The sequence below is a fragment of the Cervus elaphus genome, chromosome 5, assembly GCF_910594005.1.
Source record: "Cervus elaphus chromosome 5, mCerEla1.1, whole genome shotgun sequence".
Taxonomy (NCBI): Eukaryota; Metazoa; Chordata; class Mammalia; order Artiodactyla; family Cervidae; genus Cervus; species Cervus elaphus.
The window spans coordinates 80,524,602-80,596,690 of NC_057819.1; the positions used below are offsets into that span (position 1 = coordinate 80,524,602).

The 72,089-nt window shown below is 40.2% G+C and overlaps 1 protein-coding gene across 2 annotated transcripts; it reads left to right on the forward strand.

Moving 5' to 3' along the window:
- The first annotated feature begins 2,568 nt into the window (after window positions 1–2,568).
- On the forward strand, window positions 2,569–30,961 carry DGKE (diacylglycerol kinase epsilon). Of its 2 annotated transcripts, XM_043902731.1 has the most exons (12): window positions 2,572–2,847; window positions 3,220–3,696; window positions 11,314–11,473; window positions 13,056–13,175; window positions 15,300–15,443; window positions 15,682–15,839; window positions 16,214–16,265; window positions 19,967–20,080; window positions 21,109–21,180; window positions 24,805–24,932; window positions 25,217–25,328; window positions 25,705–30,961. In XM_043902731.1, the coding sequence occupies exons 2-12, from the start codon at window positions 3,242–3,244 to the stop codon at window positions 25,882–25,884; spliced, it is 1,695 nt and encodes a 564-aa protein (XP_043758666.1). In that variant the 5' UTR covers window positions 2,572–2,847; window positions 3,220–3,241; the 3' UTR covers window positions 25,885–30,961. The 2 variants fall into 2 exon arrangements, with proteins under 2 accessions (XP_043758667.1, XP_043758666.1); XM_043902732.1 differs by lacking the exon at window positions 25,217–25,328 and having other exon boundaries at window positions 2,569–2,847; window positions 25,705–25,839.
- The last annotated feature ends 41,128 nt before the right edge of the window (window positions 30,962–72,089 follow it).

Genomic DNA, 72,089 nt, shown 5'->3' on the forward strand with positions numbered 1-72,089 from the left:
ATCTTCTCAGGGTGGAAACTGAGCCCAGATTCTGTCCCGGCCCCTGCTCAGTATATCTTGTCATCCTGGGAGCCCTCATGTATTACTGGCCTCGCTGCTACTTCCTGACAGCGCCAGGCTTGGGCTTGTTTTTCTAAACAAAAGTATATTGCGTAGAGACACCTTCAGCAAGGGTAAAACTATAAAGAAAAGCAAGGAATGGAGAACACAAAAAATGGGATGACAGTTTCCTGATGGGGGAGGAGGCATAGCCATCAGGTGGGCACAGGAAAGGCTCTTAATGTTCAATACAGTAACCTACATGGTGGGTATACATGTGCTTATTATTTTTTTGACTGTGCATATGTTTTATAAAAATCTTTTGTATGTGTGTTATATACATTTCACAATTTAAACTGAACAAAAGTTTAAATAAATAAATAAAAGAATTATCTGGGGAGCTTGTTAAGAAGGTAGACTCCTAACTTCAGTACAATTCTGATCCAGGGATCTGATGAAGACCTGGGAACCCACATTTTTAGATGATGACAATGGAGGTGGTCAAAGGTCACACCTTGGGTTTCCCTCGTGGTCCACTGGTTAATAATTCACCGCGCAATCCAAGGGACACCAATTCGTTCTTTGATCCAGGAAGATCCCGCATGCCACAGGGCAACCGAGTCCGTGTGCCACGAGCACTGAAGCCCGCGTGCCCCAGAGCTTGTGCTCCACAACGAGAAGCCACTGAGCCACCAGGGAAGCCCCTTTGATCATATAGATTGAAGCTAACTTCAATACCAGACCACCTGACCTGCCTCTTGAGAAACCTGTATGCAGGTCAGGAAGCAACAGTTAGAACTGGACCTGGAACAACAGACTGGTTCCAAATAGGAAAAGGAATACATCAAGGCTGTATATTGTCACCCTGCTTATTTAACTTATATGCAGAGTACATCATGAGAAAGGCTGGGCTGGATGAAGCACAAGCTGGAATCAAGATTGCCAGGAGAAATATCAATAACCTCAGATATGCAGATGACACCTCCCTTACGGCAGAAAGTGAAGACGAACTGAAGAGCCTCTTGATGAAAGTGAAAGAGGAGAGTGAAAAAGTTGGCTTAAAACTCAACATTCAGAAAACTAAGATCATGGCATCTGGTCCCATCACTTCATGGCAAGTAGATGGGGAAACAGTGGAAACAGTGGCTGACTTTATTTTGGGGGGCTCCAAAATCACTGCAGATGGTGACTGCAGCCATGAAATTAAGACACTTACTCCTTGGAAGGAAAGTTAGAACCAACCTAGATAGCATATTAAAAAGCAGAGACATTACTTTGCCAACAAAGGTCCATCTAATCAAGGCTATGGTTTTTCCATTGGTCATGTATGCATGTGAGAGTTGGACTATAAAGAAAGCTGAGCACTGAAGAATTGATGCTTTTGAACTGTGGTTTTGGAGAAGACTCTTGAGAGTCCCTTGGACTGCAAGGAGATCCAACCAGTCCATCCTAAAGGAGATCAGTCCTGGGTGTTCATTAGAAGGACTGATGCTGAAGCTGAAACTCCAAAACTTTGGCCACCTGATGCGAAGAGCTGACTCATTGGAAAAGACCCTGATGCTGGGAAAGACTGAAGGCAGGAGGAGAAGGGGATGACAGAGGATGAGATGGTTGGATGGCATCACCAACTCAATGGACATGAGTTTGAGCAAGCTCCGGAAGTTGGTGATGGACAGGGAGGCCTGGCTTGCTGCAGTTCATGGGGTCGCAAAGAGTTGGACAGGACTAAGTGACTGAACTGAACTGAATTTCAACGACGAAGTTAAGGTGATCTCAGTCCCAACACTGAGTTTATGACATCAAACATATTTCTCAACCTCTCTGTACCTTGGCCTTCCTCATCTGTAAAATGAGCATGGTAAGTTTAGCATGGCCCCTGCTAAGTGCAAAGATGGAAGCTACGGTGCTGTAAGTCATTAAACAAGGCTACCAAATTCTCCTTGTTAGGCAGGCTTCAACAGTCCCAGCACTCCAAGAGAGCTGGAGCTCCTCGCACAGTGCTTGGCACAGAGTGAGCCCGCAGCCAGTGTGTGTCTAATAAGTAACTAGTAAGAGCGCAGGCAACAGCTGTCAATTTTTGACTTGGATTGTCCCCTTCGATCAGTACATAACACACTCAAAACTGTCACTTTTCTCCCTTTCCGTGTTCAGAACTGTGCCAGGTTCCAGCTTCTTCTGATAGTGAGGAGGGGTGAGGCTACAGGTCATAGAAAAACGTATACTGTGTAAACAAAACATTCATGCCAGCACTCTCTGTGATCACAGGCTCAAAGACCTCGAAGGCCCCCTCTACTGTTCCTCCGCCCACTGTCCTCCCTAAGCCCCGCCCACAGACCCGCCCTCGATCTAGCCCCGCCCTTCCCGCCAGGCCCCTCCCTGTCCGTGAGGCCCCGCCCCTTCAGGCCCCGCGGCCTCGCCTCACACCTCCTCGCAGGCCGGGCGCTCCCGCCGAGGCCCCGCCCCCGATCTAACCCCTCCCCTTGTCGAGGCACCGCCCCGTCAGGCCCCGCGGCCTTGCGGTCGCACCTCACACCTCCCCTCAGCCCCGGCGCTCCAGCCGAGGCCCGCCCCCGATCTAGCCCCGCCCCGTCAGGCACCGCCCCGTCAGGCCCCGCGGCTTCGCGGGCGCACCTCACACCTCCTTGTAGCCCAGGGGCTCCGGCTGAGGCCCCGCCCCACAACCCGCGGCCGCGGCGGCGCCGGCCTCTCCCGCGGAGTCCGCACGTCCGGCGGGCCTCGCGGCTACGCGAGGGCGACAGCAAGGCCCGAGGCCTGGGCCCCGGAGCCGAACCCCCAGCCCCACACGAGGTAGGCCGGGCGCGCGGGCGGGGAGGGGACCCTAGTCGCTGAGGCCGCGCGGTGGGCGGGCTCGTGGGGCCCTGAGCGCGTGAGGCGGGCCTGGGTTAACGGCTGCGGGCGCGGCCGGGGCGCCGCGCCGCCTTCGTGGGGAGCGGCCTCCACAGTGGGTCGCTCCCCTCCCCGCGGCCTGGCGAGGACTGGGCGGGGGAGGGGAGCGTGACGGCCCCGGGCGCCGCCCCCTCGGCGAGGCGGGTCGGCGACCCTGAGGCTCCGGGGTCCGGCCGTGGGCAAGGCGGGGCGAGCGGGGCCACTTGGACAGACAGGGAGGGGGGCGGCAGGGGGACAGCGAGCCCGTGGGGGACCCGCCCGCATCTCTCCCAGTCAGACGCCGTCCTTGGAGGAGATGGAAGGCCAGGAGCGGCCGGCGCCCCCCGCCAGCCCGTTTGCGGACGGGCACCTGGTCCTGTGGACTCTGTGCTCGGTGCTGCTGCCCGTGCTCATCACCTTGTGGTGCAGCGTCCAGCGGTCGCGCCGGCAGCTGCACCGCAGGGACATCTTCCGCAAGAGCAAGCACGGCTGGCGCGACACGGACCTGTTCAGCCAGCCCACCTACTGCTGTGTGTGCGCGCAGCACATCCTGCAGGGCGCCTTCTGCGACTGCTGTGGGCTGCGCGTGGACGAGGGCTGCCTCAAGAAGGCCGACAAGCGCTTCCCCTGCAAGGAGATCATGCTCAAGAGTGACAGCAAGGCCTTGGACGCCATGCCCCACCACTGGATCCGGGGAAACGTCCCCCTGTGCAGTTACTGTGTAGTTTGCAAGCAACAGTGCGGCAACCAGCCCAAGCTCTGCGATTACAGGTACGGCTTCAGTGGGTCCTGATTGCTCCACAGTGCTTGGAGGGAGTCAAGCTTTTCAAAGAGTGGGTGTGAGCAGCCTGCTTTGATCGCCACAAAAGACCTCACCTGCCCACTTAGAGGAAACAAGTTAATATATAGCCCTGGAATGGTAGAACGAGGCAGCTTTGCAGTAGTTATTTGTCGAGTGCTTCTGGCCCACACTCCTTAGCCAACCTACCCTTGTTGGCTAATAAACCTTGGCTCTTAACTTTCATCCAGAGGTGTCTAAGTGCTGCAGACTTTATGGCCAATGTATGTTATATTTTAACTTTTGTTAATTATTGATTAGCTCCATTTTGCATAAAGAAAAACGAAGTATGGACCAGTTAATTTTTCCCTAAAATTGCAAAACTGATTGATCCTGGGTTTTGTATTATGAATGTACAATGAAAACAGGTGTCATTCCAGGGCAGCACGTTAGGTATCTTTTTAGTATAGGTTTGGTGCTATAGTGCACATTCCAAAAGAACACTTAAAGGAATACTCCTTTTGCCAGATGGTCTTTCAGGACCTTTGGCATCTTAGCCAAGCGACTTTGATTAAGCCAAGAATATTTTAATAGCTTTTAAATACACATTTGTGTACTTAAATATTGTCTGAAAATAGGTGAAGGTGTTCTTTGCTCGTGTTAGACATTGGTAATAAAAGGGGATGCTTCTGTGCAGATTCATTTTACATTTGAGAGAATTTGATGGAGAATTTTACTCAGTGGTAAAATAGAATTGGCCTCCGGAATTTCTAACCCCTAGTACAGTCTTGTCTCTGCCTTAAGTCTGGACATCTTCATTGTGTTGTATTTTGTTTCTGACAGGTTGAAAAGCCCCTAACCATGTTTAAGAACAGAAATAGAAAACTGGCATAAGATAGCAGGTTACTTTTTTGTTTGTATTTTGTTTTTAAAAGTCCTTTTTTAAAATTAACATGAGCACTGTTATATCAACAATTATTTTTAAATCTTATTTTAAAACATATACAAATCAGATTAAGACTTTAAAAAGATACTTTCAACAACTACAGTTTTATAACCATTTTTACTTGGTATCTTTCAAATTTAGGTGTCCTTTTGGCTTCAGTGAGAGCTCAGTTACCGGTATCTTTTAAAAAATTTTTCATAATTATCTTCTTAGTTAAACTTTAGTCTTAGAGAATTGGGATTGGTTTAAAAGAAGACATGAATTAAGTATTGTTCTATTTCCTTCCCTTCTTTTTGTCTGTGCAGAATTAGATTAAAATGACGTCTGTAAATATCTTAACTGCATTTCAGTTACTCCTTAACAAATAATCACACAAATAATCTGATTCTCCAATTAAGTGATCTTTCTAGAAAGACATATCTGATGGGGTCTCTGCTCTGTTTAAAACCCTTCCATAACCCCCATCAGTGATGGTCTTTCAGTGTAAACTCCAGGTGCTTAACATGGTATATATAAGGTCCTTGTGCTCTCTGGACCGTGCCTGCCCTTTTAGTCTTACCTCCCACTGTCTGCATTAAGCTTTGTGCACCAGCAGCATCAGGCTGGTTGTGGTTTCCTTTAAATGTCAACTTTTCACATTACCCTTATTTTCCTCACGGCTGAAGTATCCTCCTCCTGGCTAGCTTCTTGGCATCCTTAATGACTATCTTGTGCCCTTTTCTCCAGGAATCCTTCCCTAATCCACTCATCCCTGGCCCTAATTTTTCCTTTTTGATGATGACATAATATCCTGTCTATCAGTGGTTCTCAAAGTAAGGTCCCCAGACTAGCAGCATCAGTATCACTCAGAAACTTGTTAGAAATGCAAATTCTAACACAGATTTAGATTAGCACACAGAATAAAAACCAGATATTTGCATCTAACACAAAATGAAATAAAAATATTTGCATTATCTGAGACATACTTAGACCAAAAAATTATTTGTTGTTTATCTACAATCCAGATTTAACTGAGCATCTTCTATTTTTCCTGGCAATGTTAGCCTCACCCCAGACCCACTGAATCAGAAACTTGGGCTGGGAACCAATAATCTTCGCTTTAACAGGCCCTGCAGGTGATTCTAAAGTTTAAGAATTACTGCTATATTTATGTACTTCTTAAACACAAGCCTCTGTCCTTAAAGATCTCCTTTTCCTCCTTAGCTTGCTCTCCGGGTTACTGAGCAGTCTCTTCCTAGCATGCTAGAACCCTTAACCCGTGGTAAAAATGGTTTCTGTACAATTTAGGAAATGTTTATTATTCCCAGAAGAAAAGAGCAGTGACCTGAAGTATTAATAGTATGTGTTCTACAATGCTCTGATTTATTTTAGCTGATCATTTTATGTAGGATTACCGTCTGCTGTGACCTTCTGCAGGAATGAGATATTTCAGATAAAGAAACGAAATATTTATAACCTTTAAACACAGACCAGACTGTCCTCCTTTGGATTTTATCCAGCCCTGGGGAGGGCTCCCTCTGTGTCTGCCTCACATTCTTAGGAAGTCCAAGATTTCAAGTAAACCATGAAGACTACTCAGCTAGATAGAATTTCAAAGGGCCATGTGATAACTGATTTTAAAGCCTGCAACCCAGTTAAACACTACAGAATAAGTGACAAAGGACTTTGAATTTAGTCCCATTGTCATTATTTATTATTATATTGTCATTATTTATAATTTTCACATATTAATCATCTATTTTGTGCCAGGCACTGTGTTGGATCCTATTTTCCCTGTAGCCTTCTTTCTTTTTTGTGTTTTCCTGCTTCCATCCCACCCATGGCAGAGTGTGTTGCACCTAGTATCCTCATCTCTCACCCCACGCTGCTTTTCTTCCTTCTAATCTCTTGTCTGACTAACATAGGAAGTTGGGTTCTCTTTTTTAAGTATTCATTACATTATTGAATAAAACTGTGTTCTGTCTCTTATTAAGAAAACTTTTTGGTTTATATTATATTTTTATTTATAAAACACTTTTATTTATATCCTTTTCTTCACAACACCCCACCCCACATACATACCCACAGTGATTAATAATACAGAACTTCTGACTCTTAGAAGGCAGTGTTGGCAACTTTAGGCTTTGATCTTAACTTTTTGATTTTATGTTCTATTGGTATGTGTTTATTCATTTCATTAATTATGTGAAACAAAGATACCAAGTTATCTTCTGGAGCAGAGGTGGGCAGACTTTTTCTATAAAGAGCCAAAGCTAAGTATTTCAGGCTTTGCAGAGCGTTTGGTCTGTCATAATTAATTCACTGTACCATCCATCATAGTACAAAATGAATGAGTACATAAATGAATGAGGATCTATATTCCAATAAAACATATTCCCCAAATTAGGAGGCAGATATGTTTGTAGTTTGAACCCCATTCTAACATGAATTTCTTAGGTGACCATCTCAGTTTCACATATAATTCTGTTGCCTCTTCCAGCATACTAAGAGAGCTGGTACCTTTTGGTAAAGTTACTAACAGGCAACTTTAGAGAAAATAATAAGCAGTGTTGCCAGCAAGTGTTTTTTTTTTTCCCTCGTGAACTTTTTTTTAAAATAAAGCAGTCATATTTCTGCACAAAAATGGCTCATAGGGTAGTGTTCTATGTGTTCATAAGAATAAGTTACATGATTATATTTACTTGTCAGAACTCAGAAACTGTATGTATTTGTAGATTTCATCAGCTTGCTGAGGTATTTAGGAGATATTCTAATGTCTGCAATTTACTTTTGTGCACCAAAAAAAAAAAAAAAAAAGCCTTCCCAGGTAGCTCAGATGGTAAAGAATCCACCTGCAGTGCAGGAGACCCTGGGTTTGATCCCTGGGTTAGAAAGATCCCCTAGAGAAGGGACTGGCAACCCACTCCAGTATTCTTGCCTGGAGAATCCCATGGGCAGAGGAGCCTGACGGGCTACAGTACATGGGTTCGCAAAGTGTCAGGCATGACTGAGTGACTAAGCACGCATGAAATGGATAGACAGAAATGAAGCAAAGTAATTACAGTAAGTTACTAATGCTGGAATATGGGTGGTAGGCTTACCTGTGTTGCTGTTAAAAAAAAATTTCTAATGCAAAACACTGGAAAAAGCAAGGAGACTACCCTTGTATTTTGGGAAATACTTGCTGAAGTATTGAAAGGTGAAATTTCATAATGTCCACAATTTTCTTTCCATGAGTTTATTTTGAAAGAAAGAAAATATGGGAGAAAAATGTTAATTAAGAATCAGAGCTAAGGGTTGGTTTGAAGGTATTCATTTTGCTATTCTTTTGCCTTCTGTGTAAGAGTTTAAGTTTTTTCAAAATAGAGATTTGGGGAAAGAATGAAGATCATAAACAATCACTCAAAAACATGACTACTAAAACTAAAATATCAAAATATTGCTATTAATGTCTTATTTTCCTATCAGATTTGAAATCTAGATAAAGTAAAACACCAGGCACAAAATATATAAAGAGAACAGGTCTCGATTTTGATTATGGTATTTCTCAGGAAAAATAGAGTGCTGCCGAAGGAGTGAGTATGTTGGCTTTACTTATACAGAGCAAAGGCTGATAATAGCCATCATCTTGGTTAAAACAGTCTTTTCTGAAATTTATGAGAATTTAGTGAATGATAAAGGTGTCACAAAATCAGTAGGATAGGAAAGATAACTTTATCAGTCGTGCTTGGACAAGTGCTCTTTTAGGGGAAAAAAGTTAATTCTTCATATCACACTCTGTACTAAAATAAACCCCAAACGGATTGAAGCAGGAATTGTTAGTTCACAGATAAGGTTCCAGGAAGCCTAACACTTTCATGAGATTCTCAGTAGAATCTGTAGCCCCAGAAGGTTAAGAAGCACTGGATTAAAGCTGAATTGTGAGGGGGAATATAGCTATAGGCGAATATTTATCTAATTTGGAAAGGTAAAGGTCTTCAAAACTTGAAAGCATTTAAATAAACCACCATGGGAATATAGATCTGTCTAGCAAAAAATAAACTTAAGTACATTAAATAGTAAATTTAAGAGAAAACTGAAATATTTGCAGGAACTATGACAGAAAAGAAGTTGATATCCTACATAACTAACAGTGTGTGCAGTTATTAAAACCTAGTAAAAGATAGGCTATGAATCAGTTCACAAAAGAAGGCAGAAAAGTATTCAGCTTCACTAGTGATCAAAGATCTCCAAATTGAAACAAGAAAGTACTTTTCCACTCATCAAATTATCAAGGAAAAGTGTTGAGCAAGTATTAAATATGATGGACACCTTTGTTTGCTGGTATCAAGCATTCTGGGCAAACATCTCAAGAAACTTAGGAAAACGCATGCCCTTTGATTCAGTAATTTGACTTCTAAAGATTCCAGGGAAATAACCTCATTTATGTTTAAGGTTGTGCATCATGTTGTTTATACTTAGAAAAACTATCTAAATTTTTTAGAGGGGGGAGGATTAAGTGAATTATGTTATGTCCATGTGATGTGATACATCTTTACAAGCCATGTTTTTAAAAAAAAAAAAAAAACTTAATGGCCTGAGACAGAATTCATGATACAATTTCTGAGGAAAAGTACCTCCAGACATATATACATTGTTACCCCTAACATGAAAAATAAATATATGAGGACTATAAAACTGAGATTAAATATATCAAAAAGTTAAGAGTAACTATCTCTAGATGACTTTTATGTCCTTCTATATTTTCTAAATTCTCAAGCATAACAGGCTTCCTTGGTGGCTCAGACAGGAAAGAATCTGCCTGCAATGCAGGAGACCTGGGTTTAATTGCTGGGTTGGGAAGATCTAGATTCTAGAATACACACTTGCATGCAGTGCCTCCCATACCAGAAAATTTTATTCTCTCTTCAAAATTGAGAAGTCTTCTTAAAATCAAAACTCCTCCACTGATATGGTGAATTATTCCTTAATTTGGTTTGTGCTTTGTTGCAGATACTAGTTTAATTTGGGCTTCCAGTGGCTAGCGGTATAGAATCCACCTGCAATGCAGGAGACGTGGGTTCAATCCCTGGGTCAGGAAGATCCCCTGGAGAAGGGAATGGCTACCAACTAGAGTATTCTTACCTGGAGAATTCCATGGCCAGAGGAATCTGGCAGGCTACAGACCATGGGGTTGCAAAGTGTCAGACATGACTGAGCGACTAACACTATCACTTTTAAGCCAATATCACCTAAAATACACTTTTAAAAATTTATTCAAGTAGTTTATGAATATATACTGATGTTTAGAAACTCAAACAATACAAAAGAACGTAGAGTAAAAAGTGAGTGTTCTTCTCCTTCCTCAGTCCCACTTTTCTTGCCAGAGGAAACCGTGAAATAATTCAGTGGGGTTTCCTTTCAGATTATTTTCAATAACAATACACTAGTTTAAAGTGTATCGTAGAGCCATAGGTGGAGGTAACATACTTTGGCTACATAAGCAATCAATTGTAATTTCTCAAGCTTAGGTTGAAAGCAAGTGTTAACAAAGTCTATGATGCAAGTTATTTTACATTTTCCCTTTAACAGATCATGTAGATAATTATAATTTCAGCAGTAATTAGGATTCTTGAATTAATAGCAGTAATTACTTGACAAAACTGAACATCCAACCGGAAAAAAACAACCTTAAAATAGAACTCCAAGAGAGTTGACCTTGGGGTGGAAGAGTTTGTATCCTCTTCTTTTTTTATTTATTTAGTTATAGCCATTGTCTTCTGTTGGCCTGCTCTTGTCTGTACAGTCAGATCTGCCTTATCCGTGAGTGGATTAAATACTTAGCAGATTAATAATAGAAACCTAAAACCTTTGCCAGCACTATTCTCGTTTAGACAAATTTGAACATAAATGTCTCTGCCTGTAATTTAGATGTAAACGTATAGATTAGTTTCATATTAACTACCAATAAGAAATGGACTGTTTTGCTATCTTTGCCTAAGTGTTCACAGATGGTTATAAATCAGGAGGTTTTCGGCCTGGACCTTGAGAAACCCTTCAAGTACTAGGACCAGTGGGGTGTTTAAGCTGCAGGCCTTTAGGCCTAATTACCCTGTTCCAGCCAAAGCCCAAATACATGGTACATAGAACCATTATTCCAGACCAGCTTTGCTTATGTGAATTACATCTACTGATACTTACCACATTATAAATTAAAACTGAGAAACGGTTAAAATATTCACTTTAAAAATAATACTGCTAACAAAATATTTTGTGAAAATAGAGAAAAGTGGCATCGTTTTATATTTTTGGTACATTTCTTTGGTGTAGAAGTCAGCTAGAGGCTTGTATCTCTTTCTACATTCAGCTTGGCACATATCACAAAGCTTCCAGAAAATTCTACTGGATGCTTTTGATAGATATGAAGGTGAAATAACATCTTAAATTACTATTAAAATGGTTTCAACCTCAGAGCCCCTGAAATGATCTTCCCCAGACCACGCTTTAAGAACTACTGTTAAACAAGTTTATTCAAAGATTATTGCTCTATTTTCACTGTGTAGAAAGCCATTATAAATTTTTATTTGCCAAATTTTTTCATTAGTGATAAGATTACAATTTGTTTTTTTGACAAAAATGATTGGTTTGCAGATTAGTATGATTATAGTTTCCAGTTAATTATTATCTGTTTTTTTCCTTCCCTCAGGTGCGTTTGGTGTCAGAAAACAGTACATGATGAGTGTATGAAAAATAGCTTAAGGAATGAAAAGTGTGATTTTGGAGAATTCAAAAACCTCATCATTCCACCAAGTTATTTAACCTCCATTAATCATATGCGTAAAGACAAAAAAACAGATTATGAAATGGTAATCAGAGTTTATTTTTCTTTACATAATTGATTTCCACAAAGTTATTTAAGTCAGTGTAAAACACTGAGAACTGTGTGTGTGCGAAGAATCATTATGGTAAGCCATAATACCCTACCCATTTCCTAAAGATGTGCCATGAACTTTGGCACTTGAGTTCTTTCAGGTCTAAAGAGAAATTGGGATTTGTTATATTTTGGGCTTCCCTCATAGCTCAGTTGGTAAAGAATCTGCCTATAGTGCAGGAGACCCGAGTTCGATTCCCAGGTCGGGAAGATCCCCTGGAGAAGGAAATGGCAACCCATTTCCATGGAGAATCCCGTGGATAGAGGAGCCTGGCTGGCTACAGTCCATGGGGTTGCAAGAGTTGGACATAACTTAGCGACTAAACCACCACCCCATATTGTGAAAGTGAAAGTGTTAGTCGCTCAGTGGTGTCCAGCTCTTTGTGACCCCAGGGACTATAGCCCTCCAGGCTCCTCTGTCAGTGGGATTTTCCAGGGAGGAATACTGGAATAGGTAGCTATAAGTCCCAGGAATCTGTATTTGTTTTAAGTTTTCAGATGACTGATGAACAGCCAGGTTTGGGACTCATGATTATTGTCAGTAAAAAGAAAATAGATTTTCCTCACACGTTGTTCTGAAGAATGTTTTCCTTTGGAACCCCATATAGGGTGCCTGGAGATAAGAATTTACGTTGCACATTAGATCCTCCCACAAATAATAGTGAACATTCCCACCAGGGAAATCCAAAATAGACATTTTAAAATTTAAAAACATTATGTTTAATGTTATTGTGATACTTCTTTTAAAAAATGCACAACCCCTTATGTATCTGAATTCAGTCTGACATCATAGGAGATTGAGGATCGCTAAGTAAAACCAGGGAACATCTTCATTAATGTTTATACCCACAAGGAGAAGGGGAGAGGAAAGAAGTGGTTAGATTAGAGAAACATGAATTTAATTTGATTTAGGGCTTTGTACAAATCTGGATTCTTGAATATATTTCTGAATACACCATTCAAAAAAATTAAGAAGCTTGAAAATTAGAGTACATCCAGAAAAACACAGTCAGGGTTAAAAGAGCAGAGAAGATCAATGTCCCTTCTATGAAGGGCTGAAATGTGTTGCCTGGGAGTCACGACTAATAAATGATATAATGCTTCAGGTGATTGAACACAACAGTTATATGGAAGAACAAATGAGATTATTCCTTACTTCAGGAATCAAAAGTAGAAAGTTACTGACAGACAGATTTTTAACTCAATTTAAGTCAAAACTTTCTAGTTATTTGATTTAGCAGTGGAATTCCTTGTTAAGTGAGTTCCTTCTTACATGAGTAGCCAAGTGTATACTGGATAACTTATCTAGAATAATGTAGAAGAGATTTAAATTAATATATTAAGCAGAAATTAAATTAGTTCATCTCTTTCCATTCTTAGAATTCTTTGAATTTTATATTGTACTGATTAGGATAGTTGATTTTTCTCTCAGCAGATTTACAGCACTGTTGTTAATAAGAAATGAAAAACTGTCTTTGAGATATTAAGGTCTTTGTAACTCACATTAATTTTTTTAGCTAGCCTCTAAACTTGGAAAACAATGGACTCCATTAATAATTCTGGCCAACTCTCGTAGTGGAACTAACATGGGAGAAGGATTGCTGGGAGAATTCAGGATCCTCCTAAATCCCGTCCAGGTAACCAAAGAGGAGACCTTTCTTTCTGTAGTAATCTTTTCATTTTTAGTTTTACATTTTCCCTAAATTGTAATGGTTGTTAATGCTTTAAGCCAGTAATCACCTGGTTATAGGGAAGAATAATAATTATGAAAATAGCATCGAGCCATCCGAATTTGTGGATAAAGAGGGATTCTCATGGTGGGGATGTAAATGGTGCAGTAACTTTAGCAAATACTTGGACAATTTCTTAAAAATTCAAACTTAAATTTCCCATACTACACAGCACTTCTAGGAATCTACCCAACAGAAACGAAAACATATATCCCACAAATACGTTTATGCAGATGTTCATAGCAGCATTTTTCATGATAGCCCCAAAGTGAAAATACACTATTGCCCATTAGTCAGTGGCTGGATGAAACAAAATGTGACATACCCATATAAATGGAATATTCAGTGATAAAAAGGAATGCCAGTACACACATACTACAAATTAAATGAACCTCAAAAACAGGCTGAGTGAAAGAAGCACAATGCAGGGGATCAATATTGTATGATTCCTTTTATACGATGTGTTCAGAAAGGGTAAATCTATAGAACCAGAGAGTAAATCAGTGATTGCCTAAGACTAGGGCTGGAAATTAGGAGTGACTACACATGGACATTGGGAAATCTTATTGGAGCAGCAAAAATGTTCTAAATTGAATAATGCACAGCTCACTAAGCTTCCTAAAAGTCAGTTAATTGTTCACTTTAAATCAGTGAATTTCATTATATGTAAGTTATACCTCAATTTTAAAAGTAAGACTAAAAGGTTCACGCCATTGAGACTGAGATGACATGCTAGCAACTTCTACTTTGAAAAACTAAACAACCCATTGTGCAGCAATCATTCTTTCTAATTTGTAATTTTCCCTTTCAACATTATACAACTTAAGAAAATATAAAAATAATTTTTAAAGGAAAAGAGAAAGGGAAGTTCCCTGGGAGTTCAGTGGTTAGGACTTGGCACTTTCACTGCCATGGCCTGGGGCTCAATCCCTGACTGGGGACCTAAGATCACACAAGCCTTGCAGCAAGGCCAAAATAAATAAAATTTAAAAATAAAAAGAGAAAATCACCTGAGTACCTCTACACAAATACACAAAGTTGTTTTCATTTGTCTGTGTTCTTTTCATGAATTGTGCATACATTTATATGTTGGCATTTCTTTAAAAGTAATCTAAGTTTGCATTTACCTAAAAGTATATTCTCCCATGTTGCAACCTAGTCCTCATAATTATATATGTGATGACTAAGAAATCATCAAGTGGATGTATCCATTATTTATACAGTCTCCTGCTGATGGAAGTCGAGTTTGTCTCTACGGTTGTATGATTATAAATAATGCTACACTGAATATCTTTATACACAAGGTTTTTCATCTTTTGAAATATTTTCCTAGATCATTTATAGAATTATAGGTATCATGGATCCTTTCAGCTTTATGTCATTTTACTCATATTGCAAAATTGTTTTTCAGAAATGTGTACTAATTGCACTAGTAATGGATTTTTTAAATCTTATATAGAATAGGAAGCACTAGTTAAAGTGAACTTAGCACAGCCTGGTTTTACGTGAACATAAAGGTGGCAGTATTGTATAATGGATAGAATATAGGATTCGATTTCTATGTAAGCACTTAATTATCAGAGGAAGCATGGGCAAGTTATTTAACCTTCCTGTGTCTCCATTTCCAGTAGAATGCTGTTTACTCGTGTTTTCAGGGGCAACATTAGGACTTCCCTTGTAGCTCAGCTGGTAAAGAATCCGCCTGCCATATGGGAGACCTGGGTTCGATCCTTGGGTTGGGGAGATCCCCTGGAGAAGGGAAAGGCTACCCACTCCAGTATTCTGGCCTGGAGAATTCCATAGACTGTATAGTCCATGGGATGGCAAAGAGTCGGACACGACTGAGCAACTTTCACTCACTTCACTCAGGATGAGCCACAGTGACTATAGTCTGGTATACTGCCCAGCATAAAGATAAATGCCATCATTGTTACTTGAGCACATCTAGGTCCTCATCTAGAGGGACATTATCCTCACAGGTGGGTGACAGTGTTGGGTAAAATAATTTTTTCCTTTTCTTTCACGTTACAGGTTTTTGATGTTACTAAAACTCCCCCCATCAAAGCCCTACAACTTTGTACTCTTCTTCCCTATGACTCAGCTCGAGTTCTTGTCTGTGGAGGGGATGGGACTGTTGGCTGGGTCCTGGATGCCCTTGACGAAATGAAGATTAAGGTATCCATCCTTAAGACCTCCTTGCCTCTCACAGAAACACTTCCAAGAAAGTTACACAGTATTTGTGGTTATATTTTTTATTATACAGGTGAATATTAGAAGACCTTGCCAGCTTTGAATATTGTAATTGAGCAGTTATTATTTGTATCTTTATTGCTTTGGCTTTAAATTTTACCAAATATTATTATCCTCCAAATAGTCTGAAGAGAAAAATCTAAAATAATCTTCTGTATTGTAGGGACAAGAGAAATACATTCCACAAGTTGCAGTCTTGCCTCTGGGAACAGGCAATGATCTATCCAATACCTTGGGGTGGGGTACAGGTTATGCGGGAGAAATCCCAGTTGCACAAGTCTTAAGAAACGTGATGGAAGCAGATGGAATTAAACTAGATAGGTAAGTTATACTTACCCTTAAAAGTGATTTCTTGAGCTTTGGGAATATTACTTGAATTATAAATGAAGACTTGTGTAGTTATAAAGTTAAATGTAGTTTAAATGTAAGAGACTATGTCAGTTGTACTTATGTATAGACACTGGTGTTTTATTTTATTGCTGTATACTGTGTTGTTATGTAAATCATAAGTTAGGTCATACATTAGGCTGAGTACTCCTCTCAAGATTTACATAGTAATTTAAATGTATTTATTTCCCAAAAGCTATTTTAATAGAAGAACCTTATCTACCAGGCATCCAGAGTTGATTGGTAATAATTATAATTAACTGACAATATGTTAGTAATTACTGATTTTTTTAACTTTTGTTTTTTAGATGGAAAGTTCAAGTAACAAATAAAGGATACTACAACTTAAGAAAACCCAAGGTATGTTTTCAGTTTTTTAAGGAACCTCCATACTGTTCTCCATAGTGGCTGTATCAGTTTACATTCCTACCAACAGTGCAAGAGGGTTCCCTTTTCTCCACACCCTCCCCAGCATTTATTGTTTGTAGATTTTATGATGATGGTCATTCTTTCCAGTGGGAGATGATACCTCATTGTAGTTTTGGTCTGCATTTCTCTAATAATTAGTGATGTTAAGCATCTTTTCATGTGCCTCTTCGCCATCTGTATTGTCTTCCTTGCAGAAAATCATAATTAGAAAAGATACATGCCAGTGTTCATTACAGCACTATTTACATGAAAGCAACCTAAATGTCCAACGACAGATGCATAGATAAAGAAGATGTGGTAAATGTGTACAGTGGAACATTATTTCAGTTCAGTCGCTCAGTCATGTCCAACTCTGTGACCCCATGGACTGCAGTACACCATGTTTCCCTGTCCATCACCAACTCCCAGAGCTTACTCAAACTCATGTCCATTGAGTCAGTGATGCCATCCAACAATCTCATCCTCTCATCCCCTTCTCCTACCTTCAATCTTTACCAGCATCAGGGTCTTTTCCAGTGAGTCAGTTCTTTGCAGCAGGTGGCCAAAGTATTGGAGCTTCAGCTTCAGCATCGGTCCTTCCAATGAATATTCAGGACTGATTTCCTTTAGGATTGACTGATTTGAATCCTTGCAGTCCAAGGGGCTCTCAAGAGTGTTCTCCAACACCATAGTTCAAAAGCATCAATTCTTTGGTGCTCAGCTTTCTTTATGGTCCAACTCTCACATCCATACAGGACTACTGAAAAAACCATAGCTTTGACTATACTGACCTTTGTCGACAAAGTAATATCTCTGCTTTTTAATTTGCTTCTAGGTTGGTCATAGCTTCTCTTCCAAGGAGTGAGTGTCTTTTAATTTCATGGCTGCAGTCACCATCTGCAGTGATTTTGTGGAGACCACAAAAATAAAGTCTGTCACTGTTTCCATGTTTCCCCATCTATCTGCCATGACGTGATAGGACCGGATGCCATGATCTTAGTTTTCTGACTGTTGAGTTTTAAGCCAACTTTTTCACTCTCTTCTTTCACCTTCATCAAGAGGCTCTGTAGTTCCTCTTCGCTTTCTGCCATTAGAATGTCGTCATCTGCATATCTGAGATTATTGATGTTTCTCCCTGCAGTCTTGATTCCAGCTTGTGCTTCACAGAGTTCGGCATTTTGCATGATGTACTCTGGGTATAAGTTAAATAAACAGGGTGACAATATACAGCCTTGACATACTCCTTTCCAAATTTTGAACCAGTCTGTTGTTCCATGTCCAGTTCTAACTGTTGCTTCTTGACCTGCATACAGATTTCTCAGGAGGCAGGTAAGATGGTCTGGTATTCCCATCTCATGAAGAATTTTCCACAGTGTGTTGTGATCCACACAGTTAAAGGCTTTAGTATAGTCAATGAAGCAGAAGTAGATGTTTTTCTGGAATTCTCTTGCTTTTTCTATGATCCAGTGAATGTTGGCAGTTTGATCTCTGCTGCTTCTGCTTTTTCTAAATCCTGCTTGAACATCTGGAAGTTCATGGTTCACATACTGTTGAAGCCTGGCTTGGAGAATTTTAAGCATTACTTTGCTAGTGTGTGATATGAGTGCAATTGTGTGGTAGTTTAAACATTCTTTGGTGTTGTCTTTCTTTGGGATTGAAATGAAAACAAACCTTTACAAGTCCTGTGGTCACTGCTGAGTTTTCCAAATTTGCTGGCATATTGAGTGCAGCACTTTCACAGCATCCATTTTTAGGATTTGAAATAGTTTAGCTGGAATTCCATCACCTCCACTAGCTTTGTTCACAGTGATGCTTCCTAAGGCCCACTTGACTTCACATTCCAGGATGTCTGGCTCTAGGTGAGTGATCACACCATCGTGTTTATCTGGGTCATTAAGATCTTTTTTGTACAGTTCTTCTGTGTATTATTGCCACCTCTTCTTAATATCTTCTGCTTCTGTTAGGTCCACACCTTTTCTGTCCTTTATTGTGCCCATCTTTGCATGAAATGTTCCTTTGGTATCTCTAATTTTCTGAAAAGATCTCTAGTCTTTCTCATTCTATTGTTTTCCTCTATTTCTTTGCATTGATCACTAAGGAAGGCTTTCTTATCTCTCCTTGCTCTTCTTTGGAACTCTGCATTCAAATGGGTATATTTCTCCTTTTCTCCTTTGCCTTCCACTTCTCTTATTTTTTCAGCTATTTGCAAGGCCTCCTCAGAGAAGATAAAAATGCCATTTTACCTTTTTGCATTTCTTCTTCTTCGGATGCTTTTGATCACTGCTTCCTGTACAATGTCATGAACCTCCATCCATAGTTCTTAGGCACTCTTTCTATACTCAGCCATAAAAAGGAATAATATTGGGTCATTTGGAGAGATGTGAATGGCCCTAGAGTCTGTCATACATAGTGAAGTAAGTCGGAGAGAGAAAAACAAATATTGGATATTAATGCATATATGTAGAATCTATAAAAATGGTACTGATGAACCTTGCAAATCCTGATTTGCAAGTCAGGAATAGAGATACAGACATAAAGATATACAGACATGTGCTGTGGGCACAAGGGGAGGAGAGGGTGGGATGATCTGAGAGATTAGCACTGACATATATACACACTACCATGTGTAAAATAGCTAGGCAGTGGGAAACGTCTTTGCAATACAGGGAGCTCAGTTTGGTGCTCTGTGGTGACCTAGATGGGTGGGGTGGGGGAGTGGCAATGGGGAGAGATGTCCGAGAGAGGGGGGGTGTGTGCATACATACAGCTGATTCACTTGGTCGTACAGCAGAAACTAATATAACATTGTAAAGCAGCTAAACCCCAACTTAAAATTAATATATAAAAACAAGAAAGAAAATAATAAAAAGAAAAAATACTGGAGATAATGTGAAAACAGGTAAGAAACCTGCACCATGACAAAAAGGGAATTTTAGAAGGAGGACTACGTACTTCCTCACCATAACTCAGCACCTTCCTCACCATGACTCAGCACTTTCCCTGTTCAGAGACATTTTAGAAGTAGTATTGATCAAGACTTGGCCACTGATTGCTATTAGGGGAAGCGGGGAAAAGAACTTTACTACAAGATTTCTAGTTTTTATGACAGGATGTGTGAAAATTAACCAAAATAAGAAAAATAGGGTTTCAGGTTTGAATAGGAAGAAAATGCGTTAATATTTGGGGCATGTCAACCTTCAGTCTGTGACCCACTGAACAAGAAGTCAGAAGTGCAAGCTATTGCTCAGGGAGAAGACCAAGTGCAGCTCGACTGAGGAACCCAGGCTGGCTTGGAAAGTAAGAAAAACTGAGCAGGGACCAATAGCCTAATGGAGACTGACAAGGCTGAGAACTTGAGAAGTGCTGGAAGGAACAAGCAAGTATAATGAGAACACAGGATGGGGAAGCCTGGGTGTAGAGTAGAGCTGTTTAGATGTAGCATATTAACCAGAAATGCAAAGTGAAATTTTGTCTTAAAGAATCAGCCTTTAAACTGAAGCTTTATCTCTGGAACATCACTGGATAGCATAAAATAGCTTATGCAAAAAGTAAATGACTCAATTTTCATAAAGATCATAAAGACTAAGATTTATACATTTATTAAATGACACAGGCATGGATGGAAGCCTAATGTTGTTTACCCTTTTCCACAGGAATTCACAATGAACAACTATTTTTCTATTGGACCTGATGCTCTCATGGCCCTCAATTTTCACGCTCATCGTGAGAAGGCCCCATCTCTGTTTTCTAGCAGAATTCTTAATAAGGTGTGTTGGATAAAATAACATTTCCTGCTTATCACCTAAGGTACAGTAAAAATCAATAGTTCAATTATACCTAGCACTCTTTCAACTAGATCTTTCAACTAAATCTCAAGATAGAACTAACTTATGGAAACATTTGCCTGCTCCATTTTGTGTAAGACTGTCAAATTAGATCCTTAAATGTATTTTATTAAAGTATTTTATAACCATGACGAAATTTTTTAACTCAGAGTTGCAGTGTTTTAGAGCATACTAAATGGAATATATGATAGCTTATCTTACTTAAATGGCAACTAGAATTGGAAGTAAATTTAGGCAGGATAAATTTTTGATGAAGTCATTAGTGGAAAAATAGATTCCATAGGCCTGAAAAAACTAAACGGCAAAGAGGTAAGAAAAGGAGCAGTTTGTTTAACCACAGTTTTAACTGAGATCATCTCTGGTTTCTAGTATAATTGATTCCTTTGGTGGAGCATTTGTCTTGGAATTCTTTTTAAAGACTTTTGGTGATTGAGCAACAGGATGTGACAAATAGATGCTGGTTCTGTTTTACAATTATCTGTTCCTGTCTCTGTTTTACAAATATTTGAAATTTACAAATAGCTCCCTTTTATAGTTACCAACGCAATAGTATTGCTGTTTATACAGTATAGTAATTAGCATCTCAATGCTGCCATCAACCTTTCTATATTCAAAAGTGATTATAAAATGTTTGCTACACTTGCCTGTATTACTTTCATTAAGTAATGTTAAGTACTAGGAAAAGGTGAAATTTTCTTTATAAGGTGTAGCTTTTGGGATAAACTGGGAGAAAATACCATTTAAGCACAAACCACCTAATCCTACATTCCCCTGAAAAAAATGGGCTGAACTCTGTAGTAATAATGGTGCCTTCTCCCATCAGTCTCTAGTCCACTGTGTGGATACACGACTCAGTCGTCACATCAGGGAGCTTTGGTTCAATGTCTTTTTCTAGCTTACAGGGCTTGTTAGATTGCTGTAATATCGTATTTTCTGTCCATTTCTCATAGGCTGTTTACTTATTTTATGGAACCAAAGATTGTTTAGTGCAAGAATGTAAAGATTTGAATAAAAAAATTGAGGTAAGCTTTTAAACTTTTAGGTGGTCTCTGGACTATGAACTTTTCTTAAACAAAAATGCTGAATTTTCTATTAACATATTTCAGTAACATATATGGAGTGTACCAGATACTTCTAAGTGCTTTATACACATTTTCCCACTAAATTTTCACCACAGCCTGTAAGGCAGATACAACCGTATTCCCATCACTCATGAAGCTGTTTGAAATTAAATAACTTGCCCAGGTTCACAGAATGCCCAAGGATACAGGTAACCAGCAGTTGAACCCAGGTTTATGTAACTCTAGAGTCTGTTTGACTCTTACACTGAACAGCGTCTGCTCATGCGCGATGACCAGTGTGAAGCCCTGTGACAGCGGTGCCTGAGTCATGGACTCTGAGGAAGATGGAGCCCAAAGTTTAATTCCTGTTGTGGTTGTGATGCATCTGTTAGGTGCTGTGCAACACGGCCAAACAAAGTAAGGAAAGAGCCAAACAGCAAACAGCTCAGGGAGAGAGTGGGAAGTGAGCCGAGAGGAGGAGCCTGACTGCACGCTCAGCCCGGAAAGCTGCTGCGGCTGGACGGACTCTGAGCTTGCAGCACAGGGGGAGTGGTGAGGCTGGCCGGGAAGGATGTTCCCTTCTGCTCTATTGTATTTCCTTTTTCCTGGACTTGGATTACTTGGGTAGAGTGAAGCTATAAGGTAGCACATTTTTTTGTCTAGTCGTCTGTTTATACAAAAATCACCTGTGAAACCACCCATTAAATGCCAGGCAGAGTTCTAGGTACTAGACATACAGTGACAAATCTCTCACTGTCACTGAGTTTGCAGTCTGGAGAGAAGAAAGACATTTAAACCACACTAATATGGCATAAGAAATAATGTAAGAAAAATATGCAGTCTTGGAGGAATTAAACACACAGAAGAACTATACAAAAAAGATCTTAATGACCCAGATAACCACAGTGGTGTGATCACTCATCTAGAGCCAAACATCCTGGAATGCGAATTCAAGTGGGCCTTACAATGCATCACTGCGAACAAAATTAGTGGAGGTGATGGAATTCCAATTGAACTTTTTCAACCCCTAAAAGATGATGCTATGAAAGTGCTGCACTTAGTATGCCAGCAAATTTGGAAAACTCAGCAGTGACCATAGGACTGGAAAAGGTCAGTTTTCATTCCAATCCCAAAGAAAGGCAATGCCAAAGAATGTTCAGACTACTGCACAATTGCACTCATCTCACATGCTAGCAAAGTAATGCTTAAAATTCTCCAAGCCAGGCTTCAACAGTATATGAACCATGAACTTCCAGATGTTCAGGCTGGATTTAGAAAAGGCAGAAGAAGCAGAGATCAAATTGCCAACATCCACTGAATCCTAGAAAAAGCAAGAGAGTTCCAGGAAAACATCTACTTCTGCTTTATTGACTATGCGAGAGCCTTTAACTGTGTGGATCACAACAAAACTGTGGAAAATTCTTCAAGAGATGGGAACTCCAGACCACCTTACCTGCCTCCTGAGAAATCTGTATGCAGGTCAAGAAGCAACAATTAGAACTGGACAAACAACAGACTGGTTTCAAATCGGGAAAGGAGTACATCAAGGCTGTATATTGTCACCCCGTTTATTTACCTTATATGCAGAATACATCATGCAAAATGCCAAACCGGATGAAGCACAAGCTGGAATCAAGATTCCTGCGAGAAATATCAATAACCTCAGATATGCAGATGACACCCCACTTATGGCAGAAAGCGAAGAAGAACTAAAGAGCCTCTTGATAAAAGTGAAGGAGGAGAGTGAGAAAGTTGGCTTAAAACTCAACATTCAGAAAACTAAGATCATGGCATCCTGTTCCATCACTTAATGGCAAATAGATGGGGAAATAGTGGAAACAGAGACTTTATTTTTGGGGGTTCCAAAATCACTGCAGATGGTGACTGCAGCCATGAAATTCAAAGATGCTTGCTCCTTGGAAGAAAAGCTATGACCAACCTAGACAGCATATTAAAAAGCAGAGACATTCCTTTGCCAACAAAGGTCCATCTAGTCAAAGCTATGGTTTTTCCATGTCATGTATGGATGTTGGACCACAAAGAAAGCTGAGCACTGAAGAATTGATGCTTTTGAACTGTGGTGTTGGAGAAAACTCTTGAAAGTCAGCAGGGAGATCCAACCAGTCCATCCTAAAGGAAATCAATACTGAATATTCATTGTAAAGACTGATGCTGAAGCTGAAACTCCAATACTTTCGCCACTTGGTGTGAAAAATCGACTCATTGGAAAAGACCCTGATGCTGGGAAAGACTGAGGGCAGGAGGAGAAGGGGACAACAGAGGATGAGATGGTTGGATGGCATCACCGACTCGTTGGACTTGAGTGTGATCAAGCTCCGGATTTGCTGATGAACAGGGAAGCCTGGTGTGGTGCAGTCATGAAGTCGCAAAGAGTCGGACATGACTGAGTGACTGAACTGAAACTGAACTGAACCCACAGACTGGAAACTGTTTAGGGAAAGTGACTGACGAGGAAGTCTTTCTGGAAGATGTTACAAACTGTCATCTGCAAATTAAAACTTAGTTAAATGAAGGAGATAAAAATTATTCTCTGCTAAGAACAACATGGGCAAAGGCCCAGAGGCAGGAGAGAAAATAGCATATTTGAGTGTGTGCAGGCCGGAGTGTGGCCTGCAGGAGAGACAGAGGCAAGAGCTAAGGCTGGAGAACTAGGCAGAGGCCAAGGTGACAGAGAAACCGTTAAGGCACTTGGGTCCATGGTGCACACAGCCCGGCCACTGAAGGACGTAGTGAGATAAGCGTCAGTCCAGCAGCCTCTGGGAGGCGAGTCAGGGGAGAGCAGAGCCAGAGAAGCAGCTAGGAGTGTCGGCGAGGGCCGGGGACGTGGAAGTAGCGCTTGATCGGTGTGGAGGTGGAGACAAAGCTCAGAGGTGATCTCCAAGCTTCCAGTGAGGCAGTGCAGGTGAGGACCGCTGCTGCCACCCTTCCTGGGAAAGCAGATGGCAGAGAAGATGCTTAACTCAGCTTTGTGCATGAGAGCTTTAGGAGCCACAGTCAGTGGGAAACGTTTTGTGGGCAGTTGGATATACAGATCTAACCCGGTTCACTTTTCTGCACCAACAAAAAATAGAGCCGTCAGCACAGAGATGGCAATTAGCCAGAGAGAAGTGGCTCAGGTTTCAATCCAGAGTATGTAGAGAAGAGAAGGAAGCCCAGTACATAGCTGTATGAAATGCCTTCAGTGTGAGGTTGGGAGTGGAGCTCTCAGCAGTGGCAGAGGGGTGCCCAGAGAAGTAGTCTGGTTCCCAGAAAGCAAAGGAAGAGAATATTTCAGGGAAAGAGGAAGGGGTTGGCAGTGTGAGATGCTATTAAAACAGTAAGTTAGATAAAGCCTGAAAAAAATAATGGGATGTAAGAAAAAGGATATCTTTGATTTTAAAAAATTCACTGTTATGATTCATTTATTACAATAAACATTGAACAAATGAGAAAGGCTAGATTACCTGGGTAGGAAGCAGTCTTCCTACCAGCTCTCACATGTATGTGAAAGTGGACAGGATTCTGAGTGGCTGTGTCTGAAAGTAGTGCGCCCTAAAGTCACTTACTCCTTGTATTTCTTTAAAGCTAGAGCTGGATGGTGAGCGAGTAGAACTGCCGAATTTGGAAGGCATTATCGTCCTGAATATCGGCTATTGGGGTGGCGGCTGCAGACTGTGGGAAGGGATGGGAGACGAGACCTACCCTCTAGCCAGGTATGTACATTTGCAAGTGGTTTTTTATGTCACTGGTTTCTTTAAAGCAGTCTGTTCTTTTAACAGACTTTTAGACTTCTAACATTTTTTAACTTTTTAACATTTTTTAACTTTTAACTTGTAGACTTTTAACATTTTTACCACAGATTTTCTTTTTTGTATACCTCATTAATATCAATAGTTAATAAGTTGATGGTCCACCTATGCTGAAAAGTAATTGTCCTGTTGTGGCTGGTTTTATTTTACCACATCACATAATCCATATTTCCTTTGTCCAATTTTAGGCATGATGACGGTTTATTGGAAGTTGTTGGAGTATATGGGTCTTTCCACTGTGCTCAGATTCAAGTGAAACTGGCGAATCCTTTTCGAATAGGACAAGCACATACAGTGCGAGTAGGTGAAATATTGCTACAATGGACTAATTTGTCCCATTTCTAAGCCATTGAGGTTTAGAAGATAATACACTATAGCTTTCCCTAAACCAACATGTTGTTTATAACCCATGCTATCAGTCCTTCTCTACCAGGGCTGAGTAGGATGGGGAAAGACAGGAAATATGGCCCTCAGTCCAGTTGAAGAAGTGAAGTGTTCAGTGAAAAGGAATCCCTTAAACAATTAAAGAATAAAATATATTTCAGATTAATTTTCTAAGAGTGAAATGCTAAGAAATGTCCCTAAGAAGGGTTAAAGGACTCAAGACGTTATTAAGGAAGATTTTTCTGAGCTTTCTGGGGACTAACTGTTTTCTCATTTTTACCCATAATTCTAGCTGATCTTGAAGTGTTCGATGATGCCAATGCAGGTAGATGGGGAGCCGTGGGCCCAGGGGCCCTGCACTGTCACCATAACCCACAAGACACACGCACTGATGTTGTATTTCTCTGGAGAACAAACGGATGACGACGTCTCTAGTACTTCAGACCAAGAGGATACAAAGGAAACTGAGTAGATGGAGGAGGATGTGAGGACTTAGTGTAGAATCCTCGCAAACAACCAGATACCCATTCATCCAAAATAGAACTCTGTCAACTAGCTTAGTCTTCATCTCATCAATAGTAGAGTGGGTATACATTTATGTAAATAGCATTCCAAAAACAGCCAGACCTCTGGTTGTTTACAAATGCGTGGTCTTTCTGCAGCAAACACTTTGACCATACAGCACTAGCTAAAAGTCACAGAACGTTCCACAAAGGCTCTGTGTCTGAGGGTAGGCTCGCTGACATGTGCGCTCCCTCCCATTCCTTATTCTTGAACCACACAGTGGATTGGACATGTATATCCAGCAAGGTGTGGGTGGAAAATCATTGCCATTTTAATGTTTAATGTGATGACACTGTAACATTTAAAAATGACTTGCTTTTTTGAAAGGAGATGGTGTCAAACCAGCATGGTTCATGCTGGGCATCCTTCTGCAGCACGCCTCTTAAGACTTCTTGCAGCCCAGCACCAAGTAGACACATAAATATCTATCTCCAGGAAACCCTAAAAGGAGAAATGTAAAAGGAAGGCAACACTCAGATTTTTTGTTTTAAATTTTATTTTAAGGACACTTTCAGTCTCCTATTGTTTGGTTAACTGTTAATGACCGAGTTGAGCTGAAATCTGCCATCTTGTTATACTCCAGTATAGCTGAAAGGGAACCACCTAGGTGAATTATAAAAATCAACATTCAGAGCACTTTGCATTGAAAGTTACAAGTTTCAGGACTTCCCTGGCATTCTAGTGGTTAAGACAACATGCTTCCACTCCAGAGGGTATGGTGCTCAATCCCAGGTCAGGGAACTAAGATCCCACCTGCCGGGTGGCAGTCAAAAACAAAAAAAGTTAGAAGTTTCAAATCGGACTGTTCACCAACTTCTCTTGATTAAAAGACAGTGTCAACAATTCAAACAAAATGTACTAAGGAAAATTTACCAGTCAGGTTAATTGCTCAAAACAAGTTCAATATTGATTGATAACATTTTAAAAATTTGGTGGTCTTGCAGTATTTTGAAATACAAGAGTATATCCAAAGTACTTAACAGAATTTTCCCTTGGGGAAATGGATATAGAATCCTCTGCTAAAAGTTTATATATTTATTTTAAAATGAGAGATATATTTTTTTTACTTATTTATTTTCTTCACTGTGGTATACCTGTGTTTAGTGTTTACAATATGTTACTTTATTTAATACGTTAAATTGATCATAAATTCTGCTACTCACAGACAGAAATGTAGCCTAAGTAATAATTAAAACCCTAATTTAATTCTTCTGATAGATATATTATCTGGATATTCTCATTCTTCAGAAATATTCCGAGGGTGCACTTCTGCTGCTCCGCAACCTGCTCCTTCAGGTTCCACAGCGAGGCTGCCCCAGGGGGCCTCCAGCCTGGTATTTTTAGGACAGATGGCCTATTTGTGGATTTGGTGGTCTTTTATGCCATTAATCTCTGAAGAATCAGAATGTATCTTCCACCAAACACCATTAGCTCCCCTTAAAGATCTGTTAATGAATTGTGTCGTCTATTATGAGTTGCCAGAAACTTAAATTTCAGTCACCTTCAGGCCCAGGCCATGTTCTGAAGGCATAACTAAGAAATGTATACAGTACTAGTCAGTTACATTAGAATGCTTTTATTTTGCTTAAAGTAATCTCTTCCAGATCTCAATGTGAGCAGCTAAATTCTAGTATTGTAAGATTTTGTGAGATCTGTTTTCACCTTATTCACACACCATTCACAGTAGTTACCTGTGGTGGTGGTGGGAGAGTCTGCAGATGGGCTGGTCATGTTTTGAGTATAATGAGCTTCATTCTTTAATTCGTGATCAAAATTGTTACCGATATCACATTTTACAAATATACTGTTAGATTCACTTTGCTTTAGGCTATATTTTATCTATAATTCATAGTGCTAATTATAGAATAATCAAAGTAAATAGTTATTAGGGGGTATCAGAATTAAAATAATCAAAATAACTATATAGTTTTTTTTTATTTTTAAAACTGTATTCTAGCTATAATGTTACATTGAATTTAGAACAGAGTCATATAAAACACCCTTATTTACTTAAAAAAAAATTGGTCTTTCATTTTCATAATCCACTGAAATTTGACCTTCACGAAGTTTATCTGTTAACCTTATTCACTCATTCAGACTTAACTTTTTTAGGAAAGTTACTTCAGAATATCATATCATAAAACCTATTTTAGAAAAATTCTCTAACTTTTTAGGCACATTTACCCAGCATTTCAAATAAATGTATAGGCATGTACCTTGTTTTAAATAAATACAATTTATAAGATTGATGTTTGCAAGTTACATATTAGGGTAGCAATTGTTGACACTACCAGAGTCCACACTTTACAAAAAATGATTTGCCATAGAATTTTTCTGTTCCATTTTAAACTATTCTGATTAAAAAAAAATAGTAACTTCTAAATTCTCAGGAAGAAATATGTGAATTAAAGCTTGTATTCATGTCTGTTTTCAGATTTCTCCTTTTATTGTTCTAATACAGTTCCTAGCTCCTTGCTTAGTAGCTTAAATACTGAATGCCTGGCAGCTCTTAGGGATCCCCTAAGTAGATGATGATAATTTTCAGTTTAATTTTTTTGTTTGTTTGTTTAATGGAAATCAAACTGACTTGTGTTGTAACATACAAGTTGTCTAATGGTAAGATTACATGATCCTAAAGGTGTTTTAAGTTTTCTGCAACTATTAGCTGTGAACCCTTACTGTAGCTAACATTTATAAAATTTTATAGTCAAAATTATTTATTTTTATTTTTTTAGGATGTGTCAAAAACGTGTAGTATTTGCTTTTTGAAATATGTTTGCCTACCTAGAGTTGGAAAATATACTGTGACTCAGAAATTGTAAACAGTCCTTTTTGCTGTAAAAATGAATACTACCAGCATGTCAAAAGAAAAATAGTGTGCATTTGTAATATAAAGTAAAATTGTACTTAATGTATATTATGGAATTTTAAATTTGCACTGACCAAAAAATTTAAAGGTGATATTAATTTACAGATACACGTGGATCCGAATACGTAATTTGTACTTGTTCAGCTGAAAAGGTCAACAGAATGGGTGATAATTTTATGTGGTTTTCCCTCAAGCTGATAATACTGAAACAAGAACCAGCACTTTATATTCATACTTTTTTAAAGAAATTATACCTAATATGGGATAGGAACGTAGGTAGATTTATTTAAAATTTCTAGAAATTTAAAAAGAAAAAAGTGTTGTTACTCTATCTCAATCTGAATGAAGGTCTATTCTCAGCAACAAGACAGAAGAGGTTGTTTTGGTTTTGCCTTTTAAAAGTATATCCCTGCCTTTCTCAGATTTTCCCTTGGAGGCTTGTCTCCTGTTCCTCAGAATACGCTCTGCAGGCTGTCTGTAGTATCAGAATCACCATGGGAGCTGGTTGACAGTGTGGCTGCCTGAGTCCAGGAACCAGCTCTTGACGTCTGCACCCGTGCTTCTTATGCAACTGAAACGTTAAAGTTACTCATCTGTACCTCCTGTGTTCACCTGGGGCTTTTGCCTGATAAGATACCATGCAGAAAATTTGAATTAATTGGATATTCTTAAATTGTTTTTCCTTTAAAGGAACTCTGAAAAATGTGTTCATATCCTATCCAAATTGATAAGCTGTATTACATAAAAGTTGGTAGCCCCAGGTTTTCCTGTGGAGCTGTGTAGGTTTGGGGCTGTGATCTGTGGAGTCTTGGAGGACAGGCAGTGCTTCGGGGCCAGTGGAATGGACCCCTGGAGGGCCCCTGCTTTCTCCCCGTGCTGGGGTGCTGCTTTAGATCAGATTTCAGTAGATAAAGCACTTCCTTTTTTAAAAGAAAAAAAAAATTCCAGTATTCTTTCAAAGAGTTTGGAAGCCATTATAATGATTTTGTCACCTGGTTAATTTTCTACTGATTTTTACATTAAAAAGTATTTTGGATATCTAGTTGCTGCTTGGAATATGGCCACTTGGCTACTTCTCACATTTTGAAGGCATTTTGTTGAATAGTAAAGCACTGACTTAGCCTCTGTTCCTCGTACTTCTAATTTTAGTAAAGTATAGAAATGGTCGTGTATTTAATTCATTTTAGTTTTGTAAATACACACACATTTACCTTCATGGCCCTGACAGTACAGTCAGTGCATGAGGCTCACAGGTTTCAAAAAGGTATATTCTTAGGTTCTGGAGAAAGAATCAAAAATTCACCCTCTAATATGGATGTTCACAAAACTTAATGATTGAGGTTAGTCGTCTACAGAAATGTCTGCAGAAAATGTCACCTAAAGGCTATAAATTTAAGTGTACTGCTGATGGTAGACCTAGGACACTTCCTCAGTCTCTGCAAACATCCCCCAAGCCACTTCACCACTAAAGGGAAATGTCAAAGCAGAATGCGCTTTAGAAGGTAAACTACAGGAAGTCGCCATCTCGTGGGGCTTTTTGATGACTGACCAAAAACGTGGAAGAGAGCTGGAAAGTTAGGTTGCTTTCCTTGTTGCTCTGCCGCTGTCCAGGCAGAGGGCCTCCCTGATCAGATGAGCAGCCCGGGCTGTCTGAGCAGATTCCTACAGTAAGGAAGGGCGCTTTGTGTATCTGGGTGACGACGGCTCATGAGAACACTTGCTCTTAGTACTCCCGTTCTGACACTCTTTCTCTCCAATTTGATCAACTTGAATGAGCCCAACATAAATGGGAACCCTGACTTTAATTGTGTTTTGTGCAAGTGTAGAGCAGCCAGATCCCTGGCCCTGATGACTGCGGGTGAACGGCCTGAACTGGCTCTTGTGAACCACAGTGTCAAGGACGAGCAGCTCAAGCAGCCAGCTGGTCCTGCACACTTTCTGCCCCCTTGGCCTCCATACTGCGTCCCTATCACGAGTCACCCTGTGTTAACTGCTATCGTTGTGTTGGGTCTATAATGTGGTCAATGCTTGACAGAGAAACGTGAATTAAAGCATTTGATGTTGAAGACGTTTGCTTGTTTTTTAATAAAATGTAAAGCATAGCATTTGAAAAGTACGATTCTGTGTTGCTTTTTGATACAACAATGAGAAAACCAGGTCTGAGTTAGTTTCACAGAAGATGGCACTTCTACAGCAGGGCAGAGTTACAGTGTGTGACAAGTCCAGGGTCGGATCCACTTGAATGGAAAAAAAGATACTTACAGACTGACAGGGCAGAGCAGAGCAGTAAAGGAAGTCAAATAAATGAGGTGAAGTCGTCTCATTTTCAGCTGATACAGTGGAAGAAGAGAATTTATTTGCAGTATCTAGGCTGAAAACTCAGCCTCTGCCACTGTTTAACATGAGGCAAGTTACTTGTTCTGCCTGAGCCCCGCTGTGAAAGTGGAAGATATGCCAACACAGAGGTTGCAGATTCAGCTGCTTAGAGGAGAGAGGCAGGTGATGAAGGTGGGGGTGGTGGGACTGTACAGACTAGAGTGCTGACCGCAGGGAAGCAGGCCCAGTGAATGCAGAACTCATGGGCTTTTTATATTAACCACAATTTTAAAGTAATGGGTTGGCCAGGGACCTGTTGTGTAGCGCACAGAACTCTGCTCAATGTTATGTGGCAGCCTGGGTGGGAGGGAGGCTCGGGGGAGGGGCAGGGAAGGGATACAAGTGTATGTATGGCTGAGTCCTCAGCTATTCACCTGAAGCTATCACAACATGGTTCATCGGCTATATCCCAGTACAAAATAAAAAGTTAAAACAATAATAAAATATGGGTTGGCACCTAATTACTTGTAGTCTCCCACTGACTTATGATTATAATAGGGGGAAAAGTGAAGGTATCATGTACCTGGCAGAAATTTGCACTTCCTTCCATTTGAATTTTTTTTTTTTAATTTTTTTGCCTGCACCCCAACCAGGGATGGACTCTGGGCCCTCTGCACTGGAAATAAAGTCTTAACCACTGGACCACCAGGGAAGTCCCCATTTGAATTTTTATAAAGCTTTATTGTTTAACAACTGTGATCTGGCTTTCACATGACATTTTATGGCAAATAACATTTTTTATTCATTTCATTAGAGGAAGGAGAGTCTACGGTCCAGCTGAAGCGGTCATCTTTACAAAAATTCCATTTTTACAGTTTTTTTTAAAATAACTTAAAACTCATTGCTCATGTGCCTTTTTTCTTAACAATGCCAATCATAATGCACATTTTCTGGATCAATGATTTTAAACATGAGTTCCGTTATACTTGCAGAACTTCATAAGGAAGCCTCTCTGTTAAGAAACTAGCCTCTGACAATTCCACGTTTTCACCTTCTTTTATTAACTTCCAGCTGTATCACCCAGCTTGTAGGATCCCAGTTTCACAACCAGGGATTGAATCCAGGCCATGGCAGTGAAAGCAGCAAGTCCAGACTGAAGTCGTGCACCCCAGATTTGGACTTGAACCCATGTGGCCAGGATTGGGACCCAGCCAAAACCCTGCCCAGGCCATGAACCCACGGTCTTGTCTTTTTTTTCCGGCTGTGTCCAGTCTTAGTTGCAGCATGAGGGCTCTTGGTATCTGGGCTCTCTGGGTGTGCCTCTCAGGCTCAGTAGTCATGGCCCACAGGCTTAGTTGCCCCAACGCATGTGGGATCTCAGTTCCGCAACCAGGGTTCAAACCCACAGGCCCCTGCATTGGATGGCAAATTCTTAACCACTGGACCACCAGGGAAGTCCCCTACAGTCTTTTAATTAGAATCACATACCTGTTGTGATGGAACAATGGACTGGTTCCAAATTGGGAAGAGTACATCAGGGCTGTATATTGTCACCCTGCTTATTTAACTTATATGCAGAGTACATACATCATGTGAAATTCTAAACTGGATGAAGCACAATCTGGAATCAAGATTGTCAGGAGAAATATCAATAACCTCTGATATGCAAATGACACCACCTTTGTGGCAGAAAGCGAAGAGGAACTAAAAAGCCTCTTGATTAAGTGGAAGAGGAGAGTGAAAAAGATGACTTAAAACTCAACATTCAAAAAACAAAGATCATGGCATCCGGTCCCATCACTTCATGTCAAATAGATGGGGAACAATGGAAACAGTGAGAGACTTTATTTTGGGGGGCTCCAAAATCACTGCAGATGGTGACTGTAGCCATAAAATTAAAAGACGCTTGCTCCTTGAAAGAAAAGCTATGACCAATCTAGACAGCATATTAAAAAGCAGGACATTACCAACAAAGGTCTGTCTAGTCAAAGCTATGGTTTTTCCAGTAGTGGTGTATGGATGTGAGACTTGTACCATAAAGAAAGCTGAGTGCTGAAGAACTGATGCTTTTGAATGGTGATATTGGAGAGGACTCTTGAGAGTCCCTTGGACAGCAAGGATACAGCAGGTTACAGTCCATGGGGTCACAAAGACTAACACTTTCAGGTTTATTAATATAGGATGCTTGTAAGAGATGCAAGTGGGCAAGTGACAGAGCTCTACCCCAAGGAATAAGTGGGCTTCAATTTTATAATCAAAGGAAATTAGGGGAGGGGAAAAGACCACCTTCTTCGAGGAGACATCAGGCTTTACATCACTAATGCTTCCTTTGAATTGGGCAGAAAAGTGTCTGACCCTATGAGGTCAAACTAGGATTATCATGTTGGTGAGTGTGTACTCAGTTGTGTCCAACTCTTTGAGACCCCCTGGACTGTAGCCCACCAGGCTCCTCTGTCCATGGAATTTCCCAGGCAAGAACACTGAAGTGGGTTGCCACTTCCTACTACAAGGGATCTTCCCAACCCAGAGACTGAACCCATGTCTGTTGCGTCTCCTGCCTTGGCAGGTGGATTCTTTACCACTGTACCGCCTGGGAAGCCCCAGCCATAGTGCTTATTAAATCAGAAGGGTGGTGACATTTTCCTTTCACCTAGTGTCCCAGGGCATATCTTGTTCTTTTATTTATGGCTTTATAGTTAAGTGAGCCCACTTTGTTCCATGATGTTCTGATAGCTTTCTTGAGAGATCATTAATGTAGAATGGTCTCCCAAAGCTTCCTGGGTTTCTCTGTCTATAGTCCCCTACTGGGACTTCTACAACTGTCTTTATAACTATCCTATTCTACCCTATCATAACCCCTGGACTGCCAGAGAACTCCTCATGTTTTGACTTCTGAAATTACAGCTTGGGCACTTGAGTATTGTGCCATAGGCTTTTATTTACTCTTATCTCATAATACACAATTTTGTGAGGTAGACATTATGAACTTCATTTTACAGATAACTCAGGGCTGGATGTTAATTCCAGGTCCTCATCCCTGCTGCTTTTTCATCATCAACATCACAACCAACAGTATTAACAAAGTTGAATATAGGGGCTTCCTTTTTGGTTTGGTTATAAAGAACTTGGCCTGCCAATTCAAGAGACACGGGTTCAATCCCCGATCTAGGAAGATCCTACATGCCACAGAACAGCTGAGCCCATACATCACCACTATCGAGCCCAGTAGCCATAACTACCGAGCCCACATGCACCAACTACTAAAGCCTGTGGGCCTTGAGCCTGTGCTCTGCAACAAGAGAAGCCACAGCCGTGAGAAACCTGCACACCACAACCAGAGAGTGCCCCTATTCTCTGCAACTAGAGAAAGCCCTCACACAACATCGAAGACTCAGCACAGCCAAAAATTAATAAATGTAACTATTTTTTTAAAAGTTGAGTATAGGCAGATATGCCATTGTGCTAGGGCTTCCCTTGTGGCTCAACTGGTAAAGAATCTGCCTGCAATGTGGGAAAACTGGGTTTGATCCCTGGGCTGGGAAGATCCCCTGGAGAAGGGAACGGCTACCCACTCCAGTATTCTGGCCTGGAGAATTCCATGAGCTGTATAAGTCCATGGGGTCACAAAGAGTCAGACATGACTGAGCAACTTTCACTTTCACCATTGTGCTGGGCACAGTCCTCAAAGGGACTCCCCCAAACAAAGAAACAAGGAAGGAATTAAGAGATTTTTAAGGGCTGAAAGGGCTACACATTGCCTATAGGTAGAAATTTAATTTGTGGGAACTAGAAAATAAAAATTTTGTATTATATGTGAGCAGACAGAGGTAAAGTCATCTATGAGAAATCTGTGTACACTGAGCTTCTTGACGACAGGTTCCTCACCCCGGTCATCTTTGCATTCAAGCTGGTGAGTATTTGCATGTCTTTGTGAAAATTCTAGGAATTATGGAATACTTACTCAGCCTCCAGTTTCCAGCACAGGTGGGTACCCAGCAGTATTTGAACATATGAAGTCGCTGAGGGGCTGCACTCAGCAACCCAGGCAAACTGCAGTGCTGTGCGCTTGCGGAGCCTGTGTGCACTTGCGGGGCCCGTGTGCGCTCGTGGAGCATGGCTGCATACATCTCAGGCTCCATTCTCTGGGAAATGCTCCAGCCAAAGCTCTGCCAAGGACCAGGAACAGGAACAGAGTATGTATCCCATATATGCCACTTTAGCATGAGTTTTAGTTTGGGCTAACAGTAGTCAAAAAGCCAATAGATTCAAGAAAATTTCTTTGCCTTTCCTGTGCATGCATCCTAAGTCACTTCAGTCGGGTCCAACTCTTCACGACTCCATGGACTGCAGCCCACCAGGCTCCTCTGTCCACAATATTTTTTCAGGCAAGAATACTGGAGTGGGTTGCCATTTCCTCCTCCAGGGGGTCTTCCCAACCCAGGGATCAAACTCGCATCTCTTATGTCTCCTTTGCTGTCAGGTTCTTTACCACTAGCGCCACTTGGGAAGCCCTTACATCCCCCTCAGTTGCCTAAATTTACGTTGGAAAGGAGCCTGTACCAAAAAGAGAGCAATTACCAGATTTATACCTTATTACCTAAGAAACTTAGTGTAACAGGATATTTGTTTTTCAAGCATCTCCTCTGCCTTCCTACAAATGGCCTTCCTCCCCTTTGTACCCCGACCCCTGCCTCTTCCCTTAGCTCAGGATGTTACAGAAGCTTCAATTACCCAACTGTCCTTTGGGACTCCATATCTTTACTAGGCCCCATATGTACATAATTTTGTGTTTTTCTGTTAATCTTTTATCTGTTTTTTCTGTTAATCTTTTATCAACTTAGTTATTAGACCAGCTGAAGAGTCAAGAGGGGAAAATGTTCCCACTGCTACGGCCATGTTTAGACATGTCACAATTCCTCCCTCGCAGTTCACTGGACCCAGGAAGCCCATCCACCAACCAGCAAGCAATCAGATTTTCCACTGGGCTTCATTTTCACAAAATGCTCTTGTAACCTTTACTTTTAAAAGAATTTTATTTTATTTACTTATCTTTGGCTGCCCTGGGTCTTCATTGCTTCGCTTGGGCTTTCTCCAGTTGCAGCAAGCAGTACTCTCGGTGGTGGTGCTCCGGCCTCTCGTTGTGGTGGCTTCTCCCGATGCAGAGCACAGGCTCTAGGTGTGTGGATATACTACGTGGGCTCTGCAGTCATGGTGCCTGAGCTTAATGTGAAACCTTCCTGCACCAGGGATCAAACCCATGTCCCCAGCATTGACAGGAGGATTCATACTCACTACACCACCAGGGAAGTCCCTTTTGTAACCTTTAAAATCTGTCCTCCTCAAAATTTGACCCACAGACTATTTTAGACTATTTTCTTTCAATCCACCAGGAAATCAGTGCAGAAACTGAGAGTAAGAGTTTGAATTTGTATAGCTATTTTGATAGCTGGCTATCAGATCTAATCCTAATAAAATCATGTCCTTTATTGTGCATGTCTCTTTATGCCATTTTTCTCTTTATTATAGTTTATTAAAATATTGATAAATGATGCTGTTGATCTAAAACTGAACCACCAGACAGTTCTCCAGCAAAGATACATTTATACACAATCAGTAGAGAATTGCAACTCAAGGTCTACAACCATGAGGAAGGCAAGGAACACACTTTTATTGGGGGCGGGTAGGGGGCGAAGGAGGTTGGGAGGGCTGTAGTCAACACAGACTCCGTGGCTTTTCAAAGGCTGAGTCCTCACCAGGAAAAAAGAGGAATATTTCTTCTTCCTCTTGGGCTCTGCTATCATCGCAGGGTCTCAGAGCTCTCCCTTCTTGTCTCTTGACTGTACTTAATTGGGGTTTCTCCTTATTAATATTTATAGTGTATTGGAAATTTTTAAAAAGAAACAAAACATCTGTTATTTCACTACAAGTGGTTTAAGAAGCACTGTTTTAAATAACTTGCTTTCTTCCTTTGGGAAAGGAGGGGCTGAGCTGCAGTCAGTTCCTGTTCCTTAGAAAAAATAAACTCTAAAATAATGCAAGAGGCTTGCTTTAATTTGGTAAGAGCAGCAGTGACCTTTTGGATCTGACACCAAAGCTTGTGAACATGATTCAGGTAATGGCAATAGACCCTGGACCAATGAAACACCCGGACAGCAGGGGGAAGAGATAAGACTAGTAAGAACCTGTTATTTGAAGAGTGGTAAGAAAGTAAGTAAACCGGAATATATTAACTAAGAACCATATGGTCTGGAATTAAGGAGCATGATAACTTACATTTGTAGAGCATTTGATCATTTATAATGCAATTTTATATGAAGTATTTTCTTAATTCCTCACAAAACCCAACTGACAAGGCAGAGCAGATAATAATTTCAATTTTCTAAGTGAGTAAGCTGCTCAAAATCCTTCAAGTTAGGCTTAGCAGTATGTGAACCAGGGAACTTCCAGATGTACAAGCTGGATTTAGAAGAGGCAGAGGAACCAGAGATCAAATTGCCAACACCTGTTGGATTATAGTAAAAGCTAGTGAATTTCAGAAAAACATCTACTTCTGCTTCATTGACTACACTAAAACCTTTGACTGTGTGGATCACAACAAACTGTGGAAAATTCTTCAAGAGATGAGAATACCAGACCACCTTACCTGCCTCCTGAAAAGCCTGTATGCAGGTCAAGAAGCAACAGTTAATCTTCGACAAAGGAGGCAAGGATATACAATGGAAAAAAGACAACCTCTTTAACAAGTGGTGCTGGGAAAACTGGTCAACCACTTGTAAAAGAATGAAACTAGAACACTTTCTAACACCATACACAAAAATAAACTCAAAATGGATTAAAGATCTAAATGTCAGACCAGAAACTATAAAACTCCTAGAGGAGAACATAGGCAAAACACTCTCTGACACAAATCGCAGCAGGATCCTCTATGACCCACCTCCCAGAATATTGGAAATAAAAGCAAAACTAAACAAATGGGACCTAATTAAAATTAAAAGTTTTTGCACAACAAGGGAAACTATAAAGCAAGGTGAAAAGACAGCCCTCAGATTGGGAGAAAATAATAGCAAATGAAGCAACAGACAAAGGATTAATCTCAAAAATATACAAGCAACTCCTGCAGCTCAATTCCAGAAAAATAAATGACCCAATCAAAAAATGGGCCAAAGAACTAAACAGACATTTCTCCAAAGAAGACATACAGATGGCTAACAAACACATGAAAAGATGCTCAACATCACTCATTATCAGAGAAATGCAAATCAAAACCACAATGAGGTACCATTACACGCCAGTCAGGATGGCTGCTATCCAAAAGTCTACAAGCAATAAATGCTGGAGAGGGTGTGGAGAAAAGGGAACCCTCTTACACTGTTGGTGGGAATGCAAACTAGTACAGCCGCTATGGAAAACAGTGTGGAGATTTCTTAAAAGACAGGAAATAGAACTGCCATATGACCCAGCAATACCACTTCTGGGCATACACACCGAGGAAACCAGATCTGAAAGAGACACGTGCACCCCAATGTTCATTGCAGCACTGTTTATAATAGCCAGGACATGGAAGCAACCTAGATGCCCATCAGCAGACGAATGGATAAGGAAGCTGTGGTACATATACACCATGGAATATTACTCAGCCATTAAAAAGAATTCATTTGAATCAGTTCTAATGAGATGGATGAAACTGGAGCCCATTATACAGAGTGAAGTAAGCCAGAAAGATAAAGAACATTACAGTATACTAACACGTATATATGGAATTTAAGAAAGATGGTAACGATAACCCTATATGCAAAACAGAAAAAGAGACACAGAAATACAGAACAGACTTTTGGACTCTGTGGGAGAAGGCGAGGGTGGGATGTTTCGAGAGAACAGCATCAAAACATGTATATTATCTAGGGTGAAACAGGTCGCCAGCCCAGGTTGGATGCATGAGACAAGTGCTCGGGGCTGGTGCACTGGGAAGACCCAGAGGGATCGGGTAGAGAGGGAGGTGGGAGCAGGGATCGGGATGGGGAATACATGTAAATCCATGGCTGATTCATGTCAATGTATGACAAAAACCACTACAATATTGTAAAGTAATTAGCTTCCAACTAATAAAAATAAATGAAAAAAAAAAATTTCTGCCAGGGCTGACAAGGACCAAAGAAAGTGTGTGCTTAGCAACAAGGAAATTGTGAAGTATCTGACCCATCTCATTACCTGTGTTACATCAAAATAACCCAGTAGGTGTGTAGGACTGTAACTGCATTTTTGAGCAGTAGTATTTGGGACCACTTCATAAAATTGCTGAAGTGCAGCCTGAAATATTTGCGTAGAAGTGACAAATGAGGAGAGATCCACACATCTTAATACTTTTTGTTTATTTTAAATAAACCACTCCAATCCCAAAAGGAAAAAAAAAAAAAGAAGCAACAGTTAGAACCAGATACAACAATGGACTGATTCAAAACCAAGAAAGGAGTACATCAAAGCTGTATATTGTTACCCTATTTATTTAACATATATGCAGAGTACATCATGAGAAATGCCAGGTTGGATGAATCACAAGCTGGAATCAAGATTGTAGGGAGAAATATCAACAACCTCAGATATGGAGATAATATACTCTAACAGCAGAAAGTGAAGAGGAACTAAAGAGACTCTGGATGAGGGCGAAGGAGAAGAGTGAAAAAGCTGACCTAAAACTCAACATTTAAAAAACTAAGATCATGGCATCTGGTCCCATCACATCATGGCAAACAGATGGGGAAAGAGTAGAAGCAATGACTGATTTTATTTTCTTGGGCTCCAAAATCACTGTGAACAGGGACAGCAGCCATGAAATTAAGACACTAGCTCCTTGGGAGAAAAGCTATGACAAATTTAGACAGTGTATTAAAAACCAGAGATATCACTTTGCTGACAAAGGTTTGTCTAGTCAAAGCTATGGTTTTTCGAAGGCTGAGCGCCAAAGAATTGATGCCTTTGAAATGTGATGCTGAAGAAGACTCTTGAGAGTCCCTTGGACTCTCAAGGAAATCAACTTGAGAGCTGATTAAACGAAATCAACCCTGAATACTCATTGGAAGGACTAATGCTGAAACTGAAGCTCCAATACTTTGGCCACCTAATGCGAAGAGCTGACTGAATGGAAAAGACCCTGAGGCTGGGAAAGATTGAAGGAAAAAGAAGAGAGTGGCAGAGGATGAGATAGTTAGATAACATCACTGACTCGATGAACATGAATCTGAGCCAACTCCAGGAGACAGCAAAGGACAGGGAAGCCTGGCGTGCTGCAATCAATGGAGTCGAAAAGAGTCAGACACTACTTAGTGACTGAACAACAACAAAGTATACTCACAAACATAATGCAACTATCACCACTACTCATCTCCAGAACCTCTTCATCATTCCAAACAAAAACTCCAAACCCATGAAACAATGGCTTCCTATTTCTCACTTCTTCCAGTATCTAGTCAACTCTGTTCTGCTTTTTGTCTCTATGAACGTGCCTATTCTAAGTACTTCATTGAAGCGGAATCCATACACTATTTGTCCTTTTGTGCTGGCTTGTTCTTACTTGGTATAATGTTTTCAAGGTTCTAAGGTGAACCTGTCTTCTCATCCATAAAAAAGACAGAGAACGGAACCTACTTCACAGGCCTGCTTGAAGGGTTTAATCAGATAATACACGTTATGATGTACAAACTCCTTGCTTCTCCTCCCATCAAAAAATGAAATCGAATTCCACTTACATGGTCTGACCTTAGTAACTTGCTTCCACTGAAGAGAAAGCAGCCAAAATGGGCCATAAAAGGTGATATGACTTTTGCCTGGTTGTTGAGACATTTGCCCTTGGAACTCAGCCATTTTTTCAGTCCTACACAGAGAAAATCCACCTGCTGCCAGGAAAGGCCCCCTAGCATTAACTGTCAGATGTTGTGAGTGAGTCAGCCTGAAGACAATTATAGCCCAGCCTTCAAGCCACCACCGCAGATGCCAAGTGAAGTAGAAATGAGCTGTTTCAACCAAACCTTATGCAAGTCGCAGCGTGCAGAGCAAAACTGGTATTGTTTTCATCTCTAAGTTTTTGTGCTTTTACATAGCAGTAGATAACCAGGACACATGTACAGCTGACAGCTGTAGATTCCATTTCCCTTTTTCATCTTTGTGCCCCAAAGAATAACCAAGTACTCAGAGAAGGTGATCCCACCCCAACTCAGGGATAACCAATATGGAATCCCATTCTCTTGGCAGCTATAGGTGGACATATGACCCAGTTCTGGCCAATCAATCTTAAGGGGGAGATCTGCTTCTAGAAAAGACTCCCTGGCTCTTAAAAAGAGATACAGAGAGAAACAGATGGTGGGATGCCTGCAACCACCGCAGTCATTTTCTAACCAGGAAGTTAACAAAACTGAGGACAAAGCTCACAGGGCAAGAATGGCAAGACCACTGAGAAGGTGGAAAGACCCAGTGACTACAATGTTAAGTCACTGAGTCAGCCAATTCTGGAATTTCCCTTCCTTGGGATAACTTGGTATGTAAGATGAAAATGTTTCTTTTTTTCTTTTCATTCTTTTGAAGGATAATTGCTTTTCAGAATTTTGTTGTTTTCTGTCAAACCTCAACATGAATCAGCCATAGGTGTACATATATCCCCTCCCTTTTGAAACCCCCCCCCAATCTCCCTCCCCGTCCCACCCCTCTAGGTTGATACAGAGCCCCTGTTTGTTTCCTGAGCCATACAGCAAATTCCCGGTGGCTATCTATTTACATATGGTAATGTAAGCTTCCATGTTACTCTTCCCATACATCTCACCCTCTCCTCCTCTCTCTCCATGTCCACAAGTCTATCCTCTATGTCTGTTTCTCCACTGCTGCCCTGTAAATTCTTCAGTACCATTTTTCTAGATTCTATATTTGTGCATTAGAATATGATATTTATCTTTCTCTGACTCACTTCACTCTGTATAATAGATTCTAGGTTCATCCACCTTATCAGAACTGACTCAAATGTGTTCCTTTTTATGGTTGAGTAATATTCCATTGTATATATATACCACCACTTCTTATCCATTCATCTGTCAATGGACACCTAGGTTGCTTCCATGTTCTAACTATTGTAAATAGTGCTGCAATGAACAATGGGATACATGTGTCTTTTTCAATTTTGGTTTCCTCGGGGTATATGCCTAGGAGTGGGATTGCTGGGCCATATGGTGGTTTTATTCCTAGTTTTTTAAGGAATCTCCATACCATCTTTCATACAGCTGTATCAATTTACATTCCCATCAACAGTGCAAGAGCATTCCCTTTTCTCCACACCCTCCAGCATTTATTGTTTGTAGACTTTTGGATGATGGCCATTCTGATCAGTGTGAGGTGATATCTCAATGAGGTTTTGATTTGCATTTCTCTAATAATGAGTGATGCTGAGCATCTTTTCATGTGTTTGCTAGCCATCTGTATGTCTTCTTTGGAGAAATGTCTGCTTAGGTCTTTTCCCCACTTTTTGATCAGGTTGTTTATTTTTCTGGCATTGAGTTGTACAAGCTGTTTGTATATTTTGTAAATTAATCCTTTGTCAGTTGTTTCATTTGCTATTACTTTCTCCCATTCTAAAGGTTGTCTTTTCACCTTGCTTACAGTCTCCTTTGCTGTGCAAAAGCTTTTAAGTTTACTCAGGTCCCGCTTGTTTACTTTTGTTTTTATTTCCATTACTCTAGGAGGTGGGTCATAGAGGATCTTGCTTTGATTTACATCATCAAGTGTTCTGCCAATGGTTTCCTCTAAGAGTTTTATAGTTTCTGGTCTTACACTTAGGTCTTTAATCCATTTTGAGTTTATCTTTGTGTATGATGTTAGGACGTGTTCTAATTTCATTCTTTTACACGTAGCTCTCCAGTTTTCCCAGCACCATTTATTGAAGAGGGTCTTGGCCTCATTGTACATTTCTTCCTCCTTTGTCAAAAATAAGGTACCCATAGGCACATGGGTTTATTTCTGGGTTCTTTATCTTGTTCCATTTGTCTATATTTCTGTTTCTGTGCCAGTACCATACTGTCTTGATGACTGCCACTCTGTAGTATAATCTGAAGCCAGGAAGGTTGATTCCTCCAGCTCCATTCTTCTGTCTCAAGACTACTTTGGCTATTTGGGGTCTTTTGTGTTTCCATATGAATTGTGAAATTTTTTGTTCTAGTTCTGTGAAAAATGCCATTGGTAATTTGATAGGGATCGCACTGAATCTGTAGATTGCATTTGGTAGTATAGTCATTTTGACAATATTGATTCTCCCTATCCAGGAACATGGTATATCCCTCCAAATCATCTTTGATTTCTTTCATCAGTGTCATAATTTTTTGTCTCCTTAGGTAAGTTTATTCCTAGATATTTAATTCCTTTTGTTGCAGTGGTGAATGGGATTGATTCCTTAATTTCTCTCTCTGATTTTTCATTGTTAGCATATAGAAATGCAAGCGATTTCTGTGTATTGATTTTGTATCCTGCAATTTTGCTAAATTCACTGGTTAGCTCTAGTAATTTTTTGATACTATCTTTATAGTTTTCTATGTACAGTATCATGTCATCTTCAAACAGTGAGAGCTTTACTTCTTCTTGTCCAGCCTGGATTCTTTTTATTTCTTTTTCTTCTGTGATGGCTGGAGCTAGGACTTCCAGAACTATGTTGAACAATAGTGGTGAAAGTGGATACTTGCCTTGTTCCTAATCTTAGGGGGAATGCTTTCAGTTTTTCATCATTGAGAATAATCTTTGCTGTAGGCTTATCATATATGGCCTTTACTATGTTGAGGTAGGTTCCTTCTATGCCCATTTTTTCAAGAATTTTAATCATAAATGGGTGCTGAATTTTGCCAAAGGCTTTTTCTGCATATATTGAGATGATCACATGGTTTTTATCTTTCGATCTGAATTTGTCAATATGGTGTATTACATTGATTAATTTGCATATATTGACGAATCCTTGCATTCCTGGAATAAACCCAACTTGACTATGGTGTATGAGCTTTTTGATGTGTTACTGAATTCAGTTTGCTAACATTTTGTTGAGGATTTTTTGCATCTATGTTCATCAGTGATATTGGCCTGCAGTTTTCATTTTTTGTGTTGTCTTTGGTTTTGGTATCAGGGTGATGGTGGCCTTGTAGAATGAGTTTGGAAGTGTTCCTTCCTCTGCAATTTTCTGAAAGAGTTTTAGAAGGATAGGCATTAGCTCTTCTCTAAATGTTTGATAGAATTCTCCTGTGAAGCCATCTGGTCCTGGGCTTTTGTTTTAGGGAGATTTTTGATCATAGCTTCAATTTCAGTGCTTGTAATTGGGTTGTTCATAATTTCTGTTTCTTCCTGGTTCAGTCTCGGAAGATTGAACTTTTATAAGAATCTGCCCATTTCTTCCAGGTTATCCTTTTTATTGCCATATAGTTGTTCATAATAGTCTCTTATAATCTTTCATATTTCTGCACTGTCTGTTGTAACCTCTCCTTTTTCATTTCTAATTTTGTTGACTTGATTCTTCTTTTTTCCTTGATGAGTCTGGCTAAAAGTTTGTCAATTTTGTTCATCTTCTCAAAGAACCAGCTTTTGGTTTTAGTCATCTTTACTACTGTTTCTTTTATTTCTTTTTCATAATATTTCTGCTCAGATCTTTATGATTTCTTTCCTTCTACTAATTTTGGGGGGTTTTGTTCTTTTTTCTCCAGTTGTTTCAGGTGTAAAGTTAGGTTGTCTATTTGATGTTTTTCTTGTTTCTTGAGGTAGGATTGTATTGCTATAAACTTTCCTCTTAGAACTGCTTTTGCTGCATCCCATAGGTTTTGAGTTGTGGTGTTTTCATTGTCATTTGTTTCTAAAAATTTTTTATTTCCCTCTTGATTTCTTTAGTAACCTGTTGGTTATTTAGAAGCATGTTGTTTAATCTCCATGTGTTTGTGTTTCTTACTGTTTTTCTCTTGTAATTCATATCTAGTCTCATAGTGTTGTGGTCAGAGAAGATGCTTGATACCATTTCAATTTTCTTAAATTTACTGAGGTTTGATTTGTGACCCAAGATGTGGTCTATCCTGGAGAATGTTCCATGTGCACTTGAGAAGAAGGTGTACTCTTCTGCATTTGGATGGAATGTCCTGAAGATATCAATGAGATCCATCTCATTTAATGTATCATTTAAGACTTGTGTTTCTTTATTAATTTTGTTTTGATGATCTGTCCATTGGTGTGAGTGGGGTGTTAAAGTCTCCTACTATCATTGTGTTACTGTCAATTTCTCCTTTTATGTCTCTTAGTGTTTGTCTTATGTATTGAGGTGCTCCTATGTTGGGTGCATAGATATTTATGATGTTATGTCTTCCTCTTGGATTGATCCCTTGATCATTATGTAGTGTCTTTCCTTATCTCTTGTAATCTTCTTTATCTTAAGATCTATTTTGTCTGATATGAGGACTGCTACTCCAGCTTTCTTTTGCTTCCCATTTGCATGGAATATTTTTTCTGTCCTCTCAGTCTATATGTGTCTTTAGGTCTGAGGTAGATTTCCTATAGACAGCATATATATGTGTCTTGTTTTTGTATCTATTCAGCCAGTCTGTGTCTTTTGGTTGGGGCATATAATCCATTTACATTTAAAGTAATTATGGATATATATGTTCCTACTGCCATTTTCTTAATTGTTTGGGGTTGATTTTGTAGTTCTTTTTTCTTCTCTTGTATTTCTTGACTATATAAGTCCATTTAACATTTGTTGTAAAGCTGGTTTGGTGGTGCTGAATTCTCTTAAGTTTTGCTTGTCTGAAAAGCTTTTTATTTCTCCATCAATTTTGAATGAGATCCTTGCTGGGTACAGTATTCTTGGTTGTAGATTTTTCCCTCCCAGTACTTTAAATATATCCTGCCATTCCCTTCTGGCCTGCAGAGTTTCTGCTGAAAGATCAGCAGTTAAGTGTATATGGTTTCCCTTGTATGTTACTTGTTGCTTCTCCCATCCTGCTTTTAATATTCTTTGTGCTTATTCTTTGTTACTTTGATTAGTATGTGTCTTGGTACATTTCTCCTTTGGTTTATCCTGTATGGGACTGTTTGTGCCTCTTGGACCTGACTGACTATTTCCTTTTCCATGTTGGAGAAATTTTCAACTACAATCTCTTCAAAAATCTTCTCAAACCCTTTTTTTTCCTGTTCTTCTGGGACCCCTATGATTCGAATGCTGCATACCAGAGGCCTCTGAGACTATCCTCAGCTCAGTTCTTTTCATTGTTTTTACTTTATTCTGCTCTTCAGAAGTTATTTCCACCATTTTATCTTCCAGTTCACTGATTGGTTCTTCTGCTTCAGATATTCTGCTATTTTCCTTCTAGAGTATTTTTTTTAATATTTATTTTGATATTTTCAATTGGGGTTTAGTTGTTTTACAACATTGTGTTAGTTTCTGCTGTATAAGGGAGTGAATCAGCTCTGGTGATGGCAGTTTAGTCGCTAAGTCATGTCTGACTCTTGCGACCCCATGGACTGTAGCCCACCAGTCTCCTCTGTCCATGGGATTCTCTAGGCAAGAATACTGGAGTGGGTTGCCATTTCCTTCTCCATCAAGTATTTTTAATTTCAGTAATTGTGTTGGTTGTCTCTGTATGTTTATCCTTTAATTCTTCTAGGTCTATGTCAACTGGTTCTTGCATTTTCTCCACTTTGTTCTCAAGGTTTTTGATCATCTTTACTATCATTATTCTCAATACTTTTTCAGGTAGATTGCCTGTTTCCTCTTCATTTATTTGGACTTCTGTGTTTCTAGTTTGTTCCTTCATTTGTGTAGTATTTCTCTGCCTTTTCATTATTATTTTTTTAACTTGAGGTCTCTTTTTTTTTTTTTTTTTTTTTTTTTTGAGGTCTCTTGTTTGAGGTCTCTTTTTCCCAGGTTTCAAGGTTGAATTTTTTCTTCTCTGCCCTCCTAGTGGCTCAGACAGTAAAGCATCTGTCTGCAATGCAGGAGACCCAGGTTCAATCCCTGGGTTGGGAAGATCCCCTGGAGAAGGAAATGGCAGCCCACTCCAGTATTCTTGCCTGGAAAATCCCATGGACCGCGGAGCCTGGTAGGCTACCGTCCATGGGGTTGCAAAGAGTTGGACATGACTGAGCAACTTCACTTTCACTTTCACGGTTGGTCCAGTGGTTTGTGTAAGCTTTGTATAGGATGAGATTTGTGGTGAGTTTTTGTTTGTTTTTTTTTCCTCTGATGGGCAAGCCTGAGTGAGATAGTAGTCCTGTCCGCTGATGATTTGGTTTGTAATTTTGTTTTGTTTGTTGTTTAGATGAGGCATCCTGCACAGGGTGCTACTGGTGGTTGGGTGATGCCAGGTCTTGTATTCAAGTGGTTTCCTTTGTGTGAGTTCTCACTATCTGATATTCCCTAGCATTAGTTCTGTGGTAGTCTAGGGTCATGGAGTCAGTGCTCCCATTCCAAAGGCTCAGGGCTTGATCTCTGGTCAGAAATGAAGATTCCACAAGTGGTTTGTTATGACATTAAGTGAGGTTAAAACAAATATTCAAAAATGAGAAACCAAAGATGAAAGTGAAAGTGAAGTCGCTCAGTCGTGTCCGACTCTTTGCTACCCTGTGGACTGGTAGCCTACCAAGCTCCTCCGTCCATGGGATTCTCCAAACAAGAATACTGGAGTGAGTTACCATTTCCTTCTCCAGAGGATCTTCCCGACCCAGGGATCAAACCCAGGTCTCCCACATTGCAGGCAGACGCTTTAACCTCTGAGCCACCAGGGAAGCCCAACCAAAGATGAACCCCAGACAAATGGCAGTTACAAAATCAGGCAAATTATAATTAAAATAATGAAATATACACATATACATACACACCCATGGGCAAAGTTAAAATAATCCAATGAAAATAAAGTACAATACATTGACCTGGTGAACAAAGGAAATAAAAAATCATATTTACCAGTTAAGAACAAAACTAACTAAAGCACAAAGTGGAAAACAAAACTAAAGCAAGGTGCGAAGTGGGGAATAAAGCAATGAAGACAAAACTAACAAGTATGTTGAGAGGAAAGGAAAGAAAAAATACATATGCAAAGTTAAACAGGGGTAGATAAATAAAATTTATATACATTAAAGATTAACTGCAAGGGGAAAAGATCAGTAGGAAAGGCAAACAAAGGAATAAATGTAGAAAAAATATGATAGGTTTAAAAAATTAAAAGTTAAAATTACAAAAAAGAGAAAAGAAAAAAAATGGAAAGAAAGAAAAAAGGGGGAAATAAGGAAAACTCCATAGAACTGCATAAACCCAACATAGATGCAGAGGTTTATGACAATAAAAGTGTGACTGAATATACACATATACATATACACCCATAAGAAAAATCCAAACAACCCAACAAAAATAAAGTACAATAGACTGACCCAGCAAAAAATGGAAACCAAAAATTATGTCTACCAGAACAAAACTAACTTAAGCACAAACTGGAAAACAAAATTAAAGCAAGTTGCCACTTGGGGAATAAAGCAATGAAAATAAAACTAACAAGTACATTGAGAGGAAAGGAGAGAAAGAAAAGAAAGGAAGAATAGATATGCAAAGTTAAATAGAGGTAGATGAGGAAGATTTATATACATTAAAGATTAACTGCAAGGGGAAAAGACCAGTAGGAAAAGCAAACAAAGGAACAAATGTAGGAAAAAAAATAGGTTTAAAAAATTAAAAGTATAAAAAGAGAAAAAAAATGGAAGAAGAAAGAAAAAAGGGAAAAAAAGGAAAACTCCACAGAACTGCAAAAGCCCAACATAAAGGCAGAGGTTTATAACAACAATAAAAGGTGTGACTGAACATAGACATATATATATACACCTATGAGAAAAATCAAAACAGCCCAACAAAAATAAAGTACAATGGATTGACCCAGCAAAAAAAGGAAACCAAAATTATGTTTACCAGAACAAAACTAACTAAAGCACAAACTGGAACGCAAAACTAAAGCAAGGTGTCAAGTGGAGAATAAAGCAGTGAAAATAAAACTAACAAATAAGTTGAGAGGAAAGGAAAGAAAAAATACATATGCAAAGTTAAATAGAGGTAGATGAAGAAGATTTATATACATTAAAGATTAACTGCAAGGGGAAAAGATCAGTAGGAAAAGCAAACAAAGAAAGAAATGTAGAGGGCGGTCCTAAGATGGCAGAGCAATAGGATGGGGAAACCACTTTCTCCCCCAACAAGTTCATCAAAAGAACATTTGTGCACGGAGCAAATTCCACAGAACAACTTCTGAATGCTGGCAGAGGACATCAGGCACCCAGAAAAGCAGCCCATTGTCTTCAAAAGGAGGTAGGACAAAAGATAAAAGATAAAAAGAGAGACAAAAAAGGTAGGGACAGAGATCCGTCCCGGGAAGGGAGTCTTTGAAAAGAGAGAAGTTTTCAAACACCAGGAAACACTCTCTCCGGTGGATCTGTGGCGAGCCTTGGAATCCAGAGGGCAAAATAACCAGGAGGAAAAATAAATAAATAATTAAAACCCACAGATTAAGTGCCTAACAGCAACTCCTAGCGGTGCAACAGCCCAGATGCTCACATCCCCCACTAGCAAGTAGGGGAGGGGCAGGGAGGAGCGGGTGGCATTGCTTAGGATAAGGACCAGGCCTGAATGCCCTGAGGGCAATCTGAGGGAACTAGCTTGAGACAGCAACCCAGACTGTGGGATAGCTATCCTGCGATCCTGCAAAAAGCCCTAACCTAAGACACCGCCAGGCAGGCTCACAGAACAAAGGACTGAGCAGAGCTAGTGGACTGAGGCAGGCAAGGGCAGCCAGAGCCAGAAGGGGGCAATCATGGACCCAGAGAGGCATCCTATACCAAACCACAAGCAGACTTCATTGCTAACCAAGACTTCTTGGGATTCTGGACGGTCGACATCTGCCATCCGCCGGGAGGGTCGCAGCCAGAGATCAGCTTCCCAGAAGAAGGTGCGACCGTTGTACACTCAGAAAACCGAAAGGCTGGAACGAGGGAGGGGAGAAGGCACAGCCTTCAACTGGGGGTGACTATGCATGCCAAGGATCTGGTCACCTGAGCGGCTTGAACCTGGGACGGGCACAAAAGGCAGGCCCAACCAAGTTTGTGCCTTTGCGGAGTACCCAAGAACCTGAACCTGAGTGGCTTAGACCTGGGAAGTACATGTAAACCAGAGCCTGCATCAGACAGTTCCCAGCAGAGCAACCTGGAGCCTGAGCAGTGTAGACTGGGAAAGCTCACACGCCGTGAGTGAGGGCAAACCCAGTGTGGCCCAGACACTGTGAGCACGGCCCACACACGCCGGTGATATTTGTTTGTAGTATCCCTCCCTCCCCACAGCACGACTGAACAAGCGAGCCTAAAAAAAAAAAAAAAGTGACCACCACTGCACCCCTTATGTCAGGGTGGAAATTAGACACTGAAGAGACCAGAAAACAGAAGAAGCTAAAATAAACAGAGGGAACCACTTTGGAAGTGACAGGTGCAATAGATTAAAACCCTGTAGTTACCACCAACTACATAGGAAGGGGCCTATAGACCATGAGAAGTACAAGCTGAACCAAAGAACTATCTGAAAATGAACTGAGCCCACACTGTCCACAACAGCTCCAGAGAAAGTCTTAGATATATTTTTACTATTATCATTCTTTTAATTAAAAAAAATAAAAATGAATTATTTTTTTATTTTTTTGTTATTTTCAAGTCCCCATTACTCCTTTAATTTTCATTTTGATAACCTACTATTAGCTTGCAAAAAAAATTTTTTTTAAAAGACCCTATTTTTAAAGCAAACTTCATATATATATATATATATATATATATATATTTTATAATTTCTGTGCCTTTGTGGTGTTTTTTGTTTGTTTTTGTTTTGTTTTGTCTTTTTGTTTTTTTTCTGTTTTTTTAAAAAAAATATTGTAGTTTTGAGAATCTAACCTCTACTCTAGATTTTTAATCTTTGCTTTTTGGTATATGTTATCAAGTTTGTACCTTTAAGAACCCAATCTTCAGTACCCATTTTTACTTGGGAGCGAGATCACTGGCCTGATTACTTTCTCCCCCTTTAGACTCTCCTTTTTCTCCACCAGGTTGCCTCTATCTCCTTCCTCCCCCTTCTCTTCTCTACCCAAATCTGTGAATCTCTTTGTGTGTTCCAGGCTGTGGAGAACACTTAGGGAACTGATTACTGGCTGGATCTGTCTCTCTCCTTTTGATTCCCCCTTTTATCCTCCTGGCCACCTCGGTCTCCTTCCTCCCTCTTCTTTTCTCTGTGTAACTCCATGAACATCTCTGAGGGGTCTAGACTGTGGAGAGCACATAAGGAAGTGATTACTGGCTAGCTTGCTCTCGCCCCTTTTGATTCCCCCTCTTCTCCTCCTGGTCACCTCTATCTCCCTCCTCCCTCTCTTCTTCTCCATGTAACTCTGGGTACGTCTCCGGGTGTCCCTCACTGTGGAGAAACTTTTCATCATTAACCTAGATGTTTTATCACCGGTGCTGTATAGATGGAGAAGTCTTGAGGCTACTGTAAGAATAAGACTGAAAACCAGAGGCAGGAGGCTTAAGTCCAAATCCTGAGAAAACCAGAGAACTCCTGACTCCAGGGAACATTAATCGATAGGAGCTCATCAAAAGCCTCCATACCTACACTGAAACCAAGCACCACCCAAGGGCCAACAAGTTCCAGAGCAAGACATACCACGCAAATTCTCCAGCAACGCAGGAACATAGCCCTGAGCGTCAATATACAGGCTGACCAAAGTCACACCAAACCCACTGACGTCTCAAAACTCACTACTGGACACTTCATTGCACTCCAGAGAGAAGAAATCCAGCTCCACCCACCAGAACACCGACACAAACTTCCCTAACCAGAAAACCTTGACAAGCCACCTATCCAACCCCACCCACAGTGAGGAACCTCCACAATAAAGAGGAACCACCAACTGCCAGAATATGGAAAGGCCACAACAAACACAGCAATATAAACAGATGAAAAGGCAGAGAAATACTCAGCAGGTAAAGGAACATGATAAATGCCCACCAAACCAAACAAAAGAGGAGGAGATAGGGAGTCTACCTGAAAAAGAATTCTGAATAATGATAGTGAAAATGATCCAAAATCTTGAAAGCAAATTGGAATTAAAGATAGCCTGGAGACAAGGATCGAGAAGATGCAAGAAAGGTTTAACAAGGACCTAGAGGAAATTAAAAAAAGTCAATATATACTGAATAATGCAATAAATGAGATAAAAAACACTCTGGAGGGAACCAACAGTAGAATAACAGAGGCAGAAGACAGGATAATTGAGGTTGAAGATAGAATGGTAGAAATAAATGAAACCGAGAAGAAAAAAGAATTAAATGAGGACAACCTCAGAGACCTCTGGGACAATGTGAAACACCCCAACATTCGAATCATAGGAGTCCCAGAAGGAGATGACAAAAAGAAAGACCATGAGAAAATACTTGAGGAGATAATAGTTGAAAACTTCCCTAAAATGGGGAAGGAAATAATCACCCAAGTCCAAGAAACCCAAAGAGTCCCAAACAGGATAAACCCAAGGCGAAACACACCAAGACACAATATTAATCAAATTAACAAAAATCATTAAAAGCAGCAAGGGAGAAACAACAAATAACACACAAGGGGATTCCCATAAGGATAACAGCTGATCTTTCAATAGAAATTCTTCAGGCCAGAAGGGAATGGCAGGACATACTTAAAGTGATGAAAGAAAATAACCTACAGCCCAGATTACTGTACCCAGCAAGGATCTCATTCAGATATGAAGGAGAATTCAAAAGCTTTACAGACAAGCAAAAGCTGAGAGAATTCAGCACCACCAAACCAGCTCTCCAACAAATGCTAAAGATCTCTAGACAGGAAACACAGAAAGGGTGTATAAATTCAAACCCAAAACAACAAAGTAAATGGCAACGGGATCATACTTATCAATGATTACTTTAAATGTAAATGGGTTGAATGCCCCGACCAAAAGACAAAGACTGGCTGAATGGATACAAAAACAAGACCCCTATATATGCTGTCTACAAGAGACCCACCTCAAAACAAGGGACACATACAGACTGAAAGTGAAGGGCTGGAAAAAGATATTCCACGCAAATAGAGACCAAAAGAAAGCAGGAGTTGCAATACTCATGTCAGATAAAATAGACTTTAAAATAAAGGCTGTGAAAAGAGACAAAGAAGGACACTACATAACGATCAAAGGATCAATCCAAGAAGAAGATATAACAATTATGAATATATATGCACCCAACGTAGGAGCACCACAATATGTAAGGCAAATGCTAACAAGTATGAAAGGGGAAATTAACAATAACACAATAATAGCGGGAGACTTTAATACCCCACTCACACCTAAGGATAGATCAACTAAACAGAAAATTAACAAGGAAACACAAACTTTAAATGATACAGTAGACCAGTTAGACCTAGTTGATATCTGTAGGACATTTCACCCCAAAACAATGGATTTCACCTTTTTCTCAAGTGTGCATGGAATCTTCTCCAGGATAAATCACATCCTGGGCCATAAATCTAGCCTTGGTAAATTCAAAAAAAATTGAAATCATTCCAAGCATCTTTTCTGACCACAATGCAGTAAGATTAGATCTCAATTACAGGAGAAAAACTATTAAAAATTCTGAACAGCACACTGATGAATAACCAACAAATCACAGAAGCAATAAAAAAAGAAATCAAAATATGCATAGAAATGAATGAAAATGAAAACACAATAACCCAAAACCTATGGGACACTGTAAAAGCAGTGCTAAGGGGAAGGTTCATAGCAATACAGGCTTACCTCAAGAAACAAGAAAAAAGTCAAATAAGTAACCTAACTCTACACCCAAAGCAACTTGAAAAGGAAGGAATTATGAACCCCAGGGTTAGTAGAAAGAAAGAAATCTTAAAAATCAGGGCAGATATAAATGCAAAAGAAACAAAAGAGACCATAGCAAAAATCAACATAACCAAAAGCTGGTTCTTTGATAAGGTAAATAAAATTGACAAACCATTAGCCAGACTCATCAAAAAAAAAAAGGAGAAAAATCAAATCAACAAAATTAGAAATGAAAATGGAGAGATCACAACAGAAAACACAGAAATACAAAGGATCATAAGAGACTATTATCAGCAACTATATGCAAATAAAATGGACAACTTGGAAGAAATGGAAAAATTCTTAGAAAAGTAAAATTTTCCAAAATTGAACCAGGAAGAAATAGAAAATCTCAACAGGCCCATCACAAGCACGGAAATTGAAACTAATCAGAAATCTTCCAACAAAGAAAAGCCCAGGACCAGACGGCTTCACAGCTGATTTCTACCAAAAATTTAGAGAACTAACACCTATCCTACTCAGAATCTTCCAGAAAATTGCAGAGGAAGGTAGACTTCCAAACTCATTCTATGAGGACACCATCACCTTAATACCACAACCTGACAAAGATGCCACAGAAAAAGAAAACTATAGGCCAATATCACTGATGAACATAGATGCAAGAATCCTTAACAAAATTCTAGCAAACAGAATCTAACAACATATTAAAAAGATCATACATCATGACCAAGTGGGCAGGAATGCAAGGATTCTTTAATATCCACAAATCAATCAATGTAATACACCACATTAACAAATTGAATAATAAAAATCATATTATCTCAGTAGATGCAGAGAAAGCCTTTGACAAAATTCAACATCCATTTATGAAAAAAACCCTCCAGAAAGCAGGAATAGAAGGAACATACCTCAACATAATAAAAGCTATATATGAGAAACCTTCAACAAACATTATCCTCAATGGTGAAAAATTGAAAACACTTCCCCTAAAGTCAGGAACAACACAAGGATGCCCACTCTCACCACTACTATTCAATATAGTTTTGGAAGTTTTGGCCACAGCAATCAGAGGAGATAAAGAAATAAAAGGAATCCAGATTGGAAAAGAAAAATTAAAACTCTCACTGTTTGCAGATGACATGATCCTCTACATAGAAAACACTAAAGACTCCATCAGAAAATTACTACAGCTAATCAATGAATATAGTAAAGTTGCAGGATATAAAATTAACACACAGAAATCCCTTCCATCCCTATACATTAACAATGAGAAAACAGAAAGAGAAATTAAGGAAAAAATTCCATTCACCATTGCAATGAAAAAAATAAAATACTTAGGAATAAATCTACTTAAAGAAACAAAAGACCTATATATAGAAAACTATAAAACACTGGTAAAACAAATCAAAGAGGACACAAATAGATGGAAAAATATACTGAGTTCATGGATCAGAAGAATTAATATACTGAAAATGAGTATACTACCCAAAGCAATCTATAGATTCAATTCAATCCCTATCAAGCTACCAACGGTATTTTTCACAGAACTAGAACAAATAATTTCACAATTTGTGTGGAGTTACAAAAAACCTTGAATAACCAAAGCAATCTTTAGAAATAAGAATGGAACTGGAGGAATCAACCTGCCTGACTTCAGGCTCTACTACAAAGCCACAGTCATCAAGATGGTGTGGTACTGGCACAAAGACAGAAATAGAGATCAATGGAACAAAATAGAAAGCCCAGTGATAAATCCACGCACCTATGGACACCTTATCTTTGACAAAGGAGGCAAGAATATACAATGGAGAAAAGACAACTTCTTTAACAAGTGGTGCTGGGAAAACTGGTCAACCACTTGTAGAAGAATGAAACTAGAACACTTCCTAACAGCATACACAAAAATAAACTCAAGATGGATTAAAGGTCTAAATGTAAGACCAGAAACTATAAAACTCCTAGAGGAAAACATAGGCAAAACACTCTCTGACATAAACCGCAGCAGGATCCCTATGACCCACCTCCCAGAATATTGGAAATAAAAGCAAAACTAAACAAATGGGACCTAATCAAAATTAAAAGCTTCTGCACAACAAAGGAAACTATAAGCAAGATGAAAAGACAGCCTTCAGAATGGGAGAAAATAACAGCAAATGAAGCAACGGACAAAGAATTAATCTCAAAAATATACAAGCAACTCCTGCAGCTCAATTCCAGAAAAATAAACAACCCAATCAAAAAGTGGGCCAAAGAACTAATCAGACATTTCTCCAAAGAAGACATACAGATGGCTAACAAACACATGAAAAGATGCTCAACATCACTCATTATCAGAGAAATGCAAATCAAAACCACAATGAGGTACCATTACACGCCAGTCAGAATGGCTGCTACCAAAAGTCTACAAGCAATAAATGCTGGAGAGGGTGTGGAGAAAAGGGAACCCTCTTACACTGTTGGTGGGAATGCAAACTAGTACAGCCGCTATGGAAAACAGTGTGGAGATTCCTTGAAAAACTGGAAATAGACCTGCCATATGACCCAGCAATCCCACTGCTGGGCATACACACCGAGGAAACCAGATCTGAAAGAGACACGTGCACCCCAATGTTCATCGCAGCACTGTTTATAATAGCCAGGATATGGAAGCAACCTAGATGTCCATCAGCAGATGAATGGATAAGGAAGCTGTGGTACATATACACAATAGAATATTACTCAGCCATTAAAGAGAATACATTTGAATCAGTTCTAATGAGATGGATGAAACTGGAGCCTATTGTACAGAGTGAAGTAAGCCAGAAAGAAAAACACCAACACAGTATACTAACACATATGTGTGGAATTTAAAAAGAAGGTAACGATAAAAAAAAAAAAAAAAAAAAGAAGGTAACGATAACCCTGTATGTGAGACAGCAAGAGACACAGATGTATTGAACAGTCTTTTGGACTCTGTGGGAGAGGGCAATGGCAGGATGCTATGGGAGAATCACATTGAAACATGTAAATTATCATATGTGAAATGAATCGCCAGTCCAGGTTTGATGCATGATACAGGGTGCTCAGGGCTGGTGCACTGAGATGACCCAGAGGGATGGGATGGGGAGGGAGATGGGAGGGGTGTTCAGGATGGGGAATACATGTACACTCATGGTGGATTCAAGTCAATGTATGGCAAAACCAATACAATATTGTAAAGTAAAGTAAATTAATTTTTTAATTAAAAAAAAGAATGCTGAGGAATACAGAGGTAACATTACTAAGCTTTCTATCAAAGAAGGATAAGTGCTGTTATTGGAAAATTAATTTATGGGAAACTCATGCCCTAATGATATCAAAACTTTACAATGCAGAAATAAAATGCTGCTTGAGATAAAAAAAACAAAAACAAAGAAAGCAAAGTTGCGTTCCTGTTTAAAAATTCAATAAAGCTGACTTATATGAGTTCAGGAATAGAAAAAAAAAGAAAGAAAGAAATGTAGAAAAAGTAATAATAAATTTAAAAAATTAAAATTTTAAATTAAAAAAAGAGAAAAGAAAGAAAAAAAGAGAAAAACTCCTCAGAACTGCAAAAGCCCAGCATAGAGGCAGAGGTTTATGACAACAATAAAAAGTGTGACTGACGAAAAAAAAAAAACCTCAGAAGCTTAATTAGATTTCATAGTGCCAATAAAATCGACAACTAAAACAGAGGGGGAAAAGGAGGGGGGTTGAGAGAGAAAAAAATCCGAAAGAATCTACAGAACAAGTCAAAACATAAGAATAATAAATGGTTCAAGAGTCCTTTCCCTCGCTGGGAGTCAGAGTCCACCTCACCTCCCTAGGATGCCCTCCAACACTGTGCTGATCTCTGCACCTGCTGTGGGGGCAGCTCAGTTACTAATCTGGTCCTACTCCTGTGTGTTCTTACCTCCAATGTCCACAGCTATGAGAACTAGTGCATTTTCTTTCATGGCAGCTCCCAATGGACTTTTATATATTCCATAGACAGAGTCTGCCTAGTTAATCATGTGGATTTAATCTACAGCTTGTACAGCTAGTGGGAAGGTTTTGGGTCTTCATCCTTAGCCACACTACCCCTGGGTTTCAATTGTGGTTTTATTTCTGCCTCTGCATGTGGGTCGTCCACTGGGGTGTGCTCCTGAGGCTGCCCTGGAGAACTTGGGTTTGCCCCTGTGAGTGTCAGGTGTGGAGGTGGTGCAGCTGCTTGGGCTGCAGGGGTTCTGGCAGCACAGGGTACTCAGGGCAGTTGGCGGCTAAGGAAGAAGGGAATATAGTGCTCTAGAAGGGTATGGCAACCAGTATTGGCCAATACGCTCCTGTATTCTAGCCTGGACAACTCCCCTGATAGAAGCCTGGCAGGCCACAGTCTACAGGGTCGCAAAGAGTTGGACACGCCTGAAGCATCCCTGTGCATGTAGACGCAAGACATTTTTTGCCGGTGGCAGCTCTGCCCTAGTGAGGGTTGAGTGTGAAGGTGGCGCAGCTGCTTGGCTTGTGGGGACCCAGGTGGCGCCAAGTGTGCAGGGAAATGGACTGCCTCCACCCCAGGAGTTGTGGCCCAATCAGAGTCTTTTTCGAGCCTCTTGTACTGGCGATCAGAAGGCATCTTTGGCCAGTCTTTTTCCTTGCTCTGCCCATTCAGGCACCTAGAGGGCTCCCTTGCCTGGGGTCCTTCTCTGTTCGGTGCATCAGGCACACAGAGGGGCCCCCTTGGCTGGGGTCCTACTCTGTAGAGCAGTGCATCACGCACTAAAGAGGCACCCTGGGTGGGGTCCTACTCTGTAGTTCAGTGCGTCAGGCATTTGATGGGCTAGCCTCTCTATTGTTCAAATGCCCATTCTGGCCATTTGGGGAGAGAGAGGCTATGGTGATGGCACCACCCCCTACTCATGACTCAGCAGTATCACTTTGCTTCCACGGTTCCTGGCTTTCCTCCACAGGCATTTCCCACCACATCTCCGCCCTCACATCCCCTCAATCCGCAGTCAACAGCAGCACTCATCCTGGGATTGTGCCACAATCCCCAAACTCCAGCTCCCAGCCAATGTGCCTTCCATGGGACCTATGTCCCTGTCCAAGGTACGTATGGCTGTGGCAAGGACTCTCTGTATCTCATTCCATTTAGGTTGCCACAGATCAGCTGTTTCACTCTCAACCTTAAATGTTTCTCCTCTGACTCAAGACAATTGCCCTGATGTGGGGATGGGACACCAGCTTCCATTCCCCTACCCTCAGAGAACAAGTCCAGTCCTACTAACACTCCTGTTTTTCCCCCTAGTTCCTTCGTCCTATTGAGTTTTGCATGGTTCTATATATTCTTTTCCATGGTCAGGTACTCCTGTCTGCTTTCAGCTGGTGTTCTGCATGCACTTCTGTGTCTGAAGGTGTATTCCTGATGCATCCATGGAGAGAGATGTACTCCAAGTCCACCTACTCCTCTGCCATCTTCCTTATTTTTTTTTAATTAATTTATTTATTTTTATTAGTTGGAGGCTAATTACTTCACAACATTTCAGTGGGTTTTGTCATACATTGACATGAATCAGCCATAGATTTACACTTATTCCCCATCCCGATGCCCCCTCCCACCTCCCTCTCCACCCGATTCCTCTGGGTCTTCCCAGTGCACCAGCCCCGAGCACTTGTCTCATGCATCCCACCTGGGCTGGTGATCTGTTTCACCATAGATAGTATACATGCTGTTCTTTTGAAACATCCCACCCTCACCTTCTCCCACAGAGTTCAAAAGTCTGTTCTGTATTTCTGTGTCTCTTTTTCTGGTTTGCATATAGGGTTATCGTTACCATCTTTCTAGATTCCATATATATGTGTTAGTATGCTGTAATGTTCTTTATCTTTCTGGCTTACTTCACTCTGTATAAGGGGCTCCAGTTTCATCCATCTCATTAGGACTGATTCAAATGAATTCTTTTTAACGGCTGAGTAATATTCCATGGTGTATATGTACCACAGCTTCCTTATCCATTCATCTGCTGATGGACATCTAGGTTGCTTCCATGTCCTGGCTATTATAAACAGTGCTGCGATGAACATTGGGGTGCACGTGTCTCTTTCAGATCTGGTTTGCTCAGTGTGTATGCCCAGAAGTGGGATTGCTGGGTCATATGGCAGTTCTATTTCCAGTTTTTTAAGGAATCTCCACACTGTTTTCCATAGCGGCTGTACTAGTTTGCATTCCCACCAACAGTGTAAGAGGGTTCCCTTTTCTCCACACCCTCTCCAGCATTTATTGCTTGTAGACTTTTGGATAGCAGCCATTCTGACTGGCGTGTAATGGTACCTCATTGTGGTTTTGATTTGCATTTCTCTGATAATGAGTGATGTTGAGCATCTTTTCATGTGTTTGTTAGCCATCTGTATGTCTTCTTTGGAGAAATGTCTGTTTAGTTCTTTGGCCCATTTTTTGATTGGGTCATTTGTTTTTCTGGAATTGAGCTGCAGGAGTTGCTTGTATATTTTTGAGATTAATTCTTTGTCCGTTGCTTCATTTGCTATTATTTTCTCCCAATCTGAGGGCTGTCTTTTCACCTTACTTATAGTTTCCTTTGTAGTGCAAAAGCTTTTAAGTTTCATTAGGTCCCATTTGTTTAGTTTTGCTTTTATTTCCAATATTCTGGGAGGTGGGTCATAGAGGATCTTGCTGTGATTTATGTCGGAGAGTGTTTTGCCTATGTTCTCCTCTAGGAGTTTTATAGTTTCTGGTCTTACATTTAGATCTTTAATCCATTTTGAGTTTATTTTTGTGTATGGTGTTAGAAAGTGTTCTAGTTTCATTCTTTTACAAGTGGTTGACCAGTTTTCCCAGCACCACTTGTTGAAGAGGTTGTCTTTTTTCCATTGTATATCCTTGCCTCCTTTGTCAAAGATAAGGTGTCCATAAGTTCGTGGATTTATCTCTGGGCTTTCTATTTTGTTCCATTGATCTATATTTCTGTCTTTGCGCCAGTACCATACTGTCTTGATGACTGTGGCTTTGTAGTAGAGCCTGAAGTCAGGCAGGTTGATTCCTCCAGTTCCATTCTTCTTTCTCAAGATTACTTTGGCTATTTGAGGTTTTTTGTATTTCCATACAAATTGTGAAATTATTTGGTCTAGTTCTGTGAAAAATACCGTTGGTAGCTTGATAGGGATTGCACTGAATCTATAGATTGCTTTGGGTAGAATAGCCATTTTGACAATATTGATTCTTCCAATTCATGAACACGGTATGTTTCTCCATCTGTTTGTGTCCTCTTTGATTTCTTTCATCAGTGTTTTATAGTTTTCTATGTATAGGTCTTTTGTTTCTTTAGGTAGATATATTCCTAAGTATTTTATTCTTTTTGTTGCAATGGTGAATGGTATTGTTTCCTTAATTTCTCTTTCTGTTTTTTCATTGTTAGTATATAGGAATGCAAGGGATTTCTGTGTGTTAATTTTATATCCTGCAACTTTACTATATTCATTGATTAGCTCTAGTAATTTTCTGGTAGAGTCTTCAGGGTTTTCTGTGTAGAGGATCATGTCACCTGCAAACAGTGAGTGTTTCACTTCTTCTTTTCCTATCTGGATTCCTTTTACTTCTTTTTCTGCTCTGATTGCTGTGGCCAAAACTTCCAACACTATGTTGAACAGTAGTGGTGAGAGTGGGCACCCTTGTCTTGTTCCTGATTTCAGGGGAAATGCTTTCAATTTTTCACCAATGAGGGTGATGCTTGCTGTGGGTTTGTCATATATAGCTTTTATTATGTTGAGGTATGTTCCTTCTATTCCTGCTTTTTGGAGAGTTTTAATCATAAATGAGTGTTGAATTTTGTGAAAGGCTTTCTCTGCATCTATTGAGATAATCATATGGTTTTTATCTTTCAATTTGTTAATGTGGTGTATTACATTGATTGATTTGTGGATATTAAAGAATCCTTGCATTCCTGGGATAAAGCCCACTTGGTCATGATGTATGATTTTTTTAATATGTTGTTGGATTCTGTTTGCTAGAATTTTGTTAAGGATTTTTTGCATCTATGTTCATCAGTGATATTGGCCTGTAGTTTTCTTTTTTTGTGGCATCTTTGTCTGGTTTTGGAATTAGGGTGATGGTGGCCTCATAGAATGAGTTTGGAAGTTTACCTTCCTCTGCAATTTTCTGGAAGAGTTTGAGTAAGATAGATGTTAGCTCTTCTCTAAATTTTTGGTAGAATTCAGCTGTGAAGCCATCTGGTCCTGGGCTTTTGTTTGCTGGAAGATTTTTGATTACAGTTTCGATTTCCTTGCTTGTGATGGGTCTGTTAAGATCTTCTATTTCTTCCTGGTTCAGTTTTGGAAAGTTATACTTTTCTAAGAATTTGTCCATTTCATCCAAGTTGTCCATTTTATTGGCATAGAGCTGCTGGTAGTAGTCTCTTATGATCCTTTGTATTTCAGTGTTGTCTGTTGTGATCTCTCCATTTTCATTTCTAATTTTGTTAATTTGGTTCTTCTCTCTTTGTTTCTTAATGAGTCTTGCTAATGGTTTGTCAATTTTGTTTATTTTTTCAAAAAACCAGCTTTTAGCTTTGTTGATTTTTGCTATGGTCTCTTTAGTTTCTATTGCATTTATTTCTGCCCTGATTTTTAAGATTTCTTTCCTTCTGCTAACCCTGGGGTTCTTCATTTCTTCCTTCTCTAATTGCTTTAGGTGTAGAGTTAGGTTATTTATTTGGCTTTTTTCTTGTTTCTTGATGTAAGCCTGTAATGCTATGAACCTTCCCCTTAGCACTGCTTTTACAGTGTCCCATAGGTTTTGGGTTGTGTTTTCATTTTCATTCATTTCTATACATATTTTTATTTCTTTTTTGATTTCTTCTATGATTTGTTGGTTATTCAGAAGCGTGTTATTTAGCCTCCATATGTTTGAAGTTTTAACAATTTTTTTCCTGTAATTGAGATCTAATCTTACTGCACTGTGGTCAGAAAAGATGACTGGAATGATTTCAATTTTTTTGAATTTTCCAAGACCAGATTTATGGCCCAGGATGTGATCTATTCTGGAAAAGGTTCCGTGTGCACTTGAGAAAAAGGTGAAGTTGATTGTTTTGGGGTGAAATGTCCTACAGATATCAATTAGGTCTAGCTGGTCCACTGTGTCATTTAAGGTTTGTGTTTCCTTGTTAATTTTCTGTTTAGTTGATCTATCCATAGTTGTGAGTGGGGTATTAAAGTCTCCCACTATTATTGTGTTGCTATTAATTTCCTCTTTCATACTCGTTACTGTTTGCCTTACATATTGCGGTGCTCCTATGTTGGGTGTATATATATTTATAATTGTTATATCTTCTTCTTGGATTGATCCTTTGATCATTATGTAGTGTCCTTCTTTGTCTCTTTTCACATCCTTTATTTGAAAGTCTATTTTATCTGATATGAGTATTGCGACTTCTGCTTTCTTTTGGTCTCCGTTTGCATGAAATATTTTTTTCCAGCCCTTCACTTTTAGTCTGTATGTGTCTCTTGTTTTGAGGTGGGTCTCTTGTAGACAGCATATATAGGGGTCTTGTTTTTGTATCCATTCAGCCAATCTTTGTCTTTTGGTTGGGGCATTCAACCCATTTAAATTTAAGGTAATTATTGATAGGTGTGGTCCCGTTGCCATTTACTTTGTTGTTTTGGGTTCACGTTTATACAGCCTTTCTGCATTTCCTGTCTAGAGAAGATCCTTTAGCATTTGTTGAAGAGCTGGTTTGGTGGTGCTGAATTCTCTCAGCTTTTGCTTATCTGTAAAGCTTTTGAATTCTCCTTCATATCTGAATGAGATCCTTGCTGGATACAGTAATCTAGGTTGTAGGTTATTCTCTTTCATTACTTTCAGTACGTCCTGCCTTTCGCTTCTGGCCTGGAGGGTTTCTATTGATAGATCAGCTGTTATCCTTATGGGAATCCCTTTGTGTGTTATTTGTTGTTTCTCCCTTGCTGCTTTTAATATTTGTTCTTTGTGTTTGATCTTTGTTAATTTGATTAATATGTGTCTTGGGGTATTTCGCCTTGGGTTTATCCTGTTTGGGACTCTGGGTTTCTTGGACTTGGGTGGCTATTTCCTTCCCATTTTAGGCAAGTTTTCAGCTATTATCTCCTTGAGTATTTTCTCATGGCCTTTCTTTTTGTCTTCTTCTTCTGGGATTCCTATGATTCGAATGTTGGGGCGTTTCATATTGTCCCAGAGGTCCCTGAGGTTGTCCTCATTTCTTTTGATCCTTTTTTCTTTTTTCCTCTCTGCTTCATTTATTTCCACCATTTTATCTTCTACCTCACTTATCCTATCTTCTGCCTCCGTTATTCTACTCTTGGTTCCCTCCAAAGTGTTTTTGATCTCATTCATTGCATTATTCATTTTTAATTGACTCTTTTTTATTTCTTCTAGGTCTTTATTAAACATTTCTTGTATCTTTTCAATCTTTGTTTCCAGGCTATTTATCTGTAACTCCATTTTGTTTTCAAGATTTTGGATCATTTTTATTATCATTATTCTAAATTCTTTTTCAGGTAGATTCCCTATCTCCTCCTCTTTTGTTTGACTTGGTGGGCATTTTTCATGTTCCTTTACCTGTTGGGTATTTCTTTGCCTTTTCATCTTGTTTAGATTGCTGTGTCTGGAGTGGGCTTTCTGTATTCTGGAGGTCTGTGGTTCCTTTTTATTGTGGAGGATTTACCCAGTGGGTGGGGTTAGACGATTGGCTTGTCAAGGTTTCCTGGTTAGGGAAGCTTGTGTCAGTGTTCTGGTGCGTGGAATTTGATTTCTTCTCTTTGGAGAGCAATGGAGTGCCCAGTAATGAGTTTTGAGATGGGTCTATGTGTTAGGTGTGACCTTGGGCAGCCTGTATGTTGACGTTCAGGGCTATGTTCCTGCGTTGCTGGAGAATTTGCGTGGTATGTCTTGCTCTAAAACTTATTGGCTCTTGGGTGGTGGTTGGTTTCAGTGTAGGTATGGAGGCTTTTGGACGGTCACTTATTACTTAAAGTTCCATGTAGTCAGGAGTTTTCTGGTGTTCTCAGGTTTTGGGCTTAAGTCTCCTGCCTCTGGATTTCAGTTTTATTCTTCCTGTAGTCTCAGGACTTCTCCAACTATACAGCACTGATAATAAAACTTCTAGGTTAATGGCGAAAAGACTCTCCCCTGTTAGGGACACCCAGAGAGGTTCACAGAGTTACATGAAGAAGAGGAGAGGGAGGAGGGAGATAGAGATGAGCAGGAGGAGAAAAAGGGGGACTCAAGAGGAGAGAGACAGATCTACGCAGCTGTCTGTTCCCAGAGTGTTCTCCGTGGCCCAGTCACCTACAAAGATTCACAGAATTGGATTGGGAAGAGAAGGGGAAAGGAGGAAATAGAGGTGTTCTGAGGTAGAAAACAGAGAGTCAAGATTGGGAGAGAATAATCTTCGGTTTAAAAATAGGGCTTCTCTTTTTTTTTTTTTGTAAGGTTATAGTGTATTGAAAATGAAAATTAAGGAGTAGTAGAGGAGTACTAGAGGACTTTAAAAGAAATAAGAGAAAAAGAAAAATAGAAAATAGAAGAGAAAAAGGAAAGAAAAAAAAAGAAGAAGAAAGAAAAAAAAATTTTTTTCCCTAATTAAAAAAATAGTAAAAATCTATGAAAATGAAAGTTAAGGAGTAATGGGGGAGTAATAGGGAATTTTAAAGGAAAAAAAGAGAAAAAAGAAAAAAAGAAAAAAAAAGTAAAAATATATCTAGGAATTTCTCTGGAGCTGTTGCGGTCAGTGTGGGTTCAGCTCAGTTTCAGATAGCTCCTCGTTCCAGCTTACACTTGTCGATATCTACAGGCCCCTTCCAGTGTAGTCGGTGTTTTCTACAGGGATTTTAATCTGTTGCACCAGTCCCTTCTGAAGCGGTTCCCTTTGTTTATTTGGCTTCTGTTTGCCGGTCTCTTCAGAGCCTCATTTCCGCCCTGACACAGGCGGGCGGAGGTGGACTCTTATTCAGGTAGCTAGTTCTGTCGCTCTGCAGGGAGGGGCTGGCGCTGCAGGGAGGGGCTGGCACTGCGACGAGGGGCTGGCGCTGCGGGGAGGGGCTGGCCGCTGTGGGGACAGGCTGGAGCTGCTGGGAGGGGCTGACGCTGCTTTCTCCGTCTGCGCTGCTCAGGCTCCCGGCTGTACTATATGGAGCGCGCCCCGCGCTGCGCGCGGTTCCAGCCCTCGGGTGTTCCACAAAAGCGCGGAAGGAAAAGCTGCGCCTGCTCTCTGTGCCTTCCCCGTCAGAGCGGTCCAGGCAGCCAGGGGCTTGATGGGCGCACTCTCCCCAGGTGTGGCGCGCCCACTCCCTTCCACGGACCCAGTTTCAGTTTCCGCTGGCGCCAGTTAGGTGCGTGCGCCTTCTGCCCTCCGCGTCCCCAGCCCCAGTCCCCGCCCGCGCCGGTCGGGTGCCTGCGCCTTGTGTCTCGCCGTGACCTTTCCCTCCCACCTGCCTCCTGCCTCCAGCAGGGCTGGGCCGGTCTGCAGCCTGCGAGCTCTTCTCTGGACTTTCTCGGTCTCTTTGTTCTGCGAACGGCCGGCAGTGTGTTCCGGCCGGTTAATTTTCTCTCTCTCTTTTGGTCTCCCACAATTCGAGTTGGCAACTCACAGAAGCTCCCTCTGATTGTCCTCAGGGCACTCAGGCCCGGACCCTACCCCAAGCAAAGCCGCCTAAGACTCCGTTCCCGGGACGGATCTCCATCCTTAGCTCTTTTGTCTCACTTTTTATCTTTTATATTTTGTCCTACCTCCTTTCGAAGACAATGGGCTGCTTTTCTGGGCGCCTGATGACCTCAGCTAGCGATCAGAAGTTGTTTTGCGAAGTTTGCTCTGCGTTCAGTTATTCTTTTGATGAATTTGTAGGAGAGAAAGTGGTCTCCCCGTCCTACTCCTCCGCCATCTTGGCTCCTCCCCCATCTTCCTTATTTTTTAAAAGTTGGATTTTCTGCTCATTGCCTCCAAAGGCAACATCCTGATATGTTTATCAACTGTGGTGCATTACAAGGAACATAAGAACACAGTAAGTAGAAATAAATGTCTGCAATGATGATGATGATGATGATGATGAAGAAAGAGGGTGAATTCTTGGAAATGAGAATACTCAGGTGAGAATAGCAAAAACGGTGGACTTTGAGGAGAACACTCTACTTTAGGGGAGAGTGGCTAGGGAGAATCAACAACAGACAAAGTAACAAATACCAGGAAAGGAAAGAAGTGAAGTATCGTGAAAGCAAGGAAATGAGATTACAGGTATCTCTCAATTTCTGGAAGTTCACATTACACTATTTTGCTTTTATAAAACACCTACCTTAGTCCCTGTTTTCAACAACTTGGAGACATCTGAAAAGAATTTTTGTTCTTATGAGAAAAAGTCATTGCCATATTAATGTACTAATGTAGCACTTTTGTGAAAGCAAAGTGATCTAACTGGAACTGTTATTTTAACTTTTTATTTTATATGAGTATAACCAATTAACAATATTTAATAGTTTCAGGTGGACAGCAAAGGGACTCAGCAATACATATACATGTATCCATTCTCCCCTAAACTTCTCCCCACCAACCACTCAACCAGGCTTTCACATAACGTTGAGCAGAGTTCCTTGTACTATACCGTAAGTCCTCGTTGGTTATCCATTTTAAGTATAGCAGTGTATACATGTCCATCCCAGACTCTGTACTATCCCTTCCGCCCATCCTTCCCCAGTGGCAACCATAACGGTTGCCAAATTTAAGCCTGTGAGTCTGTATCTTAACTGGAACTAACTGAAAGCTGGGGATACTCTTTACTTTATGCCATAATAGGTGTGCTCTACTTTCACAGATATAAATGTTGGACCATAAAGAAGGCTGAGAACTGAAGAATGGATGCTCTTGAACTGTGCTGCTGGAGAAGACTCTTAAGAGTCCCTTGGATAGGGAGATCAAACGAGTCCATCCTAAAGGAAATCAGTCCTGAATATTTACTGGAAGGACTGATGCTGAAGCTGAAGCTCCAATACTTTGGCCACCTGATGTGAAGAACTGACTCATTGGAAAAGACCTTGATGCTGGGAAAGATTGAGGGCAGGAGAAGGGGACGACAGAGGATGAGATGGTTGGATGGCATCACTGATTCAGTGGACATGAATTTGAGCAACTCTGGGAGACAGTGAAGGACAGTGTAGCCTGGCATGCTGCAGTCCATGGGGTCACAAAGAGTCAGACACAACTTAGTGACTGAACAACAACAAACAACTACTTTCAGATACAGGGTAAACCTCTATCAATACCAAGGGGTGATTCCACCATATAAATCTTGCAGAGCAGATCCTCTTGCAGTCTTATCAGTGGAGACCTCAAAGGGGACAAATATGACATGCAAAAGCCCAGGTGGATGAACACCCCCTGAGGTGTACTTTTATATCAGTGATTCTCGAAGTACAGTTCCCAGATCAGCAGCACCAGAAACACCAATGAACTTGCTAAAAGTACAAACTCTCAAGTCAGAAACTCACAGATGGAGTCCAGGAATCTGTTGTTGCTGTTGGTCAAAGTACCGGAGATTCAGCATCAGCATCAGTCCTTCCAGTGAATATTCAGGGTTGATTTCCTTCAGGATTTACTGATTTGATCTCCTTGCAGTCCAAGGGACTCTCAAAGGTCTTCTCCAACACTACAGTTCAAAAGCATCAATTCTTCAGCACTCAGCCTTCTATATGGTCCAACTCTCACATCGATACATGACTACTAGAAAAACCATAGTTTTGACTGTACAAACCTTTGTTAGCAAAGGGATGTCTCTGCTTTTTAATATGCTGTCTACGTTTTCATCATAGCTTTTCTTCCAAGGAGTAAGCATCTTTTAATTTCATCGCTGCAGTCACCATCCAAGGTGATTTTGGAGCCCAAGAAAATAAAATCTGACACGGTTTCCATTTCTTCCCCATTCGTTTGCCAAGAAGTCATGGGACCAGATGCCATGATCTTCATTTTCTGAATGATGAGTTTTAAACCAGCTTTTTCACTCTCCTCTTTCACCTTCATCAAGACACTCTTTAGTTCCTCTTTGCTTTCTGCCATTAGGATGATGTCATCTGCATATCTGAGATTAATGGTATTTCTCCCTGCAATCTTGATTCCAGCTTGTGCTTCATCCAGCCCGGCATTTCTCATGATGTACTCTGCATTGAAGTTAAATAAGCAGGGTGACAATACAGCCTTGATATACTCCTTTCCCAATTTTGAGCCAGTTTGTTGCTCCATGTCAGTTATTTCTTGACCTGCACACAGGTTTCTCAGGAGGCAGGTAAGGTAGTTCTGCAGTCCCATCTCTTCAAGAATTTTCCACAATTTGTTGTGATCCACACAAAGGCTTTAGCATAGTCAATGAAGCAGAAGTAGATGTTTTTCTGGCATTCACTTGCTTTTTCTATGATGGATGTTGGCAATTTGATCTCTGGTTCCTCTGCCTTTTCTAAACCCAGCTTGTACATCTGGATGTTTCCCAGCTCACATACTGCTGAAGCCTAGCTTGAAGGATTTTGACCATTACCTTGCAGGCATGTGAAATGAGTGCAATTGTGAGGTAGTTTGAATGTTCTTTGGCATTGCCCTTCTTTGGAACTGGAATGAAACTGACCTTTTCCAGTCCATGGCCACTACTGAGTGTTCCAAATTTGCTGCAATATTGACTGCAGCACTTTAACAGCATCATCTTTTAGGATTTACAACAGCTCAGCTGGAATCCCATCACTTCTACTACCTTTGTTTGTGGTAATGCTTCCTAAGGCCCACTTGACTTCACAGTCTAGAGTGTCTGGCTCTAGGTGAGTAACCACATCATCATGGGGGTCCTGTTCATTAAGACCTTTTTTGTATAGTTCTGTGTATTCTTACTTGTTAATAGCATCTGCTTCTGTTAGGTCCATATTGTTTCTGTCCTTTATTGTGCCCATCTTTGCATGACATGTTCCCTTGGTATCTCTAATTTTCTTGAAGACATGTCTAGGCTTTCCCATTCTATTATTTTCCTCTATTTCTTTGCCTTATTCACTTAAGGAGGCTTTTTTTAATCTCTCCTTGCTACTCTTTGGTACTTTGCATTCAGATGGGTATACCTTTCCTTTTCTCATTTGCCTTTAGCTTCTCTTCTTTTCTCAGCTATTTGTAAGGCCTCCTCAGTCAACCATTTTGCCTTTTTGCAATTCTCTTTCTTGGGGGATGGTTTTGATCACTGCCTCTTGTACAATGTTGATGAAGTGGGAATCCAAGTTTTTGTTCATCAAAGGATGAACTTTAAGAACACACACACTCAAGGTAGCAAGCAAATAGCATTTATTAAAGAGAAGGAAAGTACAAAACTCTCAGCATAGACACTGAGATGGGGTAGAGAGTCCCCCAAAGGTGGGACTTACAACAGTTTATATCTTTACCCATATTAACCTGTACATTTTTGGTTGGCTCCTTTCCTTAAAATAGATCATTTTTAACCAATCAGTTTAAAGGTCAACTTAACATCTTTATGGCTTCTGTTGATCCTCGGATTGAAGAAATGCCCCCTGGTCATTTTACAATGGAACAGATGTATGGGCTAAAGATTAATGATCACCACTTGTTTTCCCCTCAAGCATGTGGAACAGAAGCTAATTACAGCCCTTCCCTGGATCTGAGTGCTGATAATTTATCAGACCAAGAACACATTCCAGGAATTCAGAACAAGGGGTATAGCTTTAGGTTAATGGTGCGAGATGTTTATTGAAAACAAGACTGAGATCTCAGAGTCCTATACTGATGGCCTAGAAATTTCCACCTCATTATAGTCCTCTGTCCATGGTTCTTCAGGCACTTAGTCTATCAGACCTAATCCCTTCAATCTATCCCACTGTATAATCATAAGGGATTGAATTAGCTGATACCTGAATGGCCTTTCAAAAGTATGTGAACCGTGACCTTCCAGATGTTCAAGCTGAATTCAGAAAAGGCAGAGGACCAGAGATCAAATTGCCAACATCTGCCAGATCATCGAAAAAGAGAGTTCCAAAAAAATATCTACTTCTGCTTTATTGACTATGCCAAAGCCTTTGGCTATGTGGATCACAACAAACTGGAAAATTCTTAAAGAGATGGAAGTACTAGACAACCTGACCTGCCTCTTGAGAAACTTGTATGCAGGTCAGGAAGCAATGGTTATAACTGGACATGAAACAACACACTGGTTCCAAATAGGGAAAGGAGTACATCAAGGCTGTATATTGTCACCCTGCTTATTTAAATTATACGCAGAGTACATCATGAGAAATGTCAGACTGGATGAAGCACAAGCTGGAATCAAGATTGCCAGGAGAAATATCAATAACCTCAGATATGCAGATGACATCACCCTTATGGCAGAAAGTAAAGAAGAACTAAAAAGCCTCTTGATGACACTGAAAAAGGAGATTGAAAAAGTTGGCTTAAAGCTCAACATTCAGAAAACTAAGATCATGGCATCTGGTCCCATCACTTCATGGCAAATAGATGGGGAAACACTGACAGACTTTATTTTTTTGGCCTTGAAAATCACAGTAGATGGTGAAAATGAAATGAAATGAAATGAAAAGACGCTTACTCCTTGGAAGGAAAGTTATGACCAACCTAGACAGCATATTAAAAAGCAGAGACATTATTTTGCCAACAAAGGTCTGTCTAGTCAAAGCTATGGTCTTTCCAGTAGTCATGTATGGATGTGAGAGTTGGACTATAAAGAAAGCTGAGTGCCGAAGAATTGATGCTTTTGAACTGTGGTGTTGGAGAAGACTCTTGAGAGTCCCTGGAGTGCAAGGAGATCCAACCAGTCCATCCTAAAGGAAATCAGTCCTGAATATTCATTGGAAGGACTGATGCTGAAGCTCCAATACTTTGGCCACCTGATGCAAAGAACTGACTCATCAGAGAAGACCCTGATGCTGGGAAAGACTGAAGATGGGAGGAGAAGGGGACAACAGAGGATGAGATGGTTGGATGGCATCACCAACTCAATGGACATGAGTTTGAGTAAACTCCAGGAGTT

Excerpts from the sequence above, each read along its gene's own strand:
- DGKE (XM_043902731.1), top strand. The coding sequence starts at position 3,242 with ATGGAAGGCCAGGAGCGGCCGGCGCCCCCCGCCAGCCCGTTTGCGGAC. Across the intron at positions 15,444-15,681 it reads TTGACGAAATGAAGATTAAG|GGACAAGAGAAATACATTCC; the intron begins GTATCCATCCTT and ends TCTGTATTGTAG. Across the intron at positions 21,181-24,804 it reads ATTTGAATAAAAAAATTGAG|CTAGAGCTGGATGGTGAGCG; the intron begins GTAAGCTTTTAA and ends ATTTCTTTAAAG.